The 72,089-nt window shown below is 36.7% G+C and overlaps 1 long non-coding RNA gene across 1 annotated transcript; it reads left to right on the top strand.

Moving 5' to 3' along the window:
* The first annotated feature begins 36,138 nt into the window (after positions 1-36,138).
* LOC106489981 (uncharacterized) lies at positions 36,139-45,475 on the top strand. The gene is made up of 3 exons (XR_001293511.1): positions 36,139-36,203; positions 38,571-38,634; positions 45,404-45,475. It is a non-coding gene; the product is annotated as an uncharacterized lncRNA (long non-coding RNA).
* The last annotated feature ends 26,614 nt before the right edge of the window (positions 45,476-72,089 follow it).

The following is a 72,089-nucleotide window of genomic DNA, read 5'->3' as shown; positions in this document are numbered from 1 at the left end:
ATTCCAGAGCTCAAAGCTGCATTTCCCAAACTAGGAAATCTGGAAGCAAGCCTGGAAGTGCAAATAAAAGCAGAGTCGTGAATGGAAAAGTTTGGGAGCTGTGGTATAAAGCTTACTCATTCCATCCAACCAGATTTTCAACAAGATGTTTTGAGTATTCAGTTGTAAGTACTAATTGGCTCCTTGCGTAGAGGAGCTTCAGAAAAAAACAGCTTGCAGAGCTAAGATGCCTTTTGTGCTCTTCAGGTTGCAGTCTTCATATTAAAACTGAAATATTAAAACCATTTAATTTTTGATTTTTTCCTTTGCAGCAGTCCTTATAACTTAATTTTTGTGGAAATCCCGCTATAAATAAGACATATATCACTACTCCCTTCCCCCTTCTCCCCATGAATGTTATAGCTCTTTTACAGAATGGCCTCATGTGTAAAGACAAGTGCAAAGCTGTTGCTGTGTGACCTGATTAAAGGATGGAGCCCTATTATCAGCTATGCTGAAATTATTGCATAATATTTGGCTGAAATCCTGGCCTCACAGCCAATGTCAAAAGTAGAGCTGGTAGGCACTAGGGCTTCCTCTCCCTGTTTATAAGCTGCGGCGTGTGATTTCCACAGCATTAAGATGCTTGTCATAGGCACTGCTGTATTTGCATTGTGCCCAGGCTGTGCACAGCGGATGGTTCTAAGAAATTGCCCATCACTGTACTTTGGTTTAATGAATAAAATTAGCTTCCTGGCTGTAACTCAATCTACTCATCAGTGGTTGTCTGATTTTCTGTGGGCATCAAGGTAGAAGAGCTTGGGAAGGATTTGTGTAGGGAAGAAGGAGAAAAAAGGACATTAACACATGGACTAATCCAGGGAATGTGTTTCATGTGTATACTTTCTTTATTTTATTTATTGTTTATTTATTTTCTTTTATTTTCTTTTTTTTTCCTTATGTTTAGTTCCGTTGGCCTCCACTGGGGACTGCCCTCATACGGAAAAAAAAAAAAAAAGATGCCTGCTATATTAACCAGACTAGGAGTAAATGACTGATATGATGAAGTGATTTTGAGACCTTTATCATAGCACCGTCTACTCCTGTGACCTTTAAGTCTTGAATGGTTCCTTTTTCAATTATGCATCCAAATTGCAACAGTTTTGTACTACTGCTGTGCACACAGGTCCTGTGGATAATTATTATAATCACTTCACATTGGCAAATGCTCTTTGGGGACTTGAACCCGTGTCTCTTGCTCCTACACTATTACAGAGGAAGTAGAAGGAGCAACTCCCTTAGTTCACAATAGCATTGGCAAGGAGTAGTTAACCTGAACCCTCAATTATGTGTAGAAAATCTACACATCCTGCCCAATTAAGATTTCTTTTTCCCATGGAACAGGTTCTAAATTTTTAAACAGTTTGATTGGAATGCTAAAAACAGCAAGAGAGAAGATTAATCGTGTTAATAATTAGAAAGCTGAATGCTAACATTTCTCCCCCATAGGAGCTGCCTCAATGTTATTTCTCTCACAGCTAACAGTAGTTATATTCTGTGCATAAAGCACCTGATATACATGTAAATCGACCAACAGTTTATTAGAAATAATTGAAAAATTAATTCTAAGTTTAAAGTGAAGAGTTTAATTGTGTCTGTCTCATGATTTGCACTACAAAAAGGAAGGATGAAGGGGCAAGATAAATCAGTTGGTCCCATTAGAACTAGTATGGTCAACCTATCTGCTTGCTTTCCTCATGAAATAAAAAAATATTACTGGTTTTAACCACAGTCCCTTCCTCCTGGAAGACAATATCGGGAATTACGTGCAGCACCTCTGGCAACTGAGGATGCATGAGATGCTGTTCAAACATTCCTTTTGCACTCTGCTTTCTGAATAAGTCTGCCTATCACTGTAGTGCAGTCAGAATAACCCAGAGCATGAGACAAAAAGTCCTTTTGATTTCTTTCAGGAAGGACATGCCCAAAGGAGCTTCATTCATTAGGATCGCTTTTCCTCTTCTCCATGGCCTTTGGCATAGGCTCTTTCATTTGTCTTCTACCTTCTTCTATTTAGATAGTGATCGCTATTTAAAAATCTGTTTAGAAATAGCCATTTTTAGATCTTCGAAAAGGGGGATTGTGTAACTTATTACACCTTGGCAAGGTAACAAGAGAGTAGAGTGTAGGATGACTGCAAGAATATTTGTCAGAGAGTGGCTTCACGACCATCTTATTCAGAGCAGAAATGTGAATCAGGTCTTCCTCTTCTCTGGTGAGCATGCTGATCACTATCGAGAATTTCTTCCTGTTTTCCTTTCTTTCCACTTTAAGTATATAATTAATTATACAAGGCAGAAAACTGCCAGCACAGAAGACTGGTAGAAATAATCTACCAGTCTGCCTTTGCTGTCACCGTAAGCAATGAGTAAGGCAGGAGTTCAGGGGAACATATAACAAAATACTGTACCATAATGAAGAAGGGGGATTATTAAAATTACACAGTAACAATAGCTTGGTTATTTCTTCTCATTTCTGTGTTTTACTTAACAACTTCAATAGCATTATTTAAACAGACACAACTAAGCCTGTGTGTCTACATGTGTACATTCATGTTCTACCTTTCCAAGTTTTTTTTAAAACATGAAACATATAGCTCCAGAGACAAAAATATTTTCCTGACTTAAAAATACCTTTAAAAGAATGAACAAAAAACCTCTGACAGATTTCCCCTTCAGTCAAACTCCCTCTGAGTTCAGTATTCAGCTCTGATATCATATTCTCCCTGAATATGTGTATTCAAGTACAGTTGTATGAAGCAAAAGATTCATACAGTTGATACAGCATGAGATTAATAATTTTATTCCCCTTTTTGACCATTTTCTACTAAAATGATTGTAAAATTTGAAATGAAAACTCAGAAAAATAGCATTTTTTCTGAATATTTTTTGTCAAGTTGTTAACTTTTGTCCTATGTTTTGAGTGCAGAAATTAATAACAGCAGATCCTTTTGTTTGAAAAAATATATATTTTCCCAAAACTAGAGCTTTCAAACAAGAAAAAAAGTTTCTTTTGAAAATTTCCCAAGTATTTAATAAACATTAAAACAATTAAAAACTGTGCAATAACCTAATCATCATTAGTGTCTTCACCTTCCACCATCAGTGGAGCTTGAATTTTGAAACATTAGTATTGCAGCAAAATGTTTGTGATGAGCAGTGAGACACAGTAAAAGAAAAACTAAAAGAAGCCCACAGTTTCTTCTTGAGGCCTTAGTCTGTCTTGCACCTAATGAAGGGATTTTCTGATGGAAATTTCTGTCTGAGATAATATACAGATTAAATTTAGTGATAAATCTGTCGTGGGAGTTTAAATGCTAGTAAAGCCCTCCTCCTGTATCTTTTTTCTAGTCTGTGTATATCTTCCAAAATGGAGAGAGATTATGAGTCATACATTAAATTTCAGAGGAACTTGCATAACGCAATCCAGAAGTTTCCTATTTTTCCCAGCTTTCCCCATATGCTAGATGTGGCTTCTGCAGTCACATCTGAACATGAGTTCAGTCTTATTTTTTTCTCTTGCATACAATGGTTCTTTAGGTTCTTTAGTTTAGTAAACTTTTTTTCCTGAGTCAAACCAGTACACACACTAAAATGGTGGTCTTAATGATGGTCCTAATTTTATTTTATTTTTTATTTCAACATAAAAGATAGAGATGAAAAAATTTCTGTTGCCTGAAGAAATTTTTGTCCTCTGAATATCGCAATCCTTTTTATTGAAAACAATTGCCATATGAGTGCCTTTTGAGAAAACAATTTATTCAGAGTATTTTATAAAGAATGACTGTCAGGTGTTATAGATATAACTTAGCTACAAGATCCTTTAACAGTCCAAGAGGTTCTGTTATGATGGGAAGAACTGAGAAGAGTCAAATGACCAGACAGTCATGGTGGTCATGACTGGACAGTCAGCCTTGCAACAGCATTTATTTCTTAAACATACACAGAAGTTTGGAATATTTAGCAGTTGCCATACTGTATTTTAAAAATGTAACAAAAATGATAATTATGAATTAACATAATCAAATATAATTGTATATGATCATCTTTATCAAAGCACTGCAAGTTAAGGTCTCATATTAGCAGTTAATCACATACTTTAAATGGGTCCATGATGCATTTTTATGAACTCCTTAATGCGCATCAGCGAAGAATGCAAATTGTGGAAGAGGAAGGAACATAATCAAAAGCATTTTTGCTGTTAATTTCAACAGAGGAAACTGAAAAGCTGAAAGTGGTCAGGGCTTTTAAACAGACATTAAACATTCACTACAATACAGAGGTTTTCCTAGGCTGGATGCTGCACATTACAAGAAGAGTGCTTCAAAAGCTGTCAGAACAGCAGGGTGGGAAATTCAAAAGTTATGTGGAAATAGCTTCAGGGTAACAATTCAGGAGACACCTCATGAAAGAACATGGAGTTATTTCTCACATAGAAATTTGTAACCTCAATAGGTGCTTATTATACTGTGTGCCTTTTTACAGTCTTTGTAATCAAGGTTCAAAGATTGAAGGGGGGAAAGGATGATTTACCTCACTACTGTAGAAGTAAGTGGTAATTTCACAACTGATTTCATTTTTGTCTTTCATCAGAAGAATGGCAGTTTGTATATATATTTTTCTTTTAATAAAAGAACTGGAAAATTTTAGAAGAAACAAATTCTCTAGAACAAGTGAGCAAAAATTCTGTTAGTCCATTTTAAAATGGATTAGACCTTGCAGCTAACCCAGATGGATGTGCTGGGGGAGGACTGAGTTGGCCAGGCCTTGGGCTGCAGGGAGGGCTGGTGCCAAGGGCAGGGCTGAGGCAACGGCAGCCTCACCTACGGGTGTGCTCTGGTGAAGTCAATGAACCACCTAGTGAAGGGGCTGAGGGAGGAGGAGAGCAAATCATGTCACAGCAGGGAGGACACCTGGGAAATCGACGGGGTATTTGCAGAGACCCCGTAGGTGCTGGAATCCCAGCCCCATGTTGTCCAGGAGGGACAGTCGGTAGCTGTGATCAAATGGAGGAAGGACAGGGACACTCATGACCATAGAGGCTGGAAGATTGTGGCTTCTGGAAGAAAGAAGACTGTTTCTCCACCTTCATGAGTATGTGCAGACAAAACGTATAGGGACTTGGCATCAGGAGAGGGGGAATGAGATCTGTCGGGAAGGCATCCAGATGGTCATCCCTGATCCAGATTATGGAGCCAGTAATGCAGAGAGAAAGGGTAATAGCAATCTCCCTCTAAGGGTGGGATGTAGAAAGGGATGCCAAGAAGACTTGCTGTCTTGGAAGGCTTGTTACTCATCTGGGGCCCAAATCTGGAACACTGTGAAATGGTTCATCCAGCATATTGAGAGGATAGCTTCTCTCAGCTTTCTTCTACAGGCTTTCTCTGGAGTACTGCATCAAGTTTTGGCTCCCTCCCCCTGTAATAGAGATACACTGAAAAATTGGAGAAAGTCCAGCAGAGGTCCAGTGAGGTGGTCAGATGGCAGGAGGACAGGGCATAAGATGAGAGGCTGAAGGACCTGGGTTTGTTTAGCCTGGAAAAGAGAAGTCTAAGGGAGATCTAACTTCTTTCTTTAACTACCTGATGGATGGAAGACAGAGTCAGACTCTTCTCTGAGATGCACAGTCAAAGGATAACAGGCAAAGTTCACAAACTGTAGCAAGGGAAATTCTGACTAGATATAAGGAAAAAGAAAGAAAATGAATAGAGAGTGGCTAAGCACAGGAACATGCTACCCAGAGAGACTGTGGGATCTGCAGCTTTGGAGATATTCAAAAGCTGACCGGGCAATTCTCTGAGCAACTTGATTTAACTTTGAAGCTAAATATGCTTTGAGCAGAAGGTTGGACTAGATGACCTCCAAAGGTCTCTTCCAGCATAAATTATTTTGTGATTCTATATTAAATTTATATTAAAACACAGCTGGAAATGGGGGATATTTTATATGCTTTTCCAAAGTAGGAACAAAGCTGATGGCAACAAATAATTAATACTCCAGTTAGGGGGACAGAGTTTTCTGCATTTGAGTCTTTCTCCAACTTGTTGACTAGTACATAGGGCCATGTGTAAGAGAGAATCCTCTTATGTATGAAAGCTTCAGATAATGCATATTATTACAAACCCAATACAGAGAAACCGTATGTAAGCAGATAATTCACAAGATTCAGGTTTCTGTTCCCTGTTTCAGTCACATCTGATTTATGAAAAATAAACAGTGGATCGAAAGCCATCCTAGCTGTCAGTGGTCCTTGTGAGGCAGTAAATATCATGAATTTCAAACTGTTTAAAAATCTTTCAAAACTGCTCAGCATGCAACTGTTTTTATAGTTACATGAGCCTTTAAAATGCACATTTCCTGAAAGGCAAGCAAGCGGGAATAATTACTATTCATTTTTTTCCCCTCAGCTTAGAGAGTTAAATTGCACTCAACAGTTATTTCTCCCTAGTGCATGATACAGCAGAAATCCTTCCAGAGCGAATACACTGCAATCACAGAGTTGGCTTCAGCAGCAGAAGCACTAAAAGAAATAATACAGATTAATGAATGGATGATGTAGATACACTTTGTCAGCACTGTTTGCTACAGGGATCTCCTTAAGCTCTGGAAATGAAGACTTCCTCTGGAAGGTTTGTTTGTTCAGCCTGTGGTAGGTAATGAGATTCCATCCTTTTAAGGACTATTTTTCTCTCCACTCCACTGGCTTCAGATAGTTTGTGTTTTCTTTTTTAACATGAAAAGGCTGGACGTTGCAAATAATAAAGTCCAAGTGTCAAAAGACTTTATCACTGTCAGCAAGAAGCTTGTGATGTTTTCTCAAGAATCAACCCACACATTCATCTGTCTTTAATAAAATCAGATCTGTTTGGCCATATTAACTGATTTGCTGTGCTTGCCTTGGAGTAAGTATCATTTGTTGTTGCTTTTTTCAGTGGGAGGGATTTCAGGATTTATGGGTGTGCTGAGAAAACACGGGAGGAATTTGCCCAGAGGGCTGATGGGTCTCCGTGGAGTGAAAAATGTACTCAGTGAAATGCATTTATACATACTGTCCTTGGCTTGCAGTGTTGCTTTCCAAGGGTAAGGCTCACCCAGCCTCTTGAGAAACAACTTATTTAGTAGTTTTCCTCTCCATGTGATCTGTTAATTTATGAGAATAGAAACGTTGAGGCTTGTTGCAGAAACACGAGTCACCCTGTTAAAGAAAGTTGCTGTTTTCATGGGAGGATTGTGGGAAACGAGAGATCTTGAAGTTACGAAACACATATACTCATATACTGTGAAATACTTAAACTTTTCAGATTTTAAGTAAGGTATTATAAAATGGTTCTGCAATATTTTGTAGCAAATTCCTGAGAAATTTAAAAAGAAAGTGGCACTTTGCAAATGCTTAGTATAAACAGGTACAAAGAAAAAATTCTTTACAGAAACCACCAATAATTTAACATAGTAAAAAAGAAACAAACTGACTCCATCACAAAGAAATAATTTAGCATAATATAAACAATTAACCATTTAACTATGAACAATATATACCAGGCTAATCTAATTTCTCTGGCTGAAGTATGAAGTGACTATGTTTTCTTCTGGGTGAAAGCTTGAAACGACATATTTTTGTTCCTACCATGCTCTCATCTTGCCTTCTGGCCTCAGTAATCTGGTGATTAGTACAGTCATTTAAGGCCTATATGATATAAATTCAAATTTCTTCTGTCATGCAAAGTACCAGTAATTTGACCTCTGAGCTCCCAAGCTTTTGCACTAGCTTAGAAAGTAGTCTGACTTCCATTTTTCCTCTTAAATATCCTCTGTTTGCATAAAATATGATGACTTTCACTAGAGGAAGAAAACTAATACCCTCATGAATGGTCCCATATTTTTCCCCATATATTGGCTTTCTACCAGGCCTTCACTGCTTAATTAAGTGCTGCAGTCAGTAGAGTTGTATATAAAGAGAAGATACCATCACATCCTCTTCACTCTTGATAAAGGCACCTTCTAGTCTAGAAGTTCTCTGGCTGCAAGTCAGATAAAAGCTAAAGGTCATTCTTGGTATGAAGCAACTAACTGCTGTCAACAGCTGCATCAAACTGTAGGTTTCTTAGGGTTAAACCATCATTTTCTAGGGAATTTTAGTGGAGGTTGTTTAGGTAAACTGGGAATTCTGATGTTTGCAGGACTGTACAGATCATACCTGATACCTCTGGGGTTAGTAGCAAAAGTGCACCTAAGGATTTAGGAGGCTTGGGTTCCTAGTAGCGTAGCTAGGAGGTTTGGGATCAAGCTCAACGAACTGGGGATCAGGCTGAGCACACAGCTGAATCAGGGTTTAATCTAGTCCTGGCTGTATTACAGTACCATTTAAAATGCTTAATAGCACATAACACAGACTCTGTGTACATAGTGTATGCTAATGGGCGTATTAAATTCTATATGAGTTAGCAAAGAAAAACAAATTGAATTGTGGCATTAGTTACAACTCCTCTCCCACCTAAATTAGTCTTTTTTAATCTTTGTTTCTTCTTTTGTTCTTTCCTTTCTAAATGTACAGGTGGATGTCTACCTGCAATTGTCCTCTTGCCTACTCTCCAGCTGTAAAACTCCTCTCTAATACCCCATTCTATAGCTTTAATTTACTGTATTGCTGGTCATGCTGTAATTAGGCAACACATAGGATAAACTCACAAGCTATAAATCCCCTCAGCATACATCAGTAAGGGTACTGGACCTGTTTTGATTAAACCCATCCTTTAAAAATAGATGAGTTATTGACCATAATGACTCAAGAACTATTTCCGCTGAAACTACTGCTAAATAAAGAAGTTTGGGAAAACATGTAAAATAAAAGCTAGATTGTTATGGAAAAAGGGTTTAGCTAACTGTTTGTTGCCTGAAACTGATATTCAGTGTTGATGCAAAGAGAAGTCTTTAAATCTAAGTGGTATGCAGGATATTTCCAGAAGTCAGTGGCACGGTGACCCACCAGTATCATGTTCATAAAAAATCAGGAAGTCTAAGCGAGAGCTGGGCAAAGTGCACAGATTATGAACTGAAGTCTGCTTACAGCAGCTGCATTCGTGAACCCCTATTTTAACTCAAATAATGGGTGAAGTTCTGCTGTGCACATTCCTGTGGAACAATACTTTGCATTTTGAGCAGTGACAGCGCAAAGAGAAAACACTTCTCAGATGTGTCTGAGAAATTGCGTGTAGACAAATCTGTATGAGAGCCAGCAACAGCTGTAGGCCCTTTATCTTTGTGCAAAATGCAGCAGCATATGGCACATAAAGTGTCTATACCTACACATGCAGAAGAGGTGAGTTACAGAATCTCTTGAGAAAGCTACAGGATGAGTTCACGTACACGTCTCCAAACTTGGTTGGCATCTGTCATAGTGATCTTCTAGGAGTATCCTACAGGGGTCATAATATGCAGGGAAACAGCCAGATGTTTCACAAAGAGCAAACCCATAAATTTGAGGTTTGCTTGTCCATAAATACTTGTAGTGCTTAGATTACTGACTGTTGTATATTGGTCAGGCAGTGTCTGCCTAATTTTGAAGCTTGTAGGGAGACACATCTCTAAATGTCTATGGGAGATGTCAGAAGGACTATTGGTCATGGAAAAAAGCATGTTTCTGTTTTTGATTGCATCAATGATAGCTGAGAAATCCAATGTGCTTTGCTGTACATACCAAGAAAATAGGAGACTGAGTTTTGATTCCATCCAGATCAAAAGGGACAGCAATGTGCTGACAAGCTAAGAGGTGACTCAGAAAAAAATGAATGCCAGATGCACAACCACAGACCAAGGCTAAGGGTTTTAATCACCATTCAGGATAAAGCAGAAGTTAGCAGCCTCCAGAATGACAGTCCAGAGTACAACCTCAACTGGTTTAGCAATAGCATTTTCTGAAACAAATGGCCATATAATATGATGTCAGCTGGAAATCCAAGCTTTTGTACTTCATTCTAGGCAGCGGGAAGTGGGTCAGAGATGGTTACTTGGGCACAGATAGCAGAGGAAGGAGAAAGAGAAAAATAAATAACTGAAGCCAGCTACCAACTCTCAAGTTCAACAGGAGGAAATACTGATTGCTAGATTTACCTAAGGCAGCTGCCAACTGTTATGTAGTGCTATGCTTTCAAATAGTGCCTTGTTGCATATTCTGATTATTTTACTCTACATCTGTTTAGAAAAACTGTGCTAAATCTAGTTACTGCTGAAGTGTAATTTCCTTGGAAGCCTGACACAAGATAATATTAGTTATAAGATCAATCAGACTAGAAAGTCAAAGAATATTTCCATGATGCTTTTAGTTATATCCATAAGCAGCCTGCTGCCCCTAATGCAAGATTTCATTCCATAAAGTGCTGCAAAGATGCATATAAAGAGTCAGATCATGGCCAAAGAATTCAGTCTCAGTAGGCAAGGCAGACAAAGACATAAATACTCTTCCAATACATTTAGAGATTTCAGATCATCTAGTTTGAAGTCTTATATAACATAACATGGAATACCCCCACCCACCAACTCCCTGTGGAAATGTAAACCTTGAATGTCTGACCAAAACACCCTACACATAAGTGTTCAGTCCTAATATGAAGCAGTTGAGTTCCACTACTTCCCTTATGTTTCCTTATGCTCTTTTACAGGACTTTTAAAGGAAGAGAAAAAAAGGGGGGGAGGGGGGGCACGGAAATCAGATCTGTCAAGAGCTAAAAAGTAGCTTGAATGGATGATTACTTTCCTAAGGTGGAGGGAAATTAATTTCTCTCACTGTAAGAGTCAATATAGAGTCAAAGACAAATTTTGCAAATGCCTTTATGAATCTTGTGGTCTCTTCAGAGCAGAAGAAATCTGATCACCAGTTTCACAAAGCAAGATGCATCAACTTGCAAAGATCTGCCAAATTCAAAGATCATCCAAGTTAATAGGAAGATGTTCACTGATTTCCACAGGCTTTGAATCAGTCACTGGTCTTTGAAGTGGCTACTGAACATGCACATATAAGAGAGGTAGCAGATTTTTCAGAGACACACAGAGAACAGGAAGGTTGAGATCAATCTTTCTATGCCCACACCTTCTCCTCTCAAGCACCCTTGTAACTGAGTATGCCAGTGCAAGCACTGTAAAAACAGGTTCATTAGCAGACTATTACCCTTCCACATATAGTAGATACTGTATATATCAAATCCAATCTATTTTGCAATCTCAGAAGGTACAGAAAGAAATAATTTACTTTGGATAATTTTCCTCTGAAAGGAAATATCTTTACAGAACATTTCACACGTTTCATATTTGCACAATTTCTTTTTTCTTTTCTATTTTTTTTAACAAACATGTTCTTCATCTTGTTCATGACTGTTTAGGGAAGAAGTAAGATCCAACCAGTTTGACATTCAAAACCAAATGTCTCAAGGTAAGCATAAGAACAGCTGTCAGTAAGAATTAGCCAGAGCCAGCACTTGAGACGAGGTTGGTATTTGACAGTTTTCATGAATACTACATTTCACACTGAAGATGTTACCTTTCAAATTTTATGTTTCCCTTTTCTTTTTAAGCAACGTCTGGCCTCCCTCACCCTCCTAATGTTTTGAAGTGGTACAATATTTTATACATGACAAGCGTGAGGGAAGAACCCTATTATCATTCTCCCATGTACGTGGTGTAACATAAATTAATGTAAGGAAGGAAATATTCATCCATTTCATGAGGACGCCTGAAACATTTGCTGCCAAAATTCCCTGGCTGTCATTTATTACTAACATTGAGAACATTTTTTATGCACTTATGAAAGAGCTTTCCAAAAACCACTGAAGTTTATGAATTGCTTGCAAATTTGCAGCTGATAAAGTTGAATTTTCTACACCTTGCAGGGCTCATGTTGCTAAGCTCTGTGCTTTTGGAACTAACTTTCCTTACATTTAAATTGCCTGACATGGAAATTCAGATTTACCCGCAATGTTTTACATGCTCAGTGATGTTTTACTAGTTCTATTATTGCAGTGAGCAGTTTGGTCAGTTCATATTTATGTAGCCTGCGAAGCAACACAACACCGGAGGGGGAAACCCTTGGTAATTCAACAAGGTTTCCAAATTCCTGTTGTAAGAAGAACAAATATTGTGTGGATCTCTAATGTAGCATACTGTTAAAATATAGTAGAAAGCTTGTCAGACCACATTATAATTACTATATCCATGATCCATGGTAGTATTTAATTCTGCAGTGCACTAAACTCCTTAAACAAATTTTCAGAGACTCAAAGGGAAACTGAAGGTTGCCTTAATTTTCCTCTGGTTGCTTAGTAGCCTATGGAATTGAACTCATTCCAGAGTAGTTGCTGGAATAAGCCTAAAATAATGAGACTACAAACTCTACAGTGTTCAGTGTCTCATATTAATTTATTCTGAACTTGTGCTATGGAAAATAAATAAGTATTTTAGAAAACCTAAATAAAAAATGTTGATTAAACCACAATTCTGTTAAACTCTTGTATCTATAGGGGTTGTTTTGCATAGCTTTAGCAGAATAAATCATGTGAAACATCAGAGGAGGATGGAGTGATCAATATGTTTTTATGTCAGAGTAAATCAACACAGAATATTGTCCTTCAAAAGGAAGGATTTCAGGATAAAAATTGGGAATTTTCTGAAATAAAAAGTTTCCAGCTGGAAAGGGAAGACTTATCAAGACTGATGTTTTCCAAAGCAACGTATCAAATTTGACAAAACTATTGCATTGAAACATTTCTTACATTCAGGATAGTACTTCTTCTGATCAAAGCCAGCGTGAGTGAGACATGTTTTGTACTAGTACAACCAGGACCCATTCCCTAGCCCTGAGGGCAAGTGCAAGTTGCTTCCGTATGGCCAGTCTTCTCCGAAAATAGGATGGCCTTCTCTAAACTGCCTGTTGAGCACCAGACAGTGCCAGGGCACTGTCTGAGAGAATAACAATTATTGCACACAAAAACTATGTGGTGAGTGTGCTATTAATTCACCAGTAGGGATGATCATGGGTCTCTTGGTGTTATTGCATTAAAAGGGATTGTCTCTATTCAGATATATACTTTAGTCACAAACACAATGTAAATGTTATTTACTGAGTATGTGTCTGGCTGTAGAAATAGAACAGAAAGGAGTCTTTCTTTACTATTCTTCTCCCCTTTTCTTTTTTCCTGTTTCCTAAGCACTAACCTGCCTGACAGCTTTCCCAACTTTTTGATAGGCAAAAGATAGACAATTACAGTAAAGCCAGAACTATATGCATTTTGTCAAATGTGATTTAGTAGATTTCCTACTCTTTTCCAAAAGTGTCTCAGAGCCTGTACTTGGTACCAGTCCGTGTTTTTTTCACACAGATCGTACAGGAACAAAGACACATACACACATCCCAAAGTATGCACATCCCAAAGTATTTCCAAGTAAATCTTTCCTTGTTATTGTATTGCTCTTTACATCCACTTGCTCTTTGCCTCCTTTATTCTGGTACAGTTTCTGCCAGATGAAAATTTCTATTGAAATTGGTTCTTTCTCACTTCTATAATTTCCCACCTTTTAGGTTTTTTTTTTTTTTTTTTTTCTCACTGACAGCTGTGTGCTGCTACTCACAGTCTTCTCATGTGCTCCAAAGTGTCTTCTGACAATTCCAATTGGTAAGGATGGGAAAGGTGTGTCTAAGGGGGTGTAAGGGAGTAGTACCGTAGTGATGATATCGAAGTGAAGAGAGCGTGTTAGTATTATTTTAAATTAATTTTAATTTTCATGTGTTATTTAGCAGAAATTCACATTCTGATCCAGGAGCAGAAAAGCAGGAATTTGTTTTGGCAAAACCCAATGTCTACCAGTTGGCTCAGTTCAGCTAAGACATTGAAGGTGTACACTTGTCATCAGCGTGACTAATTCACATCCTTAAAGTTAAAGCTGAAATGCTTTGCTGAAATGAGTTCTGGATTATTCTGCTGAATAAGCCTGTTGTGACAGGTCAGTCACAGGAAATCTGTCTTACACAGCTTTAAAAAAGCATTTTGTATTTAATTCATTCAGCATTTACAGACACATTTAATGGGTGGCTATGCTTAGCTGAGAAATAAGCATAGTCTACAACTTCTACAAAACTTAAAGCACCTTCTAGCATTAGAGCCTAAATGTTTAACTTTATATCTCCCAAGGACATTCTGTGTTCAATGGTTTCTATGAGTGTGATTTCACGACATGACAAATTAAGATGTTCTTCCTTCTTTCTCCTAGCCAGCTCTGGCCGGCAGTTTCCTGCTTCCACACAAGTTTGCTGCCTCTTCAGCAGTTCTATGACAAAGGTTTGGGGAGGGGAGGATGCTGTAGGTGGAATCACTAAAACCTCTGAATTAGACTTTCAGAAACAATAAGAGGGGAAGACAAAGAATGTATTAAACCGGCTTTGCCACAAAAGTTGGTATCTCTTGAAGCTATATCCCCACTCAAACAAATAAGAAAATAAGCACATGTTGCACAGATAATATAATGCTTCAAGGCTTACTAAAGATAGCTAGTACTTTTAAGAACATTTAGGACAGAAGAAGAGCCAGATTTTCTGAATGCCTAATTCTGTGGAAAATGGGGAAGGGGCAAAAGTCTCTGAGAATCAAAAGAGAAGAAAAGGTTTGTGAAATCTCTTCTACTTCCCGTTCCTTTTCTGACAGTTTGTCTTTTTTAAGGTCATATCCTCCCAAATAGTGTTGAAAGATAAAAAGAAATATTCTTAAAGATATAAAGAAATATTCTCACAAAGCACTTTCTAAATATACCATGTTATTTTTCCCACTGTGAGTGTTTTTCAAGTTGAAACTGATACAGTTATACATTTTCAATAGGAAAATGAAATGAACTGTAAACATATGCTTTCCTGCATGCAGCAAAAGCATAATTTCTACAGTAATTTCTGATAAGGATATACATCAGTGCATATTTGAGATCACTGTAGCTTCAAATATTTAAGTAACCCTCTGGGAAAGGTCATGGTTTTCCAAAATACAAATCCAGAACTCCCTCTCATGCACACAGCAACAGCAAATACTCTTCAATAGCTGTTTTTGGTCCCCTCCCCCCATTCATTTAACGATTTACAAGAAACTAAATAGCCCCATCGATGTTACGGTGGGATTTATGTTCTTCCAGTTTGCCACAATCGTATGACTTGAAATGAGAAAGTGAGCTTTTAGCACTTTGTCTCCAGCTTGCTGAGTGCCAAGCACTTCTGCAGTTCGTTGGCCTCATCCTGAGCTTTGCTGGTTGCTATGGAAGCAGCACAGTGCAGCTATTTGACGGACTGGGATATGCTAGGGAGATTATTTATCATTTGATACAGATGTAATGGTGCTGTCATGCAAATATATACCATGTACAATTTCTTTGGGATTGAATGGTCATATATCCTTTGCTCTTTGGAAACCACAAGGATCATGACTTTGCTTCCTATGAGGATGTGCAGGAAGAAGAGATTTTGTACATCTGCTCTGTTTCCCTCTGTGCTGTCACTGTTCCATACTCTTGTTTTTTTGTATTTAATAGGACAATATTTCTCTGCATGTTTGCCACATTTACCAATAGAAGATAAGAGAAGGGAAAAGACAGATGATGTAGCTCGCCAGCCAGCAGAATCTGTTCAGCAGCTTGGCAGAAAAGTACACTGGCTTGCAAGGTGGCAACCGTGCAAGGCGAGATCTGCCCACATTCTGCCCTTGGAGTTGCCTCAGTTCAGATGCTGCAGTATCTTGGCACAGGACAGACCAAGCACACACTGCTCACAGTGCCAAAGCACTTTTCAGTCTATTGCAAAGGTTAAAACTTGGATGGAACCAAATCTGCTGCATCCTAATCCTATATCAAGTATCCCAAATTCAGTTCTTCAAAAGAATAATGAAGATAGCTTGAGCCTGATAAAGAATATTTCTTAAAAACCTCCAAGTGTAAAAAGTAAACAGTGATTTTCTTAATATCACATAGAATTCAGTTAATAAATTAAAACATCTAAATATGTGTCTAAGTGTGAGAGCATCGAAACTATTTTCATTGAAGATCTATGGCATATCCTCTTCCCAAAGCTAGAAGAGCTCAAAAATAAAGCAGTATTTTGCTTTTGGTTCTTGTATCTAGAATTCGTATATTTGTAATTTAGGATAGGAATCATCTCATCCAATTTCAGCTATCTAAAAATTAGCTGTTTAGGTTAAGACTCCTCTTGGAGTTACTTTAGTGAACTCTTTTTCAACTGTAAACAAAACAGAACCTTTCTTGAATGTGATCCCACTTTCTTTAGAAGCTTATGGGTAGAATAGTTGCCTCTGAAGGATCCTGTCTCACATCCTTGGTTATAGACATGAGGCATGAAGACTAGTTTTAATAGGAGGTTAATTTTTTATATAAATGAATCTGACTGTGAATTTGGTTGATTCCTCTTAATAACTATCAAGACAGAAGAGATTACAAGGTCATCTTTACTGATCTTACATGAGAAAAAGCTTTTTTGTTCAGGCTCTTCTGTGGAGCTGACTGGCTTATACGCTATGAGGAAACCTAGCACTGAGATGGTTATGGTTAAGAAATAAAAATTGCACAGTAGTTGTATGTCTATATAATAATAGTTCCAAGGATTGAGAAACAAGTGACGTTTTGGTTTGTGTGTGGGTAAAATCATTTTCATGAAATCAATAATTAATTTCTACCAGTTCTTTTTCTGCCTACTGAATGATGCCCCATCATTTAGTTTCAAAATAGTTGCTTCTGCAGAATGGGGGTGATTTACAGCTGAGAAACTCCTGTTGGAGAACCCACCATGTAATGAGATTTCATGGGGAGTCATTCACATAATAACCTGGCATACAGCCAGAACAGTGGGAATCTCTGGTTCTTGTTGAAAACTGGATTGGATTTCTTGGTAGTTTTTCTTTCTGGCTTTCGGAAGGGACTTCGAGCAGAACTGAAATCTGGAATGGCTTCAGCTCTCAGCATCTAAATGCTTCCCAAAATAAAAAGGGCATCTGTTCGTGGCATATCCCTTTACAATTTTCTTGACTATTGCAACACTTAAATGTTACTCATGCACGGAATGTATTTTTTGGTGGTGTGACACAGCATGTGACTTAAAAAAAAAAAAGAAAAAAGAAAAAAAAAGAAATACAAAACCCTGGCTGTGAAAGTTTGGCAAGTAAAGTTCATTTTCTGTATTTCTCTTTTAGAAGATTATGATTTCATATAATCTCACACCCTTGAGCAGATGCTATCTGTTTTCCTTTCCAGAGCCTTAGATTGTAACCAACAGGAGACAAAGAGCAGGCAGAGGAAAGTGTGAGAGACCGCAAGGCTTTCTTAAAATGTTTTAACATAAAAAAAGCAAGAGAAACTCCATTTCTGCACTAGTTAAAACACTGGAAATAATGATTATGCAAATGAAAATTTGAATTTTAATGACAATTGCTGGAACAATTTCTACTCTGAAAAAAGGATTGCAATATCTACTTTTTGCCTTCTCTATTGTATATATTAGTCCTGCTGAAGACATATATATATATATACTTTTTTCATCATTGTAGCATGTCTATTATAATTGATGACACTGTTGTTTCTGTTGGACAAACCAATTGTAGTGAATGCACAACTGAGTGCATTTACCTATGTGCATGCTTGCCCATCAATTTGTAACTATATGTAATAAACCATCTTATTTTTCATAACAACTCATATGCATCTTTCTATATATGATGTGTTGAAGGTGAAATTCTGTCCAAGGCTTTCTTAGAAGACCAATACTGCAAGAAATAGAAAACAAAAACAAAAACAACGAAAAAAAAACATTTTGTTAAAGAATAGTCAAAATATTTCATTTCAGGACACCTGGAGAAAGACACAAAGAAAACAAAGGCGTTGATTCAGAGAAATATCAACAAAGGGGGATAGCAGTTCTACTAAAAAGCTTGCTAGGTAAGAAGCTTACTTAACGGGAGGCTTAATGCTCAGTTGTTCTTCCTGACAGAAGAGTATGAATACACAACCTTCACCTCTTCAAATGTCCTAATTATTAAGATTCAGGAAAATCAAGGATAGCAAAGATGTTGCTCTGAGTATCTCCGTTTGATGTTGTTCATTTTGGGTGAGCAATTAAATATTCTGTTAGCCCCCCAGGTCTGTCTTTCTAATGTGAAGGTCAACAATGTATTAACCAATAATATATTAGCACCTTGTTTTCTCCAGTGGAAAGAACATTTAAAGTACAAAAGATGCAATAGAAGGAAGTGAAGGAAACACATTGAAAAGTGACCTGTGATCTGATAATTCAAATACTCACTTGAGAGGAAAGATCAAAATGGTCAAATCTCCTAGTTGCCAGAATACAGACAGGTTTATAGCCATGTCCCCGTTCTCAAGAGAATATCCAAAGCATTCTAGTGAGCTATTTACTCTCTGGTTTAATTAAAATTTAAATATTTTATACACCTCCCACAGGAAGGACAAGGAACAGTTTTCCTGTTGCAGTGAAGGAGATGTGAGTCCACACCATTTTAGCCAGAGATGCAAGTGAATATGAGTCTTCTAATGACAGAATGTCTGTTTGTTCTCTTGAGCTAAATAGGATAATGAACTTCTGCCCAGATACTTTCTCTAAGTGATGAGTTTGCCAGTCTATTCAACCAGAATTTACAAATCCTTTGAGAATAATCAAAATAATATTTTTGTTAAGGCTTTTTATTGAAATATTTCACTTATTTTACCAAGAAGTGAATTAAATACACCATGAAAAGCTATTGTAGGATTGGTTAAATTCAGCACAACATATTCTCCATGACTTCAGCTGATTCTTCAAAAAGAATTTCAGCCTTACATACCGATAATATGTTTGAGAACTGCTGAACTGAGGCCTGTCCTGTGTGATTTACACAAACAGCGATCCTGAAACTCTCACTATCTTCCATAGTGCTTTAGGTCTTTTGCTTTTGACAACAGTTTAAAACTAAAAATATATATATTTTTTCTATGGATTAATCTCAGATTTATCTCAAACCTGTTCTAATTGAAACTTACTTAACTGAAAGAAGTCTTGCTAACTTTACAATTTCAGTGATACACATTATCTACAGATCAAAAAATAATGCCTTTTTCTATTCAAAGATAACCCATGTTTGAGTAATCTGTTGGTACATTCAGCATTATCTTATCATTTGCGCTCTGATGCCAGATTTCATAGTAAGAATGCATCTGTACGTCCATCACTCCTTGTATTATTTTTTTTCTTCACTTAAAGAGAGCTTAGAAATAATACTGTTTTTCAGTGGTATTAACATCTCATGGCTCTGAGGGACCATTGGTTTGAAATGTGACCTTTTTGAGAGTCAGAAAAAAACAGGGAAGAGAGACGCAATATCATGTCAACAGCAGTTTTCATCATGTGAATCAACAGAAGTTATCTTAAATACTATTTTATCCTGCATATTGTATTCTTAAATTCAAAGTTTCTCTATCATTTTTCTCAATCTCATTAAAAAAAAATCTTTAAATTAGTTTCATACCTAATAGCTCAGTTCCCAGATTAAAACAATTTAAATCTTTTAGCAGTATGAATTCATCAGGTTTTGTTGATTGTGCTGAACTCTTCTTAGGAGAAACTGTATCTCTGGTCATCATGTCTCCTATACAAATGTTAGTGCTGTTGAAAGCATAACTGAGGGCAGGATATAGATCAAAATCTTTAGGGTACAGAAAATAAGTCAGACATGTCAGATGCTGTGCACTGCTACTATATTTTTATGTTTCTAGCTGCAGTCTTTCATTGGGTTTTGAGTGCTACAGCTGTGATTATTGTGTATTCTGCTTTTCCTCTCTCAGTACTTTTCTAATGCCTCCCCTTATGTCATAAATGAATTACCTATTCTTTTGCACTTTGGCATGCATTTTCATCTGTCATAACTTCTGTGTTAATGGCAAAAATCCTAAAAATTATCCATTACAAACATGAACAGCGGTGAATTTTCTTATAAATCCCTTTTTCATCTTTAATTTTCTCTACTTTTTTATTTCTCTACCTCAATAAAATATTTTTATTAAGGTATTATGGATAAAATTTTTCTTCTTCATAATTTTCATTAATTTGCAATATTTTATTGTATTTTGTTTCCTAAAAAGGAATCTGAATGAAGTTTATCTGATAACATTGTTTATTTCTATAGTAATGATTTTATAAAATACTGTTTTAATGTTCTGTGAAATAATTCCAAAATGTAAAAATCCAGTCAAGTCTTGATTAGAACTTTAACTTACCGTATGTTGAAAGGATGTATTACTTTTGTAATGTAGAAATCTAAATAAGCTATATTCTGTTTTGGTTCTATTCAGGTCTGTTTTTATTAACTTTTTCATTTTCATGAGTACATAGTCACTATGCTTTATTCCAAGATTGAATCTTCCTCCTTACTTTTGATGAAAGAACTGTTTCGTGAGCTGCTACACTACCAAAAATTGATACATCCTAACTTTCAGAAGTCAAAACAAGCTGCAGAAATGTGCATTACAGCACTGAGAACTACCTTGCTTGCTTTGGAACTGCAAAACCTTATCTGAAGTGAGTAGGGTCACTACCATCCCCTGCTAAAAGTCTACAGGAAGTTTGTCCTGAATTTCAGTAAGTGAATGAAAGCGTGCTGGGTGAAGAGGTCATAGTGAAATATGTTTCAGACTCATTCCATTTTCAGTGAGATGAAGGCTGAGTATGTAAATTTAGGTCAGCAGTCTTTAGTATATCTATCAGACAGGCTTGTAAGCCTATGTACTTCAGCAGGCCAGGGTGCTTATTCAATGCTAGAAATTACCCCCCCTTTATGTTTTATGATATAAGATATATTCCAGCCATTGTTTAACAGTAGAATGAAGGTGCCATGCTAATTCAATTTCCAGCCTATGTGAAACCAGTATCACTTGCTGAAACACATGGTGCCTTTTTTTCTTAAAAAGAACTTTTATGATTCCTTCTAATCTTTAATAATTATTTTAATAATAAGGTGAAATGGATAAAGACATTCAAAGATAGTCAAAATATCATTTAAATTAAGAAATCCTAATAAGAACATTCAATAAAATAATGATCATATGGTTAGTCGTAATAGTAGCAATAGCAGTAACAGTGAAATATGATCCAATAATAGAATACACTAAAGGAAGGTATAGTTCTTAAACTGAAGAGTGCACTCTCTCTCTCTCCTTTCAATTTCATACTTCAAATATTCCATTTAAGCAATATAATAGTATGATTCATTATGTGTTTTTTGGAGGATATTGTAAGAATTTAGATTTAAGCATGGGATTATAAACAATGCAGTAATTGTGCTTTCACATGGGAAAATAATAATACCTGATTATTAGATTTATTGTGAGATCCAGTGATGAAATTCCTGCTTCATTAAGATAAGTAGACTATTTTCTGGTGACTGCAGTAGAGCCTGAGAGTTTCAATGCACATCCTCATTTTATAATTCAGCATGTCTCCACCGAGTTCATTGATTCCAAGCCAAATCACACACGCTGAAGTTCCCAGGCACTATTTTAAAAATATCTTCTAAATGCAAAAGATGAAAATATCACAGAGGGTTAGAGTTTCTCACATTTTTCACAAGACTGTGACATGACTTTGTAAGGCATATATCATCCACACACACATACACAGAAGATGTGCTTAATTACTCTCAGGTAGATGAAACTGCTTTAAACTGTATTTCATCAGTACTAACTATTTAAGAAAGGTTGGACTTGACTGTTTTCTGGAAGTTCACCCAGGAAAACACAGGTGATAGAGAAAGCAGTGTTTACACCAGGTAAGTGGCCCTTGTCCCTGTTAATCTGAATTGGATAGCTGTCCCTTTCCCAGACATTAGGGCACACTTTATTGCTGGAGCTAGTCTTCACATGAACATTTATACCAATGTCCTGGCTGAGTGTGATACTACAGGTGTTTACTACAGAGGAGTAGGGATATAATTCTAGCTGCTTTGGCTGAATTCCCATAGGAATAGTTTCATTCTTACTGCATAAGAATTTTTCCTATATATTAATGAATTGTGTTTTGCTTCCTGCCCTAGAAATGTTCTGGGCAATAGCTGTGGTATACTGTTGTATGAAGTATTTTAGATCTCATTGCAGACAGAAGTTACTGCATAATGTACATACTGAAGCTCGGATATAGTATTATCAAGTTCTTGGGTATTAAATTTTTCTGCTTTTGTTTTTGTTTAAGTCTCTCCTCACCTCTCCCAGTTTTTAACTTCCTGATGAACTCTTGCTGGCAGCCACTTCACTTTACTTCCAGCTGGCAGATCAAACAAACACCTTCTTTGAGAACTGATGTTAATGCGCAAGTAGACCAGAAGATGTGTATGTTATATAGAAACCCAGCCAGCTTCTCTTCGCTTTTTCTCCTTACCCTCCCAGATGCTGGCGAAAACTGCATTCCTGAGAAAGGTTGGACAGGTAATCCAACCTTGAACCTCTCATATGGCAACAGCCTATAATATTTTGTGCCAAATAATCTGTTGTGTTTTCCACGAGCATTAGTTTTCCAGGATGTTAATCTATCTCATCCTGAATATAGAAGACACTGTTCTTTTCTCCCTCTCCCAATCACTTTCTGTCCTAGTGGACAAAAGCTTACTGCAGAAGACATTTGCTTTGAATTAAAAAAAAAAAAAAAAAAAAAAGCTGACCTGCCACTCTGCTGGTCAATGTCAATCTGCTTAAAAAAAAAAAGAAAATCTACTTTCTGACAGGTGTGTACTTTCTATTAGGGCCTTCCTGGATAGCAGGATAGGACTAACTTCCCTTTGACCACTGCAGAATAAATCTCTGTCCTCTTCAGGGCACAGTAACTGTCGTTGTTCTGGCCTTTGTGGAAGTTAAGTAGGAAAGAATATGCTTAAGGTCAGTACACTTGATGGTTACAATTCTCTTAAGAAATGTGCTTCATCCCATGTCATCCTATGGCTAGCTTGTCTGAACAGGACCTGTGCTTCATTCAGGAGATAGGACATGCAGAGGACAAAATTAAAGTTGCCTGGGCAATGGTTAACATGGAATATCCAGAGTTTAAAGTAAATAATCTGTGCACCAAATGAGCTGAATCTTGTTGAAATGCAATCATGTCATCTAAGTAATACCATTTTAATGTGGCTTTTTTATAAGCCTATTAGCTATACATCCTACTGAATTGTATGAATCTGTGCTCAAGGACAATAAATTTCAGAGCTCATCCAATCACCATATCCATCTAGTAAAGCACACTTTTTAATGTACATTTAACAAAATAATGTTTTGAACAGTTGACTATTTCATTTTCTCCAGACAGACTGATGTGTCCATATTTCTTATAAATAAGAAAAGGTTCTGGCTGCAGGAGGTAAATGTACAGCTCTTCAAGAGGAGTGATTTGTTCTCTGTGCAGTTCCTCTCTGGGATGCTCACAGACCAGCGGTTTGACCTACTGTACATTGTTTCCTCTGCAGCATTTTGCCAGCTTCATACGTTTTAATTTCAGAGCTAATGTCTTTCAATGTTCTTTTTATTGGAAGTAGTGCAGCACTAATGAACCAGTGTTCAAGCCAAGAGACAATGAAACATAGTTCTATTTTATCTTTGCAAAGATAATGCTATAGGCCAAACAAGCGATTTACTAATACCTTGGAATGTCCTGTTAATGGAAAAGGTTAGTTTTTTAAATAATAGATGGTAAAATATTGACCACTGTGTAATTAGCAACAGGTGTTTACAAGGCTCTTTTCAGATCTCATTGACAATATATGTTTTGAAAGGTGCTTGATAGATACATTTTATAAGAAAAACTGATTTGTCTTTCTAATTCTAAAAGAGAGCTGTTGACTCAAGTGTTATGTCACCCACTAGTTAGGAATTCGAGGAAATGGTGGTGCATAGTCTAATCAAAGAGTTGTTATTTGACCACTGCTAATAGGACAGGTGTGCCCTTGGCCTTTCCTGTTTATTATGAGCTTGTTTCATTCTCTTTTTTTTTCCAGTGTCTGTTATTCACCAGGTGCCCATTAATCACCTCTCCTATCCTGCATAGATTGCAGTGCAGATACATGCAGCTGCTGCAGCACAACTACTCTGTAAGTGGACACGAACCCAGCAGGTTGCGAGGGCCAAACATGCTAATTTAAAATGGCTCAGAGATCCCAAAAACTTCTTGGTAAAATAAAGAAAAAAGAGATAGAAAGTTGAGGATGGGGATACTGAATATGAGGACTGTTATCAGTGACGACTTCTCTAATAGGAATCTATTTCTCTGCAGCCTATCTGAAACCCCAAATGGGTGAATATTAAGATTATACCATTATAGCATAGTTTAATGCTCACAAAAATTTCTCAGCAACTCTGGTAGCTGCATTACAGAATCCTTCTCTCAGTGAGGCTAATCAGCTTAGACAGTATACTGAGCTAATGAAGATATTCTGTTTCAAGGTATTCAAGCCAGTCTGGAGCTATTTCTGCTCCAGCTAGCACAGCTATCTGTGTGTTGACATGCCCATAAGGGTCTCCTCAGAAGAGAAAAGAGTCTCAGTACTAGGAATCAGTACATTACACTGATCAAAAGAAAAATCAAACAACAAATGACAGAAATGTGGAACAAATATTTAAAATAAGGGTGCTGTAGGCAGACCACTTCCAGTCTACACAGACCTTTGACTGATTGTGTTCAGTAGCTCTGTAACAGAAGAAACTGGCAAAAATAAAGGGAAAAAAATCATGAGTTGGCAGGAGGAGACAAACTATTAATATCTTTTAGCAAAACATGCTGGGAGAGAGGACATGTTTTCTCTCTGAAGCTTTGGAGTGCTGTGAGATAGAAGAATAACAGTTGAGCAGCCACTTATGAGTACAGAAACTGCTGTTTTGGTCTCTATTTCTTCACTTCAACAAGAGAAAAGGCCAGCCAACAGTGCTCAGTGATGTTAGGTTCTGTAAAAAGGACTTATGTGCCACACGGTAAGAAGGAAAAGGGAGAAAGTGGAAGCGAGTCCACTTTCAGTGTGGGAGTACAAAACATGTAAGAATATCAAGATTTGCCATTAAACTGAGCTTTTCATGTTATGTTTCCATGATGGGTATGTGGTAGATGTGTGGAAGAGACAGGACAGTCATGTCATATCCTTCAGTCTGCATTATCTGTCATACTGAACTATGAAGCACTAGCTTAACAGAGATCATTTGTTTGGTGTGATATTAGGGGATACACTTTATTTTCTGATATATTAGGTCTCAGAGCTCCAGAGGTCATCGATGGCACAAATCTATGCACTGAGTGATAGCCCTTCTGAGCATCTTTATAGGAGAACGTAAAAGCACACTGCATATTCTCTCTTTGCAAAGCAAAGCTAGTCTAGTGCATTTGCAATTAGATGGATTTAAATCATTTACAAGAGACTGTTGGCTTAATTCCTTATTTGTCCAGGTGACCCCCTGTCTTTCTGTCATGTACTTGTACTAAGCATGTTATACAAACCAATCCTTTTCTTTTTTAAAGCCAATTTCTTTGGTAATAGTCTTTCCAAATCATTTGAGATCATGTTACCAGTGAGTGAGTCAGTCAGTCAGTCTTGGCACCTCTCTTTAATAACCATAGATAGGATTTCTCAATATAACCCAGGTGACAAAGAAAATAAAATACAGAAGATTGTATAGTTTTATGGGGAGAGAGTGGCAGATTTCATTTGATTCTTTTTCTGTTTGTTCCTGCTTCCCTTATTATCTATAATAAAATAGCCACTGACTTCAGTAACACAAAACTAATTGTTATGTGATAATCACTTTGCTTCTGACCACGAAAATCAGTGGGTATTTTGCCATTATCTTTCAAGGACATACAGCATATTAGGCAGAGATGGGGAGTGGAAGCCAGGACAAGCCAAATCCTGATCTTCGACTACACTGTCATAAAATTTTTAAACAAATCATTTTCACTTGGAAGATACTGATATGACAAAATAAAAGCTTTTTCCAGGAACATAATAGGAGGGTTTTTTTTTTTTTTTTTTTTGTCTGTCTGTCTGTCTGTTTGTTGTTTTGTTTGTTTTTTGGAAAAGGTTTTCAGATCCAGAAAGGAAATTCTGGTCACAACAAAGACTGAAAATTAGACTTGCCTGATGGTCAAAACATAGGAAAGTAGGAGCCAGAGCTGGCTTCCTCAGCATTTTAAGAAACTTCCTGTTTACCACCCTCTGGGCTATTTCAGTGCTGGCTACTCACTATTTGTATATTCCTAGATTCACGCTGATGCTGGGAGGTAAAATATTTTCATTACTAAAAGTTCCCAGGGTCTAAATGTTTGCCTTTGTGGCTTTTGTCCTGTATGCCTCACTTTCTTGGTCTGCATAAGTGTATCCATTAATTAGATGATGTCTGTACATAAATTGAGAGTTTTCAAGCCTCAAATCTATTTAAAAACATCTTCATGTTATATCTTTAGCATAGCTACCTCGATTTCACTGAGGTGTCAGGTGACATCAGATGAAGATCTCTCCCAGTACTTTCTCACCACTGCTTAAAACATATCCCTCATCCTTTTTTTTTTTCCTTACAGCTTCCTTTCATCCTTAATATATATCATAGCTTGCCTTTAAATTGGAAAAAAAGTATCCTTATAAAGTCTAATTAATCTTAAAAAACATCGCCTTTTTTAAAGGTTAAAAAATAATCTCTTAATAGATTTACAAAACTCAGTTTCATCAGTCCCACCTCTATTTTTAATATTATGTCATGTCAATATATAGAAGTAGTTGAATCCTAAGGGTGATTGACTTAGGCCATATCAATTTTTAGTTGGAACAGACGGAGTTAAAACTTGTTTATCAACAGCATGCGTGTTTCTGAGAAACTGTGAGAGCACATGAAAGACAGTAGAGACTTAGCAAAGAGAGAAATAGATGAAACGTTACCCTACGTCTGCTTTTATATATGAAAGAAATTATATTATATCCAAATCAGGCATCCAAGGAAAGCAGATGAGAAATTAGGAGGTGTGCAAAGTACAGCAGAAAATGGTTGTTAAAAGGTTATAGCCTTTTAAAATTGCCAAGGTTCCTTGGCCAGATCACACATACTCAGGAGTACTGGAGGAAGTGGGGGATGAAACTGGCAAAGCATTAGCAGCATTTTCACAAGTTCACTCAATTTTTATACACTTCAAGAGCCAGAGACAGATCTGAAGATCGGGAAAATGGGTCACACAGCTTCTTTACTTCAAAAAGATGAATAAGAGGAAGGGGTACAGACATGATAAAGTTGGTTCGGTCTTTTTGATAGTGTTGTAGGAAGAGACTGAAAAATGTTATCAAGGTCTGAAAAAAACCAGAAGAGACTTGAAGTATAGCAAAGGGTAAAATGTCACTCTGTTTGTTCAGCACTATTCAATTAAGGCCATCTCACATCTCTCCAGAGGAAAGCATTTCTGTGTGCTTAAACGTATTCACATTCTTCAAGATGATACTATTGTGGTAGATAGGGAACATCAAAGAAGAGGGATCTGTACACACCCTGCTAATTTTTCTACATCAAAATTACATGTGCCTTAGAAGCTCCTTTGAGAGCATTCCACTGAGGAGTCCTGGAGAGACACACACAAAACATGAAACACACTTTTGTAGTTCTGATTCCTTCATCAAATTCAAAAAGGCTAAACTGTTAAAAAAATTACACAAAATAAAGGACAAAAATAACAATCCCAATATATTCAATATCAGGATGTGCTCACCTTTTTGCTTCTACAGTGATTTGTAGCTTAGGTCTGTCTGTTTTATCTCTTCATTTGTAGACAGTACAATCTACTAACAGCAAGAGGAGCTGTTTTAGATGTCCTACACGCAAACTCAATTTTTTTTTTTCATTTTTTGGAAGATAGATATTCTACCCTTTTTATATGAAAGCCATGATTCCCTGAATAGCTGAGAAGATTATGGCTTGCCTAACTCTTGACTAGTTGCCGGTTTTGTTAATGTTTCTAAATGATTTATATACTGGAATGTGACACTGCCTATTTTGAAATTTAGAGTAATGGGTGGGCACAGTGATACAGGTCAAAACAAACTATAGATGTCACCACCTGAATTCTATAAATGCTTATTAGCAAAGCTCATATAAGTAGAATCTTTTGTATTTCCCTTTAAAGAGCTGCCGCATGATTGCCTTCCTGTGGACAATCACAGTTCAGTCCCACTGTGGTTTACTCTGACATCGTTGATGTGACCCACCTTCTGCCACTGGAAAACTGGGCAGGCATGACTTCATGCTGCTTGATGGCTGCTTGGTGAAGCCAAAAGTCATGTTCAGATGGAGCAAGGCTAATCTGAACTGGGCTCTTGAAACAGTGTTTATTTTCAGAAGGGCTCAGGAATGAGAGGTCTACAGAATCGCTATGGCCCAGACTGTAAACCTGTCTGTTTTAAGCCCATAGTTATCTGTCCCCAAAATATTTGGCAACAGAGGCCCAAAGAAAGTAAATAAAAGATGAACAGAGGTAGTACTGATGCATGTTAGAATCCAATTAACTGATGTGCCCATGTAGTATTGTATTTGTTTGTTCCTCTCTCAGTATACTTTTCTGCTTGCTTCAAGTGACAAAACGCTGCAGCAGGGTAGCTGGGGAAGCCAGGTGGAATGTGGTGAGTAAAATGCAGGTGTAAAAAGATGTTAAAAGTGGAAGTACTCTACTCTCTTCACCAAACATTTTTCTCCCTATAGTGTATTAGCAAAATCATAGGCAACTTTTGTCTATTTTTAATCAAAAATATTAAATTACAGCTAAGCAGCAAAATCTAACTATGGAACCAGTGTTAACCACACCTTTATTAAAAATATAAATATCTATTTTTAAGGTAAGATTAGAGTGCCATATCCTTTTACTCAGAGACAGGAAAATTTGCCAGAAACCACATATAACGGTTTCATAAGTCTTGTTGGCAAACTCAACAACACATTTTTGGAAGGTTAGTATTCCACTCTTTTTACACTTTTAATAAAGCTATTACAATGCTTTGTACTGCTAAGGATCCAGCACAGAAAAAATATTCCATGATTAAAAATTACAAGAAAAATTGTGGTTTTTTTCTCCCAGTTTTAAGCAGAAGTACAGCTCTGAAATTAGTCAATAACTGATATCAGTACACAATGCGAACCAATATCTATAACCTTTATTCCAAGTTACAAGCCATGTTCTGAAGTTTTCATATGGCCAAGAAGCAAAAGACACACACAAATTTCAGCAAAAGTAAGGGCAAGAAATGGCATATGTAAGAAATGGTAGTGGTTCCCCAGGACATTCAGGAGTGGCATAAAAGATGCAGCAATCTCCCTCTCATGGCTGGGGATTTGGATTGCTCAGTAGGACCTCTCTAGCTCTGGCATCAAAATTTCAGTTAAAATTTTTGGAAAATACATGCAGTTCAACAGGTATGAGTTAGCCACCCTTGTTATACACTGCACCTAAGTTCTGACTTTCAAAAGGACAAAAGAAGCTCACCGTCTTCACAGGATGAAGTTATATGTTTTATGAAAGAATTAATGTGAAATAACCAAGATTATGCAGATAATCAGATTACAGAGTCATAAAGTCCTCTCTTTGTATCATGAAACTAGAAACATAATCTGATGTAAGTAGCCTATCTCTACTTTTGATTTTCTATCAGACTGGACTGAGTGATGATAATGTCTTGCATTTAAATAGCCACTTTTAAGGGAAAGATATTGATGTGGTTTGGGGTTGTGTTCTGACACTGTCATCATTTACACTGAGTCTCGTCTAACCTAACTTTAGGCATCTAAAAATTTGACATCCAGTGTGGGATAGATCTCTAGTTTTCTTATATAGTCCACAGAGACAGATAGTCACCGCCAAGGTGATTCACACAACTTGGGTGGGAAGTTATTCTCTTGGATGTGGCATAGGATGAGAATGAGTCACCATCCTGAGGTCCTCATATCACTCACTGGAAGTGCTTCCATTATCTATAAGGAATCAGACAACAGGTTTAAATGAGGAACACCTATTTTAGATGCATTAAGTTAGAGGAATGAACCTTACCCATAGAATCATGAATATAATTTAGCTGGTAGCTCCTTTGAAACTACTGGCTACTATTTATTTATTTTTATTTTTTTATGACAAAGTCTTGTTTCTCATTTTTGATTGCATCAGATGGCTTCTGCGGACAATAAAAATCAGTTTTAACACATTAAAGAATCACAGTAACTATCTGAGAAAAAAATGCACTGATCTGAAAGAATTAAATCCTTGTTCATCACTGGTGGTAATTAGAACTGAATCACAAACTGGGCTGTTTTATGAAACAAAATTACATATGTGGTAAGACAAAAGCACAAACCATTGTGCAGTATTGAATGGTGGGGCAACAGTATTTTTTTTCCAAGAATATCTCGTCTTTCCAGTTACAGAGGGGTGGAGACAGATTCTGTAAATAAACTCTCCAAAGGCAGAGGAAAAACTACAGAACAAGTGATTTCCTAAAGGAATTGTAAGTACTCTCAGGAAACCTGGGGGAAATGTTTGACCAAGCCCATAGACATAAAACTACTTTTCATGTCTTAAAAAAGCAACATTCAGGATATTAAAATGACAATTGTTTTCTACTATCTGTTCTTTCCTGAAAAGTGATGAATTTTCAATGCTATCTTCTATCCTGTGGCTACTCAGAAAGGCGAAGGATGTACTAACCTAACAGTATGTTACTTTACACATTTATACAGAATTTATAGTCACTAATGATATTCTTGGATTTTGACAAATTATCTAAAAATAAAATAAATCTGTAGCCCATAAGAAATATTTTTTGCCATGGAGACATTGCTACTTTGTCAGCTTAAGTGCATTCTTTTTGTGGCCGTCTTTATTTAGAATACGTTCTTGGAATTTACCTATCTGCTGCTCAAAACCTTTATTTTTAATGATAAACCCTTTAAAGAAAAAAATAAAAAGCAGTAACAGTGATCTTAAAAATTTAACCTGGAACTGTCAATCCCTGCTATTTCCTTAGGGACTAAACTGAAGCAAGGCTGGAGGGCTGTGCTGATTATTATACAATATGGGTTTTTTACAAGTACAAATCCAGTGTGGAATACTCATGGTCTTCCTGTCTCTTCTACTTTGGATTAGAGCTAAATCTTCCATTTCCTTTTCCTTCTCTCCCCCTCAGAAATCTTTTCTTCTTTTTCAGAACCCTAAAACCTCTCAATGAATCCATTACTGCAAAATGAAGACTATTATTAATATTTTATGAGGCTGATGAATGCTTCTCACCACTTTGGCAAGAAAAATTAAAAAAAAGAATGTTTATGGTATAATAATTAGCAACTTTGGAAGTAATTCAAAAAGCAGATGTAGGTAAATCTTGACTAGAGATGTCAAAAACAAGGTAGAGATTTTCCTTTCCAAGGCTGACATGAAGCCATGGTAGTCACATGTTAGAGTTATGAATAGTTAATGTTGTGTGGAAATAATTAATATTTAATATACTCAAGTACTATATGACCCAAGTGCTTGGCACATTTCTTTCAAAATGAAATAATTAAAATGCTTAACTATATTCTATGAGTCTGACCCTGAAACCTTTACATTTTGCCATTCTGGGAGAATGCCAAACTCTGTCTTACAGCCTTAGCCCCATATTTTCAGAAGTTACACATGTAGATCTAATGCCAATAACAAAGTAAAAGCAGCTTGTCTTTCAAAGCTGTTATAATACATGGAGTCAATCTATCTTAAACATTAAACATTAATTGAAGGAGTTAATTACAGAAACTATTTTAAAAGGACAAAAAGAAGTAACAAGTTTACCAATGGTTTGGTTCTTACTTTGTTTTCTTTCTTTACTAAGGACTGACTTAGGATCATGCACCATATATTTTTTTGAATAAATCAGACAGCTAATGCTGAATAATTTATGATAATAATAATAATGGCGACAATAACACTAAAAAGCATTTACAATGATTACCTCTAGCAATCAGAGCAAAGACATGCTGAAATAGTCTTGTTCCATCGGATTTAAAGTGGGTTCTGTGCAAGGTCTTAAAGAGATGCTTACCTTTTTTAGCAGGGGACCAGATCTGTTGATCCAAACAATTCTTTCTTGTCCTATGTTCATGACCCACTAATAAATATTATTTGACTGTATACCTATAATGCCCATTGCTTCTTTTGTCTATATAAAAAATGCATATTCTATGAACTAGTTCTCTGATTAAGTTACTATTTGTTTCTCTAATAAATAGATGAGGATTGGCTAGTGCCAAGGCAAAGTCAGAAAACACACTTGGCTCAGACTCTTTCAGCCTTGGTTGGGTGGGAGCAGTTCAGAATAGATCAAATTAATTTGATTCTCATCCTGTGCCCAGTGAAAATTATAGAAAACTTTGGCAAGCCTAGCTTATGTCTGAATTTATCATGAAACCCCAAGTCAGGCAATATCTTTTGTTTCAGTAATTTTTAACAGCACTAATTTAAACCTCTAGTATTTCACTAGTTTATAATGTACCATTTCAGCACTCTAATATTATTTCACCATGAGAAAATCTGAGTAGCTTTAATATTTTACATGTATGTCACAGAGTACAAACATACTCTTCCGTTTAAATAGTTTCTTTCATGAATACATATATTACTGGTACTTAGTTTAGCTTTTAGATCCCAGTAAACATTTATGAGAAGTTTTGTAAGTACTTTTTTCTTATATTTAGTCTGTAAAATCAGTATCTTTTTATCCTACATTCTAATCATCAACTTAATTTTATTACTGAATAGGGAGAATTATGCAATTTTTAAAGGGCCTGTATTGTCTTTAAAATGAAGATAAAATATGAATCAGAAGGAGAGGCTAATACTTTCATTGAGAAATGCATTCTATTGTGTTGCCCTAAAAAGGGGGGGATTTTTGCTATAATCATATAAATGACATTGTAGTACTGAATAATTTATTGAAACATTACTGAAACATTATCTTAAAGACTAAATTTCTAGATAGGATTTTGAATTTCATAGGAAAATTCAAAACTATTCAAAAGATGATCAATAGTTAATAAGTGACTTTTCAAGCTGAAGAATTTCTTACTTATTAACAATTCATTGAATAAGAACATTTTGAAAATGCATCACATTGGTCACAAGCTATGCTCCATTTATTGTAGCATGTGATTTTCTAGTTTTTTGGAGGGGGATCAGTGGAAAATATCAAAATACGTGGCTATTCTGAACTTTAAACCTCTCTGAAATAATCTAAAATGCAATGAGAATGATACCTAGACACAGTTAATATTGATTAGCAATTTGGAGAACTCAGAAGCTTGAACATCCCTGTCTGCCAGCAATTTCCAAGCTTTGCAAATGGACCAACATCGTTTTCCATCTCTTCCCATAATTGTGTTAATATATAGATTTACTTTTATAGAGCTAATTACTAATGGGATCATTTGTGATAGGTAGGGTTGATCACTTTCTGGATCATTGTGGCCAGTTCTTTCTCAGGGATTCCAATGCTGGAGGGGGCCTTTCAGAAAAGCTGCAATCTCTCTTTAAAATCCTCATTTAAAGAAAAAACAATCACTTCTTATGCAATCCCTTAAGTCCCTATTCAATGACATTTAGCTTATTTAACTAAGCAAAAGTTTGTCCATTTTACCAACATTTTCTGTTATTACGCACTTTGTTTTTATTTTTTTTTACTAACTTCCTATTTCTTCTATTCCCTACACCTATTTTTGTTATCATTATTTAAACCTGAAAGTTGAAAAATTGTTGCTGGAATTGTTGGTGGAACAATGCCACCTAATTTTAAATTCCTTTGGTCTCTCATTTTGATCTTAGGATTTGCTAAAGTGATGCTTCAGAAAGAACTGCCTTATCAAACTCAGCATCAGCAAAGTTGTCTTTCTATTACTGAGCAATCAACAAATTCTTCAAAGATCACATCATGGAGGCAGATAGTGGGAAGAACTGGACCATTTCTCATACAGCCAGCAAGAGAATGTTGCTAACGAGCATTTAAAAAGCACAAGAGATCAAAGCCGTGCACACATTCATCCCAGAACATTCATCATCGCTCTTCTTTAATAGGTGCATAAATCAACAGGTGAGCTAAACTTTCCTATATCCAAACCATGCTATAGACAGAAAAGGAAAATACCATCATGAATTCACTATTATAAACTTTTCTAAGGTCAATTTTGAATCTTTTCTCTTATGTTCTCTTTTTTTTTAAACATCTTTTTATATCTTATCTTTATAAAATGCTATAACTGCATGATCAGGCAATGCAATATGGTAATGAGAAAGAGGTCTGAACTTAAGATTTTCATAATGCTTAGTCAATTTAGAAAGCCATCGCAAATCCTGTTTAAAAAATAGCCCCTCTGCCCATTTTCCAGTACTTTCCTGGTATTTTGTTGGCTTTCATTCTCATCCTAAGATGGTTGGTCTGCACACATTTAATGTTAGCCTAACTACAAGCTGATTAAACTATAACCAGTTAAATTATTGATTATATGTATCTTGTAAGAATTTATTTATAACTGCTTCAATAATTTTCCTAGTAAGGTCTAAATACAAGAATACCTATTATGTTATATTTCTGTGTTTCTTTCAGTGAATGATTGAAAAAGTCAGTGTGTTGCAACAACTTTATAGAAAATTTAACTGGCTTTAAATATCTTTTATTCACCTTTTTCCATTTAAAATATTCATTTAGTGAAAATGTTTTGAGGCAAAGAATGAATTTTGAGGAAATTCCTGCTTTTCCAGAAATAGTTTCTTTGAATAATTTCAAAAATATTTCAGAATTAAAAAATCCCATTTCTGTTACAAAATTATACCAAATAGAAACTTTCTCATGGGGGTTCATAGAGACTGATCTGTACTCAACTTTGCTTTGCGTAATTTCTTTCAAATTTTACTCTTCATCTTGATCGTTTCCATAATTTGGAAGGGAAAATATTGAAATCTTGAGTATTCTTTGGGGAAAGGAAGATGCTTTGCTCCCTCAACCTGTTAAGCAATTCTGTGGAGTCTGATCAGTTCCCGTGAAAAATATTTAACTTTAAAAACACAGGAAACAACAGAGAACGTTCAAGAGACATTGATCTATTTTGTTCACACTCCTGGTAGACTTCAAAGCGTTAAGCAGGTAAGCTACGCTTCCTGGGGAATTTCTCTTTCCCGTGTGTATATTACTCCCATGTAACTTACTCGTTGCACAGATTACAAATCCCTTCTTCCAGGCAGTAAACCCATACTGAGAGGGATCAGCAGGGCTGGCCAGTCCCTCAGGGCCAGGACCGAGGTGGTGGGAAGAGCCAGGCGGGATCGCAGAGCCCGTTGACAGCTCCCCTGTGGCAGTGATGAGCCAGTGGCCATCCAGGGGGTCCAGTCAAGAGCGAAAGGAGATGGGGCTGGAGATGGGGTTGGAGAGGAGCAGCATGGTCCAAGGAGCCCACCCAGGTGGCAGGGCCAGTGGTGGGAGAGCCCACAGTGCAGCCCAGGGCAGGACAACGCACCTCGGCCTCAGCTTTACTGGAAGCTGGAGAGCTGGCAGTGCCCTCGGGGCCTGGACACAAACAACTGCATAGGGGTCCTTGCAAGGAGGCTTTGAAAATCTTTCCTTTCTTCAAAACAGGAGAAGATTTGAGCCGCGAGGCCCAAGCTTTAGGGCTGCAGATGCTGCACTTGTTTAACTCAAAGCCTTAGAAATGTTTGACAACAGCCAGCTGCTGATAGTACTCTGGTGCACTCTGTATAGCAACTGTACCTTTTAGACTGCCATTTGCCTTCTACTGTTTTCTTCCTGCTCTAAACAAAAGTCACAGCTGAGCTCCATTTATAGGTTTGGGCTCTCTTCCTCCAAACATATAGTGGGTAAGGGTAGGAAGTTAATCATGTGTGTGAAGTTCTGCAGAAGTGTAAAACATTGCCATGCCGTGCTGCTCGTGCCGTGCTATGTTAGCCCTTTTTTGGCATGCTCTTGCTTAGGCATCCACATCTTGCATGGCTGCAAGAAGTCAGCAACATTGAGTTTCTTGTAGTCTCCGACGGGATGCCAGGAATGGGGGTTGCTCGCGGACCAGACCTGGAGGAAGGTAAGAATTAGGGGCCATACTGAGCCCAGCAATCTGGCCACGCCCAGAAGAGATGAATTTCAATTTCCATCACTCATCCCAGTTAGGTTATATAGGCATAAGGAGCAGATGTGAGCTGATCCTGCCCGCATTCAAGCTGGTAAAATGGGAGCTTCCAGCTTTGGTGCATGCAGTTCGTGTAATAACATGCCTGGGGTAACATACCATGCCTCTCTGGAGGGTATTTTAGGCACACTGGCAAAGTGGGACTTATTTAACCAATGTGCAATGTTCACACCAGACAGGTTGGCTTCCCACACAAGATATGCCAAGACCTGTTTATGCTGTACGTCTCGCCATACTGATAGGTAGGTGGGATTACTCCCCTCATGTCTGTGCAAAATCCATTTATATAGGCTTTTAAAATTAGTCTATGCAAAGGGTTGATTTTCACTTGCAGAATCTTTCACTGAAAAAACTGCAGGCATAAATCAAAAAGCTGCTTCTTTAAGTATTTTGCAGGGCACTTTCTTGGGAAAAAGGAGACCTGATTGGAAGTCTCGTCTCATTCTTGTGGTTAATTGAGTCCTGTGAGCCTGTCTACTGAACTCTGGGTGCATATTTTATTATCGTTCTTTAAAGACTAAAAGATATTTCCAGAGGGCAGCAAACGGCACCTTGGAATGTAAAATATATGTAAGAGTTTTTCAACTTATTTGTGTTAAAAGAAAAAGGGGACATGTGTGATAATTTAGTAGGCTCCAGAAGGCTTTTTACGCTGCCAGTAAGGATCAGCCCCTTGAACTACAAACAACTTTTCTGCCCACTCAAAATCTGCAAATATAAAAAGCAGGACTCAGACGGGTGGACCAGTGCCAGCATTCTCACAATGGTGCAAATTGCTTTGTCAGTGTCAGCTTGGCTGCGCTGGGTAACTTCTGCCAGAGTTTAATACAAAAAGCTTCCTGAGCCAGGAAGATAGACCAGCCTATGAAAGCCTGAATCAACATTTTGGTAGCTTCATGTTACTGGTTTGCTTTGTGTTACTATGCATCTGCTTTACTCATTTCCCAATTCCCGTCTTCGTTTTTCTAAATCCTTTCTGATCATATTACATACAATTAAATTACTTCACTGAACAAATCATGTTCATAAATTTGTCTTATTGATTGTCCAGAACGCAGTGCTTCAAGAACCCAGTGTGCTGCATGGCTCCTGTACAGCTCTGCAATACAATAAGATGATTTATTCTAATGGATGACCTATTTACGATGGAAAAACAAATCTAATTTCAATTACTGTTCTAATTAGAATGACTCATGAAAACTGGAACTTATGTTTTAGTATAGGTCAAAAACCAATGAAGAATGATTATTATTCATTATGCAACATCATTCTGTTTGTAATTTACCAGTATAAATAATATATTTTCATTTGTCTTTTGTTGATAATAAATTTTCAAGAACCACAAATAAATTTTCTGTAAGCCACGTTTGTTATTCTTTTAGAGATGCCTGCAAAAAGACATCAATATTGTGACTGATAATAATACATGATATAGATGTTGGTAGTGAGCAACAATAAAAGAAAGAAAAAGGTAACCTGATACATCAGGTTTCTCTTTACCAGGAAGGCTTACCACTGCCATGTTTCCTGTAGGATTTTTCAATGGAGTAAAGACCAAAGTGGCAGCAGCAGCAGCAGCCCTAGACAGAGACAAAGCAAGCAGCTGCTCTGAATGGAAGATTTCTGGGGCAGTGGAGGTTGAGGTCCCCTTTGTCACCTTGTGTTTGATGTCCAAGATGTCCAAGACACTTCCCTCACTCTCTGTCAGAGCTTTTCAGTCTAGGCCCACATCGTTTCCCACCCCATCCTTCTCTCTGAGATTTCTACCTCTGTCTAGGTCCCAGTTTCTGATCCTTGGCAAGGCAACACTTTTCCTTCACTGTTTAAAAGTCTTTATGCTGCTCTGAAAAGCAGACGAAGATTTGTAGGCTGGAACCCCTCCCCTGTGACACTGTGAGGTCCTAGTGAAAACAGTACATTTCATGAAATAAGGACCATTTTTCTGGTTAGTATGATTTGCATAGACCCCCAGGGTGGCTCTTGATGATATCTCCATGCCTTATTAGTGATGAACATTGATCACAAGTCTCACAAAATAGGTCAACAACCAATAACATTATTTCTCTAACCGAAAGAAAATGATCCAAGCTGTAGCCTTTGATAAGTCATTAATATTAATATTCAGATTATCATTTTATTTTTCTGTAAAAATATGCAGAACCCTTGGGGATTTTGAATGGCTGTTGTGTAGGTAAGCAAACTCTGGAGGTGGAAGGAATGCTTTCCAGTCACAATTCATTGACTGAGATATTTTTCTCCCAGTAAAGACAGAATGAAGTGAGGCTCAGCTTTACTGCTCGGAGAAGCCTCTAAAGACCTTGCAAAGGTATGTCCTGCATTTCCAGTTCCTGTTCTAGATGTCTGGTTTGGAGGGAAGAAGTCAAGTATTTTCCTGTCCTCAGATTAGCTTCTCCTATAGTGCCAATCTCTGGGCAAAACTCTCCAGAATACATGAATCCCAAAAGGAAATGTGTGTATTGAAGGGCTGAAACATCAAGGGACAGTCTGAGAAGTGATGCATCCCAACCTTTAATGACAGTGATGCAGACCAACCCAAACCTCAGTTCAGAACTGTGTCAAGAAGCCTTAAATAAAGACTTTTTTTTTTTTAAACTAGTGAAGGGGATAAATAAAAAACATAAGCCATGGAGCAGCAACAGGAAAAACACATCAAAGTCAGCTGGTGCATCTTTTACAAAAATAGCTTTGCAAATATACTGGTCAAGTCAGCAAAGTAGAAAAAAAAAGAAAATGTGCTTTCTCTTCTCCACTTCTTTCAGCTGAAATATCATAAATATGTCCAGAACATGGCTCCTTCCCCAGTAGGAAATATAAGTTAAGAAAAGACTTGTACTTCTGTACTGCTAAGTATTAAATGATCCTTACGCAGAAAAATAAATATGAGTCTAAGTAAGGAATTACATATAATTACACTATAGTCAGATATAAAAAGTGTATTTCCTGTGAGTAAGAAAATTCCAATTCCATGAATCTCCTCTAGTGCACAGTATCTCAGTTTAACAGGCAAGTTCAAAACAGGTCTTTCAGATATATTAAGATGACTTTGCTGAAAGACTGCTGTTCCTAAAACTTTCTGAGTTTTGGAAAGTTAGTGCTCCTTTATTTTGTTATTTGGTTAGTTCTGTTTTGTTTTGGCTTGGACAAGAATGGAGGCCAAGGACAGAGGTAGCATAAGAAATTAATTTCCCCTCTATTTCTACTATTTAACAATAAATAGTCTTGTAGGTTTTCCCAGTTTCTAAGCTATAGGAGCATGAATATTTTGGGATAGCTAATTTTAAAGATAAAATTCTGACAGCTTGTTTAAACCCCATCAAAATCAATGGGCATCTGTCCAGTAATTTCAATGGGAAAAAAATCTAATTATTCCAGGGAGATTAGGATTTGGCATAAGCTATCAAAGGAGTGCAATTAATTATAAAGCAGAATTACTCCCTACATGCACACTATAAGAATGTATAGCAAAACTTCCAGTAAGGCCATTTTTTCAGTATTCTGCTCAACATCTAAGGCTGAATTGGCTGAACCAAATCAAGCAGTTTAGCTTCTGTGGTAGAACATTGCCAAGTGTTTCATGAAGACCCCTTGCCTGTGTCCATGTCACCACAGATTTCTAGTAGCTTCCCATCCAAGTGTTAGTCAATCCCAGGACTGTATAGTGTCAGTTCTGAAGAAAGTGTATTGAAACCAAACCAACGTCTATAGAGGATAAAAACATTTACCAAGAGTATAAAATAATAGCAGAAGTAAACTCCTATTGAGATTTATTGAGTAAAACAAGACATAGATATCTGGTCTCTGGAATTGCAATTAAACTACAGTTGCTTTTGTAATGAACATGACACCTGGTAGAGCAGATCATAACCGTGATATCATACTTACTTTCACACATATAAAATTCCATTTGATGTCATTGGGAGAGCTGTACACATTCAAGTGGCAGCATGAAGAGCTTCTGAAATTAGCTTTCTCTGTGGGGAAACTGTTTTTCAGATATATGTGTCTTCATTATTGGAGACTTCCAACAGACTTGGACAGTATCCTCTATGTAACTTTGTAAAATTAAGATAAAATATTTCTCTGTCATGCTGGCCATAGCTATTATGAACGGTCAACAGGAGCCAAGCTATGGGCAATTTGGCAGTCAATTAAGGGTTTCTGTGATGAAGAAATATCTCTGGCTTAACATACTGGAAACTATTAATTTCTCATCAACTTTGAAACACCATTCAGCCTTTGGTCAGTTAGAGATTTGATTTTAACCCTCATAAAATATATTTGTTTGACTTCATCATTATTTTCTGGTCTCCAAATGGCTGATTCATTTTAACTACTTAGCTGATGCTAATGCCTTTTACATTTGTCAAGACACTCTCTTTCCCATTGCTGGCCCCACTGTTATCTGGGAACAGATTCATCTTATTCTGGAAACCTTTTGCTCTTTCAGAGTTGTCTTAACTTATATTGTTATTTTTTTCTTTTTATCATTCTTTCAGAATATAATAATATCCTCAATCTGTTCAGTTCCCAAGGATTCTAAATATAATAATTTCAAAAGACATTTATCCAAAATAAGTGTGTGGAATCTAATTTACAATGCATTTTTTCAATATTAGTTTGGAATAGTACAGAGGCATAAAATTGTAGTGAGGAATCGATTCATACCGAAAATAGATGGAAAAGTATCCTTGTGTTGTGACTAATGTTCTTTCATTTTTGCTTTCACACTTTGTTGCAGTTTTGATTGAAATCAACAGGTTATTCCACTGAGTTCAATGGGAACTGGATTAGGTCTTCAGTTACCAGTGAGCTTCCTCTGAATTTGCCATGTAAAAAGCAGTTTCAGCCCTGTTAGTCCAATTTGTGTTTCCACAGAGTAAAAAACAAAATTCCTATCTATTCCAGAGGGACCAGGACTTGGCTCAGACCGTTACTAAAAATGAAATTCAGTATAAACACGGATACAGCAGTGGAAGAGATAACAGAACATAATTTTAAAGTGTTTAACTAGCTGACTGTCTGCATAGAGTTAAAATAAAATCTTTGCCCACACTTTGGCCAGGACTGATTATTTTCAAGCATAGTTATCATAGTCTATGCTCCTGACATCTACCATATAAGTGTGTGCAGTACCACTTCCACAGCTGTATAAATACTGAAGAAATGAATGTGCAACACAAAAGAAAGAAGCTAGACTATCTGTGGCCCTGTTTCGTGGCTGTTCATCACTAAAGGGTAGGGACAGTTTTTCAGGTCATATTTAGGCTACCAATGACTTGATTTTTCATCGGGGTTAATGGCCATCACTTCTACAAACGGAGCACTTGCTCTAGCATTAAAAAAATTAGTTTATAAGAAGTTTATTTTTCATTTCTTCCTCCTCCTTGGTCCTCTCTCCCTATAGGTTGCCACCGTAATTGGGGAAAATGTTTACCCTGCACATGCAAAATGTAGGTGTTAAATTGGAAGAAATTTAATGCCATGCGCTAAGCTTTTAAATTAATCTGAAATAAAAGAAAAACAGATTAGGCTGTCCTTCTTAAAGGCCACCCTTCCAAAATGTTCTTACTGCAGGTCAGTTTCTTTTCAAGTAATTTCTTTTCAGCTGGTTTCTGGACATACTTTATGTCTTTATTGCTCTATTCAAAACTTTTCGTTCCCAACCAGTTTTCATTGGTATCAGATATGGAGATGCAATTATGTAGTGTCTTCATCAAATCATAATTTTATCAACATGTTATTTGGCTGAGATCATAACTACGTTAAACTGAAATTTTGCGCAGTATTCCCCATGCATGTGTAACTTCATGCAACATGAAGAAAAGTCCAGCAAGGTGACAAACAGTGTTTATCTGAAATCATTCAGGGGAAAAGAAGATGCTGCGGGAAGATAGATCATGCCTTACAGGCATAGCCAGAATTAGGTCCTTACACAATCCTCCCTAAATTCTTACAGCTTGCATCGACGTTGTAGTTGCTGTTATGCACCTTATAGGCAACTGTGCGCTTGCTGCTTACGCGGTGATACTGCTCAGATAACGCGGAAGCCAGAGGGGAAGGCAGGCTGAATCCTCCCCAAGCGCCGCTGGAGAGGAGCCTGCAAGAACTCTATGTTTTCCAGTGAGCACCAGGGCCTAAAGGCTGAAAGGGGATGGAAATGTTGCTGGGTGCTCCAAATCTTCCTGCTCATTTTACACTCACATGCTGATAAGAAAGTATGTGGTCTTGAACAAAGAGACTCCTTAGTGCTTTATTTACACATTTTTATCTCATCTTAAGTCCGTGTTACTGTCTTAACAAATGGATTTCAACCGACATGAGTAAAATTTTTCAGTACATGAAATCATTGTGATTAACACAGGATAAACTAATCTTCTGAAGTAGTTCAGCCACTCTTTTTCCTCTCTGCGAAATACTCATGGCTTTGCATTATTTTTTACACAATTTTTCCTTGTTCTGTATATACATTTTTTCATTCTTTGCTGGACTGTAGTTCTACTTTGGTTTCATGAACTCAAAAAGTTTTCTTGCCTATGACCTATTTCTTAGTACTCTGAATTGCTGCATCATAAGTACATCTCATACATCTCATAAGTACAACCAAAAGTGTTTAAAATCATTAGCCACGCTCACCAAAATCAGTAGGTTGACTTAAAAATTGTGAATAGTTTCCAACATAAGTACATCTGTGTTCCTTTAATTTACCACTTGGTTTCCCAGGTTGTAATGTTAAGGTGAAATCATGTTTTCCAGCTTTTCTCTCCTATACTAAGATTAGTTTCAATTCTCTCCTATACTAAGGTTAGTTTCAATTTCCTTATATTCACACAAGTCTATCTAGATTTTTGAAAAAGCTTTCCTACTCTCCCATGAAATAATAAGAGCTGTTAACTCAGGATACAAAACCTGGCCAGAATTAGCAGATAAAAGATTTTTCCTTTGTTCATCTGTTGAACAAAAATGTGCACAAAAAGCAAAGTCAAGTGGACTTTAATTCTCCAAGTTTGTTCTCAATTTTATAGAGCAAGCAGCTGGTGATGCCTTAAAGAAAAAACAGCCTAGGAGATATCTCAAAGGTCATATAATCCATCCCCTACTCTCAGACAAGGCCAACATTCCAAAGAGATATTTTCCTAACCTTTTCTTGAAAGTGTTCTCTAAAGATAATCCAGCTATTATGTTCCAGCACTTAATTTTCCTTACAGTCAGATTCTCTTTTCCTTAATGTCCAGTTTCTCTCTCTTACTCTGATTTATGCTTACCTATTAACTTTTCATACGTTAGGATTCCATCTTTAAAAATGACAGCTGCAATTCCTTTCCTCTTTCCTTAAAGTCATGTTTGATCATTCTTGTAGTACTCCTTTAAACTCTTTGCAGTTTCTATCTTTCTTCAAATGCACTGCCCAATACTAGACACAATGCTTCAGCAGGAGCCTTAGCAACACTCTGCAGAGAGGAAGGATTATTTATATGTCCTACTTGTGTTTAGACATGCCTGTTGATGTTTGCCTTTTGTTGCACAAGCATAATATGTTGCTTTTATTCAACTTGTGGTCTCTTATATCCCCAGACTGTTTTATGCAAAAGCACTACTTCAATCAGTTCTTCATTATGAATTTGTGCTGATGATTTTTCACCTAAGTTTAAACCTTTGCATTTTTCCTTTCAGAACTGCACTCTGTTTTATTTCAGAGCACTCCTACGACTTGTTACATTAATTCAAATTCTAATTCAGTACTCTAACATGACGCCAACCACTTTTAAGTGAGTGTCATCTGTAAATTAAATGAGCAGACTTCTTATTCTGTTATCCCAGTCATTAGTGAAAATAGAGCAGTACCCAATTCAGTGATGACCCCAGAGGGACTCACAAAAATGAACCTATGATAGGTACTCTCTAAGTGCAATTTTCTAGCCAGTTTTCTCTGTATCTGTTAATAGATCCACACAGGCAATTCTTCTAGCCTGATTTTCAGAAAGTCATACAGGACTTTTTGAAAACCTTTCTTAGACTAAAATACATGACAACTACTGTTTCTCTTCTATCCACGTCTTGTTACTTGCTATAGAAACTGATTTTTGAGTGCTTGTTCTTTAGAGTCAGTGTTGGCTATTTCACATTTCCTGTCATTTTCTAGGATTGGTGCTTACAAATATTGTTTCACCTAGTATTTTTCCTCAATTAAAAATAAGCTGAATGGTCTATAATTGCAAAATTCCTTCTCTTCCTCCTTTTTAAAGATACGTGTTATGATCTGGACTCCCGTCAAAGAGATTCTGTCATTTAACTGAGGCACCATTATTATGAATCTTGAACTTTGGTACCCTGTATAATCTGCATATATATATCACTGCAGAGAGACAGACAACATCTATATGTTTGGGCTGAATACTAAGTCTAGACAATTAGTCAGCTAATCTAGACATCTGAGTTAAATGCTTAAAGCTAGGGAGCAAAAGAATCTGGGCTTACATTTATTCATTTCAAGTCTTTTGAAACATCATCCATCTTCCATGAATTCTCAAAATGTAACCATTAATGTTTCAGGTGTTGTTTAGGTTACTTCTCTAATCAATCCGGAGTGGATTTCATAGACTCGGTTGTTTTGAAAACATCTGATTTGTTGTAGCTTGACTTTTTTAATCCTCATTTTTCATTATGTTAAATTCAGCTGGGTGCAGTTGAAATTTTACTGAAGCTTGATGTAAAAAAGGTATTAAATACTTTATACTTCACGTTATCATCCACCAATAGTTTTGTCTGAGAAGTAAACCAGCTCTCTTTCTTTGGTCATCCTTTCACTACAATATGTTAATTCTTTCTTGTTATACTTTATATCCCTTTCTAATTGTATATTATTTTGTGCTTTGGCTTTCTCATATTTGTCCCTAGAGGCTTTCTTCTGTAGTTATCTGAAGTCATTTGACCTACTTTCCTATATAATTTCTTTCAATGTTCGTGATCATTAAAAAGCTGACAGTTTAAGCAAGTTAATCATTTAAAATGTTTTCTAGACTTTCTCCACATTGGGATAACTGATGCTTGTGCACCATTAATATCATTTCCTTCAGGAATTATCTGAATCATAATAAGCCTGCAATGCCACCAGCGAAATATGAAATGAAATGAAAAGTCATGGATGAGATTTTGAGTACAGTGATATGTACCTTATGGAAGGATGCATAAAGGACACCAAAAAAAAGTGTATGGTAAAACTCCGGAGCCTGCAGAATTCAGTTTGGCAAGGCTGTTTCCAGGCAAACAGACTTCTCACCATGTATGACTGGCTTCTATATGTGCTTAATAAATATTTTATTCCTACTGTTCTGTCTGCACAATCCATCCCCTGCTAATGAAACAGTTGTTTTCGAAAGCTCATCTATTTATATCCAGCTACTTCTCATGCACAAGCAGATTGCTTTATATAAAGAAATGAGAGAGACATAAATATAGATGTACATTGATCTCATTTTGACTGCAGTTATATTTGATATTACTGGAGTAAATCTAAATTCAAGGATACATTAGTATAAAACCAGTGCATTTGAAATCAGTTTCAGACATGTATTGTTATGATGCTGAACTGTTTGTTCATCATGCTGAATTTCTTCATGGATAGAGCATTAGGAATGCAACATACAATCTGGTAAAGAACAGTCATTAATAACATTCAATATACTTCACTAAAAAATTCCATTGGCAAAAGGTTTTGGTATTGCTTCAGGAATTTTAATATCTCTGTCCTTTTAAGGAGCTCAGGTTGGTTAAGCATACTGTCATTTTTCTTAAGCTGTTTCTCTATGTATGACTTCAGACATAAAACATTATGATGTCCAAGGTATTATCTAATCCTTTGTCCTTCTTATATTGCATGATCAAAGACACTATGATACCAATGATGAGAGTAACTTGAGTTCTGCTTTATTTCACCTAAGTACAGAAGATGCCTTTTAAAAAGTGTCTGGTTTCAAAATCTGACGAAGGCTGAGGTCAGTGCTTCTAAACTATCTTGATTTGTAAGGAAAAATAATCTTCTCACATGGCATGAAATTATCATCTGGACCTTGACACCTGATCTTAACACAAAAGCAGAGAGTCTAAGTCTCCTTTCAAAAACTCATTTCTAGAGTCTGTGTCAGAAACATATTTTCAAGTTTTTAAAAAGAAGATATAAATCTACCCATCTGTCTAAGATGTTAAGCTCTATGTTGATAGACTTTTCCCAGACATTCGCAATTCTTTGGCCTGTGTTAAGTATAAAATTAAACCGTAGTGGTCTCTCTTCATCTTAAAATTTATTAATGTGGTTTAAAATTTAGAAATAATAAGAGTAAAGATTATGGTCATGCTTTTTCCATAGAGTGAGAATAGTGTAAAAAGAAAGAAATACAAATGCAAATTCATAGAATCTATACAGGGTGGTATAAATGATTCCAGGTGTAAGCCACTAAGCAAATATAAGTGTGGGAAAGAAGAGATTTGTGCACTGCTGTTATTTTTGGAGGGGAAACTAGGAAAAGTTTTATTTTAATAAAAGTGAAAAATAAAAGGAATTAACAAAATGAAAGTATCCACAACAAAATGCAGCAGGGCCTAAAACGCAAAAGCGGTTAGGCACCTTGTGGCTACTTCAGGGACCTATGCTTAGCACTTAGATCACTCATCCAAAAGGGAAACCTGAGTAGCAGACCATACGATCAAGGCTGCTTTCCTCTGTGTTGCATTTACAATGAACTTTACATTCGAGAGCTAACAGCTAGTTGAACTCCCCCTTACTCTCTCTGGCAAAAATTTCCTGCATCTGAGCAGTCCCTAGTCCTATCAGGACTGGTGGAGGGCTCCTCCTCTTTAAACTCTTCGGCAGCCTGATAGCTAGAAAGATGAGAATTTAAATTGCCTCAAGCTCAGGCTGACGAAAGATCATCCCGGCAGCCTGCTCACAGAGTGGTCTGCTTCCCCAGGGACGCAGCAGGAGTACATCCTCCAGCTGGCTTTTACAAAGCATTTCTCATTGCCAGAAATGTGGCTCTGGTGAGCGCTCAGATCCTGGGAAGAACTGGGATATCTGAATCCTAACTTGCCAGCATATCAGGGAGGAAAAGGAGTTCAAACAAACTCCTATACCAAATGTCTTTTCCTCTAGCCATCTCTCAGAGCAGTGTTTGGGGTTTGTGTGACCCCTCTGAGATGTGCCCAGATCTCTCCGAGCACCACATGTGGGGTGTGCACTACCTAGTTTTATCTGTGTCTTGTGGAGGGGCCTGACCTAACCTAGTTGTCTAGTTCCCTCTACAGCCAACTGAGAAGGAGATGCTGCCAGAGGGTGATTTGTCCTTTCTAAGGTAGGGACATCTGAAGCTGGTGGATGACTCTTCTCTGGGCTGATTATTCCTGGCTGAAGACTAATCCTGGATAAATATCTTCAACTAATCCTCTAACTTTTAGATGGTTTTAAATTATGTGAAATGAATTTCACCTAAATTTGCATATTCTAATGGGAACTAGTCACCTAATTTTTATATCTGAGTTGGATATATGAGTGCCCCCTCTAGGCACTCTGAATCTCACTCCATCTGTCCTTAACTCAACAGTACCAGTTAAAATGTCTCATAGTTACACTTTACTAGCATCTGCTGAGCTGCCTGATATATTTTACTTACAATTTGGATGTAAAAGATTCAAAAGAACTGACATCCTTTTTAGATTTGTACTGATCAGGTTGAGTATCTCAGCTTTTTTTTACTGATAGATACACAGTTGGTTAGCCCACTTGAAGGCCAGACTTCTTACAGTGTGAATCTAAATGCTTTAATAGACTTAGGTGCCAACACATTTTTTGGGATCTTCCTCAGCATCCTTTGACAATATAGTTAAGTGACCCCATTTCCCTGAGGAGGTATTTAACGTACCCCAGGTTCCAAAATGCTGCATATTTTGAATAAATTTGGCTGTAAATTCAACTCCAGTAAGTAGACTTGTCTTTCACCTTCATCATGTGCCCTTTCTTAAGCTGCATAAGTTCCAGATTTTCTCATTTCAATAAAAACAAACAAACAAACAAAACAACTTTGCTCCTTCAGATCTGCTTTGTATTCATGGGGACTGCAAGGGAAACCATTCAGGAAAAAAGTTTGTGCTTTCACCTTCTTATGAACCCTTCAGAAAGCAGAAACACAATCATTTATTTATAAAGCCAGAGGAAAATCTTTCATAGAACCTCAGAGTTTGAATGTGTTACTGTGCAGTTAAATGCAAAAATAATTATGTTAGGGACCTCAGGTCAGCTAAAAAGGTTTTTATCTTGTTTATTTGCATATTTGAGTGAGAAGGAGGGAGTTACTATGTATGGGATTTCTTGGTCATTTATGGTACAAAACAAAGTATCCTAAAGTCAAAAGAATTATTTGTTTTCATACCCATGGGATCAGGTCCACAAAGCCAAGAAAACAGTGTGGTCCAGATCCAAAAAGTTATTTAGGCACATAAAGCTGGATTTAATGCCTAAATACTTTGATTACAAAAGCTTTTGAAAGGATTTGAGACACTGATATGAGTTTGATATCTACATATTTTTGGTGGTCTGACTTCCTTGACACCATCATCAGTCATCACTGATATTGTTAAAATGTGCACTTAGAGCAAGTAAGCTATTTTGTTTTATGCACATTTCTAAAGGAGATGAGAATGTCACCCTCCATCTTAAGAAAATGAGAAATTTAAACAGAAAACATGTAGTAATACTAGTACTGCTACTACTAATACATTCATAAGTAGGCCTGGTTAGAAGCTGGGATAATGCTGAGGGTATTCAAATAGTTTGCTACTTTCTTTTTTTAGAATTCAAACTTAATTTCAAATGGACTAAAGGCATGAGCACAAGTCCTGTTTGGACACTTCTAAAATGTGCATTGAAGAGGTTAGATATAATCTGAGTGGTTGAATCAATACATGGTTCATGTCAGTAGATCCTGCTTGGCAAGCAACTCCTGATTCCAGCAATAGGGGTTTCAGAAGTGTTTGGATCCCTCCCTAACTGGCAATAAATAATTTGTGGTTGTTAGAAGCACCTTCCTTGTTCATTGTGCCCTTCTATCGTGCAATGTCTCATTAGGTATTGAAAGTGGGCCTAAATGTAAAGCCCGGACATAAACAAAAATGCTGACAAAGGAATAATGCAGAAGACTGTTGCCTTCCAAATTGCCTGAGGATTCAGTTGGTTTCAGATTTTGATTATAGATCACCATCAAACCCTGGCTGGCTGGATACATATACTGGATACATGGCTCAGACAAGCGTTGGCTTGATGGGATTGTTGATTTTCGAGTAAATAATACAAAGAGACCTATTTAGATTAGCAATTGGGACACCTGCCAAAAGGATATTTGGAAAGTAAAATCACTTCTGAAGCATTATGGGAATGCTTTGAAAAAGCATGAAAGACAGTAACACTGAATCTTAATTTTTAACTACTGGTATCTAAAGAGATAATGACTAGCTTGCATAGCAGGATGGCTTACTCAGAAAGAGAAATCATAGATTTCCATGTAATTAAACTATGAGACATTTTTAGCTTTAGCAAGTGTCAGTTGAGGGTTCTTGAAACAACTTTTAATTAAAACTCAAGATTTAAAAATTGAGTACATTTCTTTCACTGTGTTTTAATTACACAAAAAGGTAATGCCATTCAGTGACACATTGTAGTGCAGAAGAGCTAGATAATCAGACTATTACCTGTCCAATATGTAATGGTCAATTCAGATGCTTCAATAAATTTGTCATTTATATTTATTCATGAGATGAATGGAACAGCATCTTCTTAAGGTTCCTTTTCACAGTCAAAGAAGTCTATACCCTTCCATTAGCTTTCTTGTCAACTTTCAGTAAATGTATTAATAACTAGAGAATGTGGTATTAATAACTAGAGAGTATTTGTATGGATGCACATATGTCAGGGAGAAAACAGGGAAGAGACACAAAGCTCCTGAATTTCCTTCTGCTTCCTGCTTCAGTCTTTTATTCTTTCTTTTCTGTGTCCATAATTGTGTAGATATTAACATAGGCAGCTGTAAGCTAAGACATTAACTATGTGACTAAAGATCCCTTACTATGTGATTACATGCCACAGAATCTCACATGGTAAAAAAAATAAATAAAAAAATCTACAGTTATGTGTATATGAGGATTGCCAAGTCTGACTGCATATTACTGAAGTGGATCATACAGAGGGCAAGGCAGAGCAGTGAATGTGTGTATTGTTCCTTCTATCTCAGGGAGTCCAATTTTAGATATGTCTTCTGTCTGTAAAAAAATAGGTTCCATTGTATCGGTTCACAATGGGCACGGTGGAACACATGGGAGAGCAGAATGAATAAACTCCTGAAGTTTGCCCAGCATGTAGATCAGTGTAGTAGACTAGAATCACCCTACCAAAATTCAAGGACCTGAGGTCCCTGATTTGGGAGAGAGACACCATCTCTTCAGTCCCCGGTGGACTGAATCATTTGCTGGAGTTCCCTATACATGTGTGCTCACAGGAGTGTTAGTTCAGGTCAGGCGTGCACTGCTGTAGCGAATTTCCCAGTTTTCTTCTCTTACCACACTTGGGTTCTCATCATGGAACAATTCTTAAAACCTGGGGACCCAATTCCTTTTAGATGGAAACTAAAGCAGGAAATCTCTCTGGGGGGCACCTAATGGTAGCCAGCCCCTAGTGGGCCCTCATTTGCAGAACCAGACCAGAGGCAATCTGAAGTGAACCCCCAAAATACATACAGTCTGGATGCTAGGTTCTTAGCAAGAACTATTTTGTTCTCCAGATCTGCTCTTACTGTAATGCACTACTTGCTTATATAGGTATATCACTTCTTTCTCTCTCCATTGGCTGAACAAGAAAAGCAGGAATATTCTAATTAGAAATATGGAAATGAAAGGGACTAGTTTCCTAATTTAAGATGTACAGTGAGGTACCTGAAATTACTTACAGTCATATTGTTCATATGTCAGATTTCTGCAGAAATCTGTGGAGTGATTTTAGTGATTATTTGCCCAAATCAAAGAAGCCCTCAACAGTGGCTGGAAGACAGTTTCTGCTATCTGTTGTATTACATTAGAGAGAGATCATATTCTGAATGCAAAACCTCATCTGTGTATACTCCACATCCCTTATGTTACTGAACCAATTCAGAATATATTTGGATTGTCTGGTGAAACTACATATTGCTGCAGCAGAACTAATATGGACCAATTTCAGATCAGTATCTTCCCTAGAGAAACTGTGAAGGAGAGAATAGATCTTACCTTTGTTACCCTTTAAATAGGAAAGATTATACTGATGTAAACTGGTCTTTTGTTGGGCTGTTCATAAATCCAATTGAAAAAAAAATAAACAAACCCCAATATATGTAACCTGTGTTTCATGATCATTTGTTTAAATCTCTTCTTCTGGACCATTACACTAACAATCCTCATATATTACTAAAATTAAATATTAGATTTATTTTCATGTGTTTTTATTCTCTTTGAAATGCATATTCCTTTTAATAATGTATTATGTGCTTAGGACCTATTTGTGCAGTGATATTCGTGAAAATGACACCTTTGGGCATATACAGGTGCAAACGCATTTCACTGCCACCTTTAAAATAAATATAACTCAGACTTCTTCTGAACAAATCCTTTAATTATGCATTACTTTTTATCTCATTATTTGTTTAAACATTCACAGTTTTTGCAGAGCTGACACTGAACCAGTTGTGTTTCTGTGTCCTGAAGGCATTGGTAATTCCAAAACACTTGGGAGATTTATGAACTGCAGCAGACAAGTTTTCTGAGTATCCTTCGAAGACCACACCAATTTATTAGCATGCTATTTTGACTTTTTAAAAATTAAGGAGAAAATAATAACTTTTCTCATCCATCTACTAAGACAGAAATTGCATTTTCATCATCTCCTGTAATACTTTTATGTCATATTCTTTTTATTGATCATAGACTGGAATTGCATGGGAGGTTTCTTGGCAGGATTTATGAAATATTCAAATTGGATATCATAATCTGTTACAAAAATCTGTTCCCTGGCTTTTTTTTTGATTTAGTGTTTTTTATATATGCACACTACTATTCCTGGGCCCAATCCTCTGATGAGTCAATCATCCAGTGTGATGCAGTAAAGAGAAAATAACAATATTTTTTATACACCAATGAACCTATTCCATTTTCCACCATCTGAGAATTTTGTCTTATCTGTATATCTCTTCCACCTGCTAGCTAAGGCCAAACATCTTCTCCATCAGTTTCTTTAACATGGAGCTCTGAAGCTTTGTCCCCATTATTTATGAACTATGCTGCACAGAGGTAGTCTTATGGATAACCAAAACAAATGATTATCCCAATAATACTCAAAGATTTTGGGAATTCTGTGGCAATACCATGACATGGCCATGGCTCTGGCCGTGAACATGTCTAAGTGACACTTAAATTAATTTGGTCAAGCATGTGCTTGATTATCTTTTTTAATGAAGGAACAGTTAATGTGTATAGCATCAAGTCCAGGTTCTAATAGATTCTTTGTTTTAGTATTGTCCTTAATAGGACAATAACAAGGTGAATCCTGGTCCTTTGAGGCAATGAGTTTTTTCACTTAGCTAAGATTCAGCAAAAAAACTGTCAGAGCCCTAGCTGCTGGATTTTGCTAGGATTCTGGTGTCCAAATTACTCTGGATCTTTGGAATTTCCTATCCTTACTTACTTTTGATTGCCATTGTTGTTACTGTCAAGCACATGCTTACACTAAGCATCTGTTTTCCTCTTTACCTATGTGTGGACTTTGCCTTTGACCCTGCAGTAAAACCCAAGTACTAGACTGTGGCTTGCTTAAGAACAAGTTTATTTAATGAATTTGTTGTAAGATTGAGTGGAACGGGAAAAGCTTGTCAAATATGTGAAATAACTGTTAAGAAAATGCAAGAAATTAATACATACTACATTGCCTTTTATAGTAAAATTTGCAGCAGAGTGCAAACTCTTTTGAGGATTGATTATAAGAATACTTTCAAAGGCAGCAAGAACAGTTAGTTACCCAGTTTTCATGGAAAGTTAATGGGGCTTAGGTGCATAAGTCTGCTTTGCACCATCAGAAACTTCTTCAACAGTAGCACAATTTGCAGTTTTCCATGTGGCTGTCAGTTATGATTCTCAGTTACTGTGTTGCATTCTTTTTTCCCAGAGTAGCTTCTAGAGTAATTTTATTTGTGAACTTCTAATTTTTCATTCAAAAGCTCCTTTTTTTATTTGTCCATTGTATACATCTCCTCAAGGCAAGAGGAAATAAATAAATAAATAAATAAAAAACTGAATTCTCATGCCTAACCATAATGATTCTTTTTTTTTTTTTAAGAAAAAAATGTAGTCAAAACCATTTTAATTTTCATGCAGTTCCAAGGGGACCAAAGCAAGATTATCTGAGTGAATGCTTCACAAGTAGAACACTCTTAAGCAGATCAGCTCAAATTGTTGTCCCTGCTAATCCGGCTGGTCAGCCTTGCACACCTTTGGGATGTTTGGAAGGATGCTGTTATGTTTATTTCTTCTGATACAATAGTTTATGCTGGGTATCTGTCATGCTATCTCTTTCGACTGTCTTGTGACACCTGTAATAGAGATCAGTGTATTCGTTTTATTGCTTTTGACAGTCTTTATTCTTTTAAATTACTTCATTGGTCTTCTAGCTCATCCCTAGCATGTCTGTTTTCCTGTCTTCTGTCAGCATGCCATGTCAAAATATCTATCAGATCTATCACTAAGACAGAAAAGCATTGCAAATGTAAAAATCCACACCTGCTACTTATGCATCTTTACTTACAATGTCACACAAAACAATCTACTTAATAGAAATTCTATCAGGTTGAAATTCAGTGTCTGAATGGAGGAGTTGTGCGTACCATTATTCAATACTTCTCCTTCTAGATATGATCAGTGACTTTAAAAAACAGACCTCTACTTACTTTTGGAATACTCTAAATACATTTTTGACAATTGCATGGGATGTCATTGGTTATCATATTTTCTCTTGCTGTAAGTCATTTTGTACAGCTAAGTAAATATTAATCAGAACAGAATGTTGAATGTAACTCTTCCGTATCCTGTATAAATAGCTATATGCTCTGTCATTCTCACTATACTAATGATTTTTAAGTGCAGAATAATTTCAGTAGAAAACATGGACAGAGGTCCAAGAAAGAATATCTATGTGTTGAGGATTTATCCTCTTAGTGTTTGTATTTTCTGTCATTTCATAGTCAAAACGCTTGGAGCACTAACAAGGAAAGGTGAGAAATTTTTTCAAATGTCAGCTTCGAATGTCAGTGTTTGAATCCAGGCATACTTAAACCCCAAGCATCCCGCATATTAGTTAATTATCCTAACTGAACATTACAAAAGTAGTGATACTCCTCTGAAATACATGGGAGAGCCAGGAAGAATTCAAGGCACTGAGGATTTGAACAAGAATTTCAAGAAACCTTGTTGAGCAATGCCAGAGTGCAGATTGGTTTATAGTATCTGGGAGGTGATTAACCTAGGTTCCCTAGGCTGCCTTTCCAATTAACAGAGAGAGATAGGTACTTTTAGGGCACGATCCATCTGACCTATTTGATTTGCCTACTTAGAGTGAAATAAGTAGCACCCTAGACTTTAATGACTGTTGACTCCACATTGACTAGATCTCTACCGACTGTAAAGGTACAGGGTGAGAGCACAGATGTAAATGTAAATGAACTGATATTCAGCCAAATGATTGAATTCAGGTGTGTTCTAGGTTGCTACATTAAACAGGACAGGAGGACTTAGATCAGCAGACAGATACATGCTTCTCACTAATTTTAGCCAACTGAAAGTTGACTTCAGAATGTGATTCATCCCAACAATTCAGATACCTACCTTATTGTGTTGTATACGCTTCTTTGAGGTATTTTTTTCCACTGACTACAGAGGAAGCAAGGTGATTAATTTAAACTTAGACAATAAACCTTTAGATGGCTAAAATAAAGAGAGAAGAATATCCCTCAGATATTAACTTTGTGGTTCTGAACTGGTTTTGAAAATACTGTTATGAAGATTTGATCTATGTTGCTCAATCAAAGATGTTTGCTTTGCAGAGGTGATGTACTACTTCAGGGACAGACTGAATATTCTTTGATGATGGTGTTGGTGATTTTAAGCTTGAAATGCTAGAATGGAAGGTTAGGATGTTCACATCTTTGATTTATAGAAGTCAGTCAACTACTGAGGTCAGTGAAAACATGGCATGATATAGTACAAGTGGAATTAAGTGATAAAGTAACTTGTATGTGACATCAGAATCACAGCAATATATTTTAGCATGGAAGATCTGCCCTTCTTTCTTCTTTGGCCTGCTTCCACACAATTTCTTCCAGATATCACTATGAGTTTCCAGCCTCTATTCTTGGCCAGCAAGAAAGCTAAGCTGGCAGGCTCAAGTGTAGGTCCTCAAATTTGGAATGAGCTTTTCACCTTTGCCACCATTCTGCATGAGGTAAGCAATGGCTCTGTGTAATTTTGAGAAAGGAGGCAAAGGGCTGGAAGAAAGAAAAAGTGACTGGAACTTTAAAAACTTAGCTTCTGAAGGGTTACGCTGATACTTCTGATTTATGTAATAACAATCTAACGCAAATAAGAAGGACAACTGCTCAACAAAGGACATTTCAAAACCATTGGCTGCTCTATTACTTATTGGCAACAGCTGCTTGGTAATGATGAGGGGAAAACATTCCAGCTCATTTAGATGCTTCTATTAAGTAATTGTGTCCTCTATACAGTAATTTCCAGGCTAAAAAGTTGTCATAATAAACCATTTCCATATGAAATTAATAAAGAACATCTTCCTTTTGTAGATTTCTTTAGACTTGCATGTCTTATATTAGGAAATTCCAGCTTGTTTAAGTTAAGCAAACATGCTCAAAATTAACTGCAGACTCAGCTGAGGAAATCTGTGCAAAAATTGTTAGGATTTTGAAGTCATGGTGTTTTGATCCCTTGCAAGTTCATAAGCTAGAAATTACTACAATTTAATTAGGAAATTCTTTTAGTGTTACAAATACTGTATTCTGTTAAGCAAATAACAATGAGTCAAATTATATTTTCTTTTTATTCAAAGCAAGGAAAGCTAGACCCAATGTGAACATATATTTGCAGACCAGAGAGTAACAAAATGGAAAGAAAATATATTGCTTGTATCAGCTTGTGCTACTTTTCACAAGAAACCGAATATTCAGAAGAGAGATTTAATTTGATTTAGATTTCTTAGCTGATTTTAATATTTTTCTTAGCTATATGTAAACGTCATATTTCTTGGAGTAAATCATCACAGTAATATTTAATTTAATAGAAGGACAAGAAAAAACTTTTACTGGTAAATATAAAATAAAAACATATATTTTACTAAATTCTCTAAATAATACCCATTGCATATCAAATATAAAACTTTCCTAAATCAGAGTCAGACAGCTCATATTCTCTTTTAAGTATGTGAAGAAATAGGACTAGGACTTTTTTTTTGTACAATATTTTGATGGAAATAAAAACATACATGTGTCACATTTTCCCATAAAGCTGTTGTCTCTTTACAGACAAACTCCAAATACACAGTGCTTTGGATAAGCCACACCCTTTTCTAGTAGTAAACCTAAGTTTTCCATTCAGAATTTTTGCTGCAGTACCTTAGTATGCACATGTGTGCTAAGAAAGTCACAGTGCATGTGCCTCATGCTCCCATTCTTCCTTGGAGACAGAGCTCAGGTGTGTTACCACATCTCCTGGTGTAGCTGGTCCCTTGTTGTGGCACGTGCTGGAAGTGTAGTCCTCTCATGGAGAATGTTCATGCTGAATGAGAGAGGAGTGAGTTAGGCAATGAAATCTTCAGTCATTTTGTACTACATTATATCAGAATTAATGTTTTGGTTGTTTGGGGTATCAGTATTACTTGCTTTAATTTTATTTTGCTTTGTTTCTTCAAAAAGATTTATTTTGTTTTTTAACAGAAAAAGTAGAAACTAGGTTTGGTGGACAACTTCTAATGAACCTCACTGAAGACCAATAACAGCAACAGCATGCACGAACATCTCAGTCCTAGTTTATCAGATGGGGAAAATTAATAAAGTAACACAGCAACATTTTTACTAGAGATGGACGGAGAATTTCCAAGAGAATGACATTTCATGTTTCAAAAAGGCCAGTTTGTGAAAAACAGAAGATGTGATGTCTTCATTTTGACAAACATTCACAGAATCCTGACTGTCACTCTGACAGCTTTCGGGATGCAGATGACAATATAGCAGACCTTGAACTTGTCAGACCTAGTCTCCACAGAACATGGATTATTGAAGCCCTTGAAGCCTTAGTTGGACTTCAGGGAATTTTGGACTGTGAAGTTTCTTGCTTTTTTTAGGGACCAGATCAGTGTCATAAGCTTTGGCCCTAGCCAGAGGTTTCAGGGACTGGGTTCACCAAAGAACATTACTGTTACTTTCAGTGAATACTTGGGCTGCCTTGGGTTTGAAATATGTTGTTTGTACAACCTGCAAGGTCTCTTAATAGCGACAGCAGAGAAGCAGATTCAGAAGTCAAGAAGGAGGGAAAGCGGAGGAAATGGCTGCTCTATTTTTATGGGTTTTTTTAAAGAAACATTAGAATTTTTAATTAAAAAAGAAATATTGAGCTGATACTAATGAAAACTGACAGCGTTTGGGGCTTTGATCCATACCTATTGAGTCAATGATAGTCTTTTGATTGACTTCAGAAGAGCTTTAAGTCAGACCACAGATGTTATTTCAGATGAGATCCTACTAGATTATGGTATCTTTCCTCATTTAAAGCACACTGTTACTTCTCAAACTCTATTAGTAAATGAGAAGCTAGGCACCTCACAAAAGAATTCAAGTCTGCTGTCCATATCAATATCTATTTTCTATAGCCTTAACTATTCTGTCTTCAAACTTTGCAGACAATTGTAATCTTTTTGTTGTTAGTTTATTACAAAAAATTCTATACCTAAATATGAAGTATGCTACTAAGAAAAATCCCTTTTTACTTGCTGTAGCAAAAACATTCAGAAAGCAATTATAGTTTGATCCTTTGTCTAAAACTCTTCTCAAGCATGGTACCTACATGGTATCTGGGTCTAGATCCACAGAGGGACTTAAGCAGAAAGTGCCTTTCTAAATGATTAATGCCATGCAATCCCACTTGAATTTGCATTATTATGAATAAATAAATAATCTTTGGCTGACAAAATGAGGACAGAAGGAAAGAACGGTAGCCAAGAAGAGTCAGAAAGTCTGTGACTATATAACGTATTGGGTAAGATATTAGGAAGACGAAATGTTCAAATCCTTGCAGCAATGAATATATAATCTGGTATATGATGTGGAAAAAATACAACAGGAGATGTTTCAGGAGTCTCAAATAGCTTGTATTCTGTGGATTAAACTACTAGCTTAGGACATTTGAAACTTGGATTCAAATTCCTGTTCCAAGGCAGGTGGAATGAGGATTTGAAGTGCAGGACAATTTTAAATACCTCCTAAATGATTTCTTTACCTCTTATTAACAATTACAGCACACTGAAGTAGAATATAGGGAGGTGTTTTTGTTTTCTTCTGTGGAAAATATCACCCAGCTTAAGTTTCCAACAGAAGGAAAAGTTCATAACTGATAGTCCTAACTAAAGAAAGTTGCCACCATTGACCAGGAGCTTCCATTCATCTCTGAGGGGGAAAAGCTGGGAATGCCCAGGTCGCTGTCAAATGGCATGCTGGAGAGCCCTCTGTGACCTGTAAGAAGCTTCTTTTGCTGGAGATAGTCCTTGAATTCAGTTTTGCTTCAGGGTGCTGAGGGACTAGTTGTTCAAACATCTCCTCTGAATTTAGCAGTCTTCATTTCAGCAATGCTGAGCATTCACTCCTCATAATGGTCCTATAGATATTGTAAGTGCTCAGCACTCCTGAAAAGTGAACTACTTCTATTTAAGTGTCTTGGTTTAGATCCTGCACTTTCAAAAGGTTGGTTTATGTTGCTATGGGATATTTTAATTATCAGGGCAATACTAAAAAAGGTGCATTAAAGCTATGCATTTTTATATTAGTTTAGCTAATCTCTAATCTCATATATTGCCAGTTTTAAAATTGGGTCCTGGGAAAAAATAATTTTGCCTTTGTAAGAAATAATCCTCCTCATGAATTATTGACTAATGTTACCATATAAAAGCAAGATTCTAAAGGTTTTTGAGGGGATATTACTCAAAAATTAGGAACATTTCAAAAGTTTGGGATAAACTAAAGAATGCAACTATAAATTTTAGGGTCAAGTACAAGGAGTGTTTTATTTTGAACATGATTCAGATGATCTCTTAGGCTGCTTCTTTGTTCTTCAGCTCTTTAAAGCCCAAGCTATCAGTAATTCAAAGTATGTGTCTAATGTGTACTTACACCCTCTATATTTGGAAGGTGTAACACAGTACATTTTCTTAGCTGTTTGAACTGTTGATACTCTAAAGCAAACAATAAAAGTTCACATTCTTGCTGTTGAATGGAACAACTGTTAGGTGTAAAATTAACCCCAGGCATTTTTGCTTTAGCAGCACAATTAATAGTTCATTTTCCATCCCCCCTACCAAAATAAGTTCTTTACTCTGGAGAAATATAGGCAGAGAAGTTGCCTATATTTGTCTCCTGACATAATATACATTCCATTGATAATGAAGAAAATAAAGTTAGGAGTACAGAGGAAAGACCACTTGTAAAGTTACCAATGCCTTGCCTTCAGCGGAGAGAGGTGGGAGCTATAGGTCTGGGAATCTCTTTTTCGTTCCCCACAGGGCAAGTGACACACACTGGACTTCATGATAAGCTGCTGCAGCGCACATTCCCAGTCCCTCAAAGGGGAAATCAAGAGCTCCTTGTATGATGGTTCATGCCTGCACCACTGGGAACTTTGTCATTAGCATCAACAGATGCAGGATGAGGTGTAAGTCAAAATCCACTGCCTGAAACAGTCTAAATATTCTATTTTATTTCCAAGACCTCCTACAAAATCAGGTTTCTTGAATTTAACTAGTTTCATATTAGGGCAATAATAATAATAAGAAAAGTAAGAGAGGTGAAAATCTGTATTTTTGCAAATAAAACTGATGCAGACTCAGTACTTGCTCACACATGTGCACTAAAGTACAGACAGAATTTGATCTACTGAATATTTCATTAAAGTGTTGACAGCTAAGCATCTGAGATACAATTGCTGAGATTATATATGAAACAGTTATGCCGACAGAGAGTAAATAAATAACAGAGTACTCAGTCTTTTTCTCTATTTTCAGTCTCTTTGTCTCTCTCTCTTCTAACTGTACACACTATAAAAACGGGCTCACACATGTTTTTGCAAAGAAAACGCAAGATTTGAGGTTCTGATTACTTTGTGAGATTGTAACGGTCATTATTCATACAGAATCACCTGTGTAGTTGAGAAAAAGGTTCTGAATCATAAACTCAGATAAAGTCAAGCCATGTGAAAACTAACTCCAATAGTCTCTGACAGACTTAATGGCTATTTCCTAGCTTTAAAAAGTCTCATATAGAGACAACTATTCATAGGGTGAAACAAAATCCAAAGTGAAAGTCAATGGCTGCACCAACTTGCAAGTAGTGTTATCAAACAGCTTGCAAACAACTGATAAGTCCAATAAACATTATTTGGAAAGTTCTGATGATCAAAAGACATTCTTTTCCTGTAAATAACTGTTATACTATGCTACCATATAAATATTTCTTTATTTCAGGACATCAGCCTGCAGCTAGTATAACAAAATGGGGAATTAGGCCAAGTTCATATATTTTACAAATTAGGACTACTATGACTATGATTAATTAATAGGAAAAGGGCTACATTTGCAACTAAATATTTTGACAATGAATAATTTATCCAGGATTACTTTTAGCATATTGGTAAAGCAAGCTTCATTTCACATACTGCACAATAAATTCTCTCTAAAGGAATTCATGAGACCAAAAAATTGCAAACATAAAAATCAATTGCTCATTTCCATATAAAATCTGAAGACCTATATACAATAGATTTGGGATGTACTCCTAAAATATGTGATTGTCTAGGAAGGATATAGGTTCTATCATTCCTGGGAAGACAAAATTACTAATTTTCCTAGAAGCAAGTTCTTTGTGTTAATTTATTCATTCACATAATTGTCATCCCCGTGAAAATGGTTCTTTGTGAAAACAGAGAAAAATATTTGGTAAATTAAACTTGGCCCAGTGATTTAAAGAAACAGATATCCTGTTAAAGGGTCAAAAGATAAGTTATCTTAATTTATGAGCTTTACAGTCATGAGTCATATCCTGTTATGGTTATCATATTTATGAGAGCTAAATGACTGCTAAAATAAATAACAGAACTATGACTATTCAAAATGCATGATGAGAATGCTACATAAAACCTTCAAAACATACTGAAACCACAACAAAATATTTAATTTTGTTTAGTTCACAGCAATTTCCAATAGCAACACTGATGTGTAAAAATATGCGATACTGATTTTAGTAGAAACCTTAATTATGACCAGCAGAGTCTAGAGTTCAGATTTATTCTTCTCTAGAGTTCAAATAATTGGTGGTAATGTGTTCCCTCTTGAGACAAATAGAACTGAGATACTGATGAGAAGAGAGGCAGAAGGACTGACTTGTCACAGACTATTCATGGATGTGACATTATCACAAAAAGAGACAAGAGAATTGAACCCTTTGTGTATCTGGTTGGTTATGTGACACTGAATATCAATCAGTGATGAAAAAATTGTACCAAGTTTCAAAGCAAAACTCTTTATTGTATGTTAGCTATAGAAACAATAGTAGAAAATTATTTTCCATCCAAAGTTAGCAAAGCTCTTTTCACTCTAATGGCCTAATGTGAATTGACAGTGAAATATATCCCCAGAGAACGAAAGCACTACGCTGTAAGTGAAGTAAAGACAGCACAAATCCATTATTACTGACATAAATGCTAGTTTATAGATTTCCATAAGAAACAGGATTTTTTTTTAGACTTCTGTAGGGGTTTTAACTAGTGTAGATTTAGATTTGGATAATGGCTTCTTCTCTGTTTTTATTTTCCCTCTAGTAAAAAACACTGATAACATAATTGCCATGTCATATGTTTCATCACCTGAAAAGAAAGAAAATAGAGATCTCTGGTTTGAATTTACTGGTGATGTACATTACTAGAGCTGCGTACATGCTTAAGCCTCTGAAAGAAATTATACTTGTTCACCCTTTCCAACCACATAGTGGCAGAATCTTTAAACCAAGCCATGACTGCAACTTTGGTTTGTCTCTGCCCTTGAAGTTCTGCTGATCAGTTGTACACCTCTGACTTTATTGTATATTTGTGACATTCCCTTTGTGTCTATTGCACCATATTTTTTATAGATTGAAATTTTCAAGTTTCCATTCATTGGTAAACAAATGAGCTTTTACATGACTGCACAGTAAACTACATATGTGACTGCTGTGATGGTGTACCCGTTCCACAACTCAACACATGCGTGTCACACGCGGGATGAAGCATTGGGGCTATTAGGGGTTTTAGCAACACGGCCAGTGTTCCTCTCCTTTTGACATGTGAGTTGGAAAAGAGCTTATGACCACTGAAGAGCTGGGTAGTCACTTTTTGCTGAAAGAAACCCACCAAAATTCCTTTCACACTCCTTGACTGTTATCACTATTCCTTTCCTCATGTATGACCTATACGAGAGAATTTGTTTCCGTGCTTAAGTCTCACACCCAGGGAAAATTAAAATCTGAATGATGCAATGTTGTGATAGTGCTGGGCAAGAACTGACTTCACTGAGGCAGAGGTCTACACTACCTGGGGAAACACAAAACAAAACAAACAAACAAACAAACTCTTAACTTAAAGTAATTTATATATGTTCTGTAAGCCATTTACAACCCCTCCCTTATAAATTCAATATCTTAACAATATAGAAACCTCCTAGGGTTGTTTGTTGCAAAGGAGGAGATGCACTATGGTTTTCTCAAAAGAGAGGAAGCTGAACAGGCCCTTGGACTCAGCTCGACTCAATATGTAAATTGACATATTTGTGGTGAGATCACTGTAGTCATACTGATTTACATCAGCTGGCTTTGCTAATATACTTGTCCTTTTATTTATACCCACTGAGGTACTCAGCATGAGAATTTCAGCAATTTAAAACTTTATTATTCAATTATGTATGCCTCTAAGTTGTTATTTTCTTCTAGCTAGCAGAAGTGCCATTTCATTTAGCACAGTATACCTTTTTCAAAAGGGAGCCATTTCTGGTGGATGTAAAAGAAAGAGGTGCACACAGATGAGTGTTTTTTTCCAGCTTCTCATTTCTTAAAAACAACTGAAAAGATTTTTCCTTCTCTTTTAACCTTGCATAAAAAATATATTTGAGGTCAACAAAGTAAGGAAACTTCTAGCCGCAAAGGGCACATTTTCATAAAATTATGAACAAATGAAAATGGAAGGCTAGGTAAAATTGTTATAGGCGTAAGGTTTGTATAACTACCAATGGCATAAAAGCCATTATACTTTCACTAAATATGATTTCAAACATTAGCTACTGGCCCGCTGGGTCAAATATTTATTTTCTAGGAGTCCCATCTGTTTCAAGCTACCAGCCAAAAGAACTGAATAATAAAATGTACAATATACACAGTCACAAGGTACAGAACAATATTTTTCAGGATGCTTGCACTTCTGTTAACAAGAACAGACAAATAGACCCACCACTGGCCAACGCGTTTTTTACTCGTGGAATTTTTATCCAATAATCTGCTATCTGTTTGCTGTGTTAAAGAGCTATGTTTACATGCTGTCTTCCGTTGCCAACTTCTAAATGGCCAAATCCTTGTGGATTTCAACAATCTCTTTCTTGCTGTGACTAAGGTGCTGCAGTAAATAATACATGATAATGTTGAGGGGAAAAAAATCAAGGCAGTCTAGCCTGTAAAACAAAGATACATTGCTATCTCTTCCATAATAAAATAGCATTTTTTCAGATCATGCACCACACAGCAGAATTGCCTCTGTAAAAGGAGTTTACAGTGAATCCAATAACCTCTTGTATAAGGAACATTCCTCTGTTTACTCTGACTTTTTTTTTTTTTTTTTTTGTCTCAGGTGATGTAATAGAAATTATGGTTTCTGGCAACCTGTATGTGGTGTATTCTATTCTATTCAGGAGAACCATTCTGCAATTATGCATGTAAAATTTAATCCAGTAACTGTATGAGATTAAGGTATGGCTATAGGGTATATGGGGCACAATTGGGAGGCTGCAGACTTGCAGTTTGTATCTTGATAATCTTGACAATTTGGAAGATGCGAGCAAAAGAAAAGCTCAGCAGAACCGAAAGAAATTTAGTTGCATTTGCATGTGCACACATGTGATGTCCATTTCCACTGTGTTAAAATTTCAAGGAATCACAGAGTAGAAAGAGCCTCATGAAATAGAATCTTTAAATAGGTAGATTCCTTAGAGTTTAGAAATTGAGCAAGAAACACATTTTACAGTAACATGCTCTACGAAGCACATTTCTTTCTAGTTTCTGTGACCTCAGTGCACCGCAAGCATGGAATTAGCTATAGTTATATTTCCCAGTGATGTAAAAAGGGAGTATTATATTTCTGTAGATCATTATTTAAAAGTACGTTTCTCCTTTCTTTATATTTTCCTGCTTTATTGAGATCATTTAAAGACCTCTGCTTTAGTCATTTTGAGTCATAATCACAAACTGTACTGTCTTCTGTACTTTGGCAGTGAGAATGTGTCTGGGTTTCCGCAGTGATCTACCAAACAGATTTTTTTTTCCCTCCTCCCATACCCAGTACATACTTCCGAAGGAATTCCTGTGGTGTGGGAGGGCAGCTACGCGCCATTCACACACCCGCAGGCACAGATGTGGCCTCTTGGGTCTACGCCTGTCTCGCTTTCCAACGGCCGAGCAGTTGTAGCCTCAAGGCCGCTCTCCAGCCTTCTAGTAAGTAGTCAGAGCACCACAGCACAGGCTTTGGTTTTTTGTTTTTTTTTTTTCAGTACAGCTGAGAATTTTTCAAAGGAAGGAGGAAAGGAAAGGGAAGGGGAAGGGAAAAAAGAAGGGTAAGGGGAAGCAGAAGGGAATAAAGAAAGGGAAAGAAGTAAAGGAAAAGAAACAGGCATTAGCAAAAGAACCAAATTGTCCCATCGGAGTTTTCTAAAAGCATCAAGGAGAAAAGCCCTGTTCTATTCATAACTGGTATTGTCTGAAAAGTTTTAGTTCCAAGGCTATGAAGACACATGGTATTTTTGAGTCTTTGGAACAAAACCTTACTAGAAGCTACTGATTTGATCAAGAAATGCCACAAAATGAATTGTAATTTGATCTCTCCTCAGAGAGTTAGTGGCATACATGAATGACAGAGGAGAATACACTTAAATCATCTTATTTCTTTGAGAAATGTTACCATGGCAAGCATTTAATCATAACAGCTGTAGCTCCTGCTTCTGCCAACACGACATTCATGTGACCATACAGATCAGCACAGGCCATTTCCTGCAGCAATATTTTATTCCATAACCAAACCAGAAAGAAAACCACCTGGAACACAGTTGAAGGATGTAGGGGCAGCGTTATTTTGAACCAAATTTTACCCCATAGTATACTTCTTAGGAGCTTGTTAATGGAGCTTTCTCATATATTGTAACATAACACAGGAAATCCAGCGGTTTCATGAAGGGAAAATGCAGCTATATAGCTGAGCAAATGGGGGTTAGGAAACTGATAGCCTTGGTACTGTACTCGTACTACAAAAGAGAAGATGAAGTCATTGCTTCCTCATAAAAGCAATATGCCAGACACAAATAAAAAGTGAACCTGATTCTCCCAAAGCATCTTAACATATTCTCACTGTCTACAGAAGACAAAGAGAGGTTCAGTACAGAACAAGGGTATTTCCATTTTCAGCTTGACAGTATTCTCATAATGAAGAGCTGGCAAGAGGGAGAAGTGAGAGGATTTCCCTGCATTTGATTGTGATTGTACTCTCTATACTAATAAATCCTCCTCGGTTCATAAAGCTTATGCTAAAGAGCAATTTGATTTGTCTTTGAAAAGCACTGGAGTGCATCAAATGTCGTTAGTTCTTTAAACTTGTCTATGGACTATTGCAGGCCTGAAGCTTTGTGCAAAGACTCTAGTCTCCTGGCTCCCACTTTCCCTTTGCAAGCTTCCAAACTGAGATATTCCCATGTGCTTTTATAGTAGCACACAGGGAATTAAGGCCTTTTACCTATTCTCTATATGAGTAGCAAGGCACGGGGGTTAGGCTCTAGGATTGTTATACCACATCAGTATATTTTAATGGTTTCTTCTAGAGAAGGCAAATCTTGAAGCAGTGGCTTTAAACTATATGTAACTAAGCAGAATTAGCCATAATAAATCACTGGTATCATATTACCATTGGACTCTTTTTGTGTGTGCTTATTTAACTAAATCTGCCTGTTTCATTCATGTCTACCTACTAAAGTCTTCACGAAATATCCGATCCTCTCTAACCTTACCTGTCACATTTTCATCTTTCCTCATTCTATTTACTTACTTTTCTCCCTTTACCCCCACTCCCATCTCACTCTTTCAGGCTCTCCAGTAATCCAGTAAAAGTATCTCCTACATTTTCACCTTTTCTTATATTACTTGAGTAGTGTCAGCTATTCTTCTGTACTGAATAATTCAAGCTCTGCAACTCCCTCTTTAAATTTATCTACCTATCCATTTCCCTATGTATCTACTCCACATCACTCAATATTCTTTTCTATATCCTGTTCTTCTAGTACTTCCTTTCTCCTAGTTGCTCCATTAGTAAGTGATTGCCCCGATCTTACAAAGGAGTTATTTATTCAGGACTGCCCTTTTTCAACATGTCCTTTTAGAAATGGTGCAACTTTTAAAGATGTGCAAGAGGAAATCTGGCAACTAGATCCAGTGCCAATCTGAATTGCTTGGGAAATAACATGCCTATCTTGAATGGGACCAGCCTAATTTGTGGTCTGTTAGAGACAATTTGGGCAGTATGTACGTTTCATATCAGACACTTCTGTAGAAAAGCCTGCCAATCATATTGATTTGTTTCAAATTAAGTGCAATGGGATTCTTTTTTTCCACACAGACAGCTTAGAGTCAGGAAATTAAACAAACCTTTCTTTCAATAATCATCTTGGCTGGTAGTAAACTGTGGCCTTAATAATCGGAAATGGACAATCATGTTTTAAAAAGCTATCCCTCAGGTAAGGAAGGTTTGCCAAAATTAAACTCATTTAACAGCAAAAATAAGAGAAGCAACTTAACAGGCATGTTCTTGATTTTACAAATAATACTCTGAAATTAGGGGATAATTCCACTGACTCACTAGGTTCCTATAATCTTTCTGATCCTCTTACATTATCAATTGATTATTATTAGAGTCCTCCTGTGAAGCAGGAACACATTACCCTAATTTTAAAGAAATGTGTATCCTAATTTTATAGATTTCCTAAGTCTATTGAATCCTCACTTCACTGCCAAATTCTTTAAAACATTCTTCCTGATTTAAAAAGCTCCTTTGCTGTGGAATATTGTTTTAAATGAGGGCAGAGCCAGCATTAACGCTGTGCATACTTGCCAAAAAATTGCCAGTGACTTAAATCAGGAAGCTACATATATAGGCCTGCAATACAGAGCTTTTGGGACTCAGCCTTGCACCCCCTGCAAAGGTGAAGACAAAGGCATTTCAACTTTAAAATAAGTTACTGTCAGGATTATTACTGAGAAGCATTATGGAAGGCTATATTTCTCCTCTCCCTCTCCTGTAGTATTTAGTTCAGATTTTGACTGCTGCATGACTGATGATGGTTTTGATACCCAGAGCAGATAGTAGTACATCATCTATATGAGGTTCTAAGGGCTGACAGAATTCTCACTTGTAGTGATTTTAGAATGCTTTGAAGAACCCTGTCGCATCAAACTCACTAGCACTTAGAGCAGCAATACTTTTCACAGCCTCTGTTATTAAGGTGACAGAAGAGGGAAGGAAAATCCCAACAAAGAAAGTATATTCCAATAAGCAATACTAATAAACTCTCCTATATATCTCACCTCTCAAGGAAAGAATATAACTCACAGAACTTTGCATATTTTCTTAATATATAAAAATGGCCCGTGTCCAGCTTTTACTTAATATCAAATCCAAGAGAGGAGCTAATAGCCCGAGAAGCTGATCACACAAATAATCATTTTCTGAAGACACAAAGCAAAGGGAACAAAAGATACTTCAAAACTTGCTGCCAAGAACAATTCTTTTCACCTAGCTTCACACATTTAAATGCAGTTGACTACACTGTAAGTTGGTTTTATAGTCAATTCAGTTGTAAGGCATGATTAACCTAATATGTTGTAGACATTTACTTTAAGATAGATCAATTATGTCTTAAATGGGACTTATTATCCTGACTTGATGTTCAATAGCTGCAAAGAGAGCCTAGGGTGACTACATTGTAGATGTCTACATTTAGTCAGATAAATCCTACCACTGCTTACTGCTGAAGTCATTACGTATCCAGGTTACATATATCTCTAAGGTATGCTAGTGAAAAGACGTGTTCTTCTGTCATTTGCTGTACATGGACCCATTGCCTATGGCTCCTCAATTCATAGTGAAAGTGAAAAGCAGGAGCAGCCTCAAGCACTTGTGTGTGGCACCTGGCATTTCCTGCTTTTCACAGCTGAAATCCTGTAGGGTTTTGGCTTTCAACTCACATGATCAAGTAATGTATGAGAGCTTACCTGCCCTCACCTCCACCACCAGTGTACTCAAACTGTGAATAAATAAAAATTTCAGAGAGACAAAGATACTTCCAAATGTTCCTTTCCTATATGACATGAATTTCTTTGAGTATTATCTCAATCTTTGCTATCACCAAGGAGCTTGTCATTATTTTCTATCAAAAAGACACTGAGACATCTTGAATTTATTTGTGCATATTGCTTGTAAGTGCTTCAAAAAAAAAAGTGTTTTGATTTTTTTTTTTTTGTGCTTTGCATAGAGGTATCAATGACCTATTTGTGTGTGGGGGGGGGGGGAGGGGGGAAGGTTCTCTGCCAGTGAAGAACTGTTTCTATGTTGCGTTCTTGAGAATTTTGCCAGATACAGTTTCAAGACTATGGTTCTCTTGGTTCATTTGAAGGATACACTAGACATACTTTGTTCTCACTTAACCTTTTTGAAGTCCTGTTTAGATGGGTACAATTAGAGGCTCTTCTGTGACCTTGGGCAAGTTATTGCTCTGGGTCTGAGTTCTTTGATTAGGAGATAGGAAAGTTTCTTCTGATTGCCTCTGGAACAAGATTCAGTACTTCTCCAGTTTAGTATTTAGTATGGTTTAGTATTCAGGATCCAGGATCTAGTTCAAATAATTCCTTCCTTCACTTGAACCTTCAGGTACAACTGTATTAGAAATTATGATTTCTATCCTGGGGTACCACATGCAAAGCCCACACCCATCTAGAGGAAGGCTCACTAGCCTTATTGGATAGTAAGGAGCATGTAATACTCTGCAAGAAGATTGCCATTTTTCTTCTTGTCACTCTGGTTCACATGAGGTGTCATAAGGCCTCACCACTCTCTGTTCTCTATGAACATGGATTAGTGACTCCTGTACTAATTTTTATTAGTACAGTGTAAGGAAGAGATACACAGAACAAGGAAGTTTTTGAATGGCTTCCCAGTAAGTGGTAAGGAAGACAAACAACGTGTCTAATTTGAAAACGCAGTAGGAGTACACAACATTTTTGTCTGTGATATCTGAGGCCTATACTTAATAATTTAAGGGTTCTATTCTAGGTTTATGCCTTATGCTTCCTTTTGTCTCTCCCAGGAGTGTGTGTGTGTGGGGGGGGGGGGGAAATCTGATACAGTAGGTATCATACCACTAAAGGATCGTAGACATTCCAGACTAAGACCATCATAATTTGTCATTTAGTCTGCCTTCATGTCAATATGTCTAGATTATACAATTTGTCTATCTCCAACAAATATTTATACTGTGTATTTTCTAATAATTCAAAAACTTCTCTTGGGATGCTGCTCCCCAAGTTATATACATTTTCTTTTCATGAAATTGGTTTTGATCTGATTCTCTCAGAAAAGTGATTTTCTTTCCACTGATTTCATTTATCATCTCAGCTGATACAGGAAAAGAAAACAGATTTCCTCTGTTTCTGGACTTTTGTGGTGAACATAAATACCACTAGTCATGAATCCTCCTGATGATGATCTGGAATACAATACTTCTCAAAGAGGAGAAAATTATGCCACAAGCTAATGATATCTGCTAGCGATGTGCTGAGGAACCTTGCCTGGTGTTACATTCTCAGGCAGAAGTTACTTGTCTGGCTTTCCTAATGCTCTATAAATAGACTATTATGATCATTGGGGTTTTTTTTGTTTGTTTGTTTGTTTTTGATCTTGTTTTTCATTTTATAGTAGTATCCTGGGTTTGAAATGGAGTTCAGTGTCCCTTGTGTTCGGCACTTCATAAGCAGAGATAGTGACAGGTAGTGATGGGTAATCTAGAAGGTGCGTGAGCTCTTTCAGAAAACCTATGGCAAATCTGAACACAGGCAGTCTCTATGTTGTGCTTGTGCTAGATGCCTATGCACCTTGCTTTGAACAAACTAGGTTCGATGCAGAAACCATTTAACTCTGCAGCATGGTGCCGGGGGGTTTATTTAGTGTTTCATCTTGCCTGTAACTAGGCTATGCCTGTTTGCTCTTTTGCTGGTCTCTCCTACATAATACTGAAGAAATGCTCCGAGTTCTTCCAAATCCTGTCACAGTGCCCAGTGCCTTACCAAAGGTTGTTGTCTCCTGTTAAAGCACAGCCTGCCTGATGTGCGGAGGAAAAGCCTTCCTGGCACTCTTCCTAACATCAGACACCAAGTACAACAAAGAGGAGGGTTTGCCCATGAGATCCTCTTGTATCGCAGTCAAGAGTCTAACTTTTCTTCTTCATAGACTTCTTGATAAATGAGTCCTGAAAATTATTTTCCTTTGAAAGAAAGGCTACTTTATAATTCTGTACAAATAAATTTTATTTTAATCCTTTACTGTGTCTCCCTTAACTTTTTTAAAGTTCTGGTCTCTTTTTTTTCATATGCATCACAGATAGCTTCTCTGTACTCATCTTCTAATATTTTTGCATATATTTCAATAGGAAAGCTTTTGCTTTTAATGTATAACCTCATCCGTTTTTGTACTAACACTTTTAAAATAATAGGGTCAGGTCTATCCAAATGACTTATATTTCTAGCCTAGCTACTGATTCTTTTGTTTGCAAAATCTAAAAAATCCAAAAATAAAAACAAATGTTTTGGCAGTTAATATACCTGAGTCTATTTTTAGTATCTGTAATTTTAAACTGAGAATTTGAATTACCAAAGAGCCTTAGAGACTACTCAGAAATTTGGTATTACCAGATCTTCTGCTTTTACTACAAGTTTAGCAGCACTTTCAGTAAAATCAAGACATTCATGTTGACTTCCACAGGGCCCAACACTTTTTTTGTACTGTTGATGTTTTTCTAAAGCCCCAGATTCTGGCGTTAAGAAGGTATAAATG

The sequence above is a fragment of the Apteryx mantelli genome, chromosome 2 (assembly GCF_036417845.1).
Source record: "Apteryx mantelli isolate bAptMan1 chromosome 2, bAptMan1.hap1, whole genome shotgun sequence".
NCBI lineage: Eukaryota > Metazoa > Chordata > Aves > Apterygiformes > Apterygidae > Apteryx > Apteryx mantelli.
This window is presented reverse-complemented; position numbering and strand designations above follow the sequence as displayed.